Source organism: Alosa pseudoharengus, unplaced genomic scaffold, assembly GCF_046254945.1.
Source record: "Alosa pseudoharengus isolate Yale_2024_CS ecotype anadromous, Long Island Sound unplaced genomic scaffold, YU_APseudo_1.1 YU_APseudo_1.1_scf_17, whole genome shotgun sequence".
NCBI lineage: Eukaryota > Metazoa > Chordata > Actinopteri > Clupeiformes > Clupeidae > Alosa > Alosa pseudoharengus.
The window spans coordinates 38,214,473-38,286,561 of record NW_027468640.1 but is presented as its reverse complement, the minus strand read 5'-3'; the positions used below and the strand labels follow the sequence as shown (position 1 = coordinate 38,286,561).

At 41.7% G+C, this 72,089-nt stretch overlaps 4 protein-coding genes across 6 annotated transcripts in view; 1 reads left to right on the top strand and 3 right to left on the bottom strand.

Annotated features, from left to right (window-relative positions):
* gltpd2a (glycolipid transfer protein domain containing 2a) overlaps nucleotides 1-5,186 on the bottom strand; it is a 5,879-nt gene extending 693 nt beyond the window's left edge. Inside the window, exons 1-3 of the mRNA XM_076288429.1 lie at nucleotides 5,102-5,186; nucleotides 4,084-4,088; nucleotides 1,801-1,979 (exon numbers count right to left, since the gene is read on the bottom strand). Of these exons, the coding sequence (XP_076144544.1) occupies nucleotides 1,801-1,979; nucleotides 4,084-4,088; nucleotides 5,102-5,186 (269 nt within the window). The remainder of the gene's footprint in view (nucleotides 1-1,800; nucleotides 1,980-4,083; nucleotides 4,089-5,101) is intronic.
* Nucleotides 5,187-20,890: 15,704 nt separating this feature from the next.
* plod3 (procollagen-lysine, 2-oxoglutarate 5-dioxygenase 3) lies at nucleotides 20,891-41,705 on the bottom strand. Of its 3 annotated transcripts, none has more exons than XM_076289526.1 (20): nucleotides 41,484-41,705; nucleotides 39,932-40,023; nucleotides 39,276-39,412; nucleotides 36,648-36,811; nucleotides 35,915-36,027; nucleotides 35,730-35,793; nucleotides 35,419-35,516; nucleotides 35,205-35,306; nucleotides 34,809-34,940; nucleotides 34,272-34,393; nucleotides 33,109-33,213; nucleotides 32,563-32,688; nucleotides 32,146-32,287; nucleotides 29,094-29,207; nucleotides 26,971-27,042; nucleotides 24,813-24,917; nucleotides 24,377-24,523; nucleotides 24,063-24,188; nucleotides 23,493-23,662; nucleotides 20,891-23,210 (listed from the first exon to the last, which is right to left on the bottom strand). In XM_076289526.1, exons 1-19 carry the CDS (start codon nucleotides 41,572-41,574, stop codon nucleotides 23,507-23,509), a joined length of 2,208 nt encoding a protein of 735 aa, XP_076145641.1. In that variant the 5' UTR covers nucleotides 41,575-41,705; the 3' UTR covers nucleotides 20,891-23,210; nucleotides 23,493-23,506. The 3 variants fall into 3 exon arrangements, with proteins under 3 accessions (XP_076145641.1, XP_076145639.1, XP_076145638.1); XM_076289524.1 differs by having other exon boundaries at nucleotides 23,505-23,662; XM_076289523.1 differs by having other exon boundaries at nucleotides 20,891-23,662.
* A 206-nt stretch (nucleotides 41,706-41,911) lies between these two features.
* On the top strand, nucleotides 41,912-52,916 carry asgr1a (asialoglycoprotein receptor 1a). The gene is made up of 8 exons (XM_076288428.1): nucleotides 41,912-42,005; nucleotides 45,408-45,522; nucleotides 48,191-48,292; nucleotides 50,218-50,313; nucleotides 50,938-51,009; nucleotides 51,851-52,002; nucleotides 52,392-52,501; nucleotides 52,733-52,916. Exons 2-8 carry the CDS (start codon nucleotides 45,423-45,425, stop codon nucleotides 52,902-52,904), a joined length of 804 nt encoding a protein of 267 aa, XP_076144543.1. The 5' UTR covers nucleotides 41,912-42,005; nucleotides 45,408-45,422; the 3' UTR covers nucleotides 52,905-52,916.
* A 515-nt stretch (nucleotides 52,917-53,431) lies between these two features.
* On the bottom strand, nucleotides 53,432-54,244 carry LOC143128151 (BTB/POZ domain-containing protein KCTD11-like). The gene has a single exon (XM_076289823.1). The coding sequence runs from the start codon at nucleotides 54,242-54,244 to the stop codon at nucleotides 53,432-53,434; it is 813 nt and encodes a 270-aa protein (XP_076145938.1).
* Nucleotides 54,245-72,089: the final 17,845 nt, after the last annotated feature.

Genomic DNA, 72,089 nt, shown 5'->3' with positions numbered 1-72,089 from the left:
ATGGATATTGAGAAAAACTTAATTCCTTTAAAAACGTTAGGGGAGACCGGGGTTGGTTGTCACAATTTTTACTCATGCATGATTTGCTCATCTTCAAAAACTCTTTCAGCAGTAATTCCTACATGAAATGAAAGCTTGGGGTCTTGGCTTTAAATGTGTATAATTTTTACTTTTAGAATGTATTGTAACAGGGAGCAATTAACCATCAAAGACACTCTGACACAATGTGACAATCGACCCCATCACGGGGTTGGTTGTCAGAGGGTATGGGGTTGGTTTTCCCTATAGAGTTTCAATGGGATTTCAGTGATAAAATGGGATCTTAAAAAATTATGTGTAACCTTTTAGTTTTTTAAGCTAGAAACTGCAAATAAGTTTTAATATGAATACCACCCCTATGATAGTTGTCATCAATGCCCCTTATGTTTAAACAATGGGATTAAATGAGGTGATCAGTTACTTGAATTGTCTACTGTGTTGAGAAATAAAATGAAATCATTTTCAGTGCTAAAACCTCTTTATTATCATATAAGTTGCAAACAAAGTTGCAAACACAGTGACAACTGTGTCACAGTGACAACAAACACATGTGACAACCAACCCCACGAGCTATGTGACAACCATGCCCAACTGACCTCTTGACAAAGATGTTAACCTAGCTGCCACATGGCTTTAACTTGATAGCTAAAATATGACTCAAAATAAAGCTACTACCTTTGGCTTTTTAATGAGTGTTTTGTTTTTGAACTACTAATATCCTACAAGCTCTCAATACAAAAACAACACCAACATGAAAATTTACTCTGACCCATGAAATTTAAAAATTGTCTCCTCACCTCAATGCTGTGTCTGCTCAGCAAAATTTCTAGTGCAAATGAGTAAGCTATCAACGGGTAACAGTTTGATATCAACATTTTACCACAGCATCACCTAGTGTGCCTGGAATAAGCAATGTGACAACCAACCCGTGAGACAACCAGCCCCGGTCTCCCCTATCCTTCGAAAGTATTGAACGCAATAGCTTTGCTTTGTAATTGTAATAGAGGAATACATTTTAGTACATGGAGCTACTAAGCTAAGTACTAAAAAGTAAAAATATATACATAAACTATGCAGACAATACTGAATACCATTCCTCCATCTGTATACTGTAAGCAACAGCCTCTGATGCTTCTTAAAGTTTAACTCCGGAGTAAAAATAACATAGGGTCTATTTACGGTAGTTAACGAGTTCAAACTTTTGATTGAGAGAAAAATTATGTTAATTGGTGGAGATTTGAGCAACACCGTTTTTTGCATTATCACTGAATGGGCTTACAGTGAATGCTAAGGGGGCAATTAGGACGTCAAAAAAACAAAGCTATTTTGTACCACTGACAATGCTCAAAATACCACACTTCTGTGGTAGTGTGGTGAGGGTCTCTACAGACAAACTGAAGTACTGTAAACTTTGAAAGTGTACAGAGAGGTTATAACAAGACTGTAGGAAGAAAATTGCCTGGCTTCCAGATCCGGTAGCGTCAAATCAGCAGGTGCGTTCGATCTTGCAGCTCACACTACCACAGAAGTGTAATGCATTGTCAGTGGTGTAAAATAGTGTTTGTTTTGTTGTTGATGTGCTACCTCTTAGCATTCACTGTAAACCCATTCAGTGAGATAATACAAAAAACGGTCTTGCTCGAAATTCCAGCAATTAACATAATTTTGCTCTCAATCAAAAGTTTGAACTTTAATTTAACTACCATAAATTTAGACCTTATGTTTTTTTTACTCCAGAGTTACACTCTTACTTTTACTTACTTGATAAGCTCCTCCCAGCTGGACAGGTATTCATCCAGTATGACATCAGAGGCGGGGCCTAAGGCATAGGTCAGGTGTGAATAGAGATGGGACACCTGAAAGTCCTGCCCAGGACACTCTTCCATGAGGATGTCATTCTCAGCGATATGGTTGCTTTCAGCAAGGGCATGAGGCTCTGGCTAAACAAGGTAAAAATCAAGGCACTTTATATTAAGGCACTTATGTAAGATATATACGGGTACGATTCATGCAAGTAATGATTAACTAATATATGAATCATGATGATTATAATGAATTAGTTAATGATTAGTGAATTGTGACTTCCTGATGCTCTTAATGCCCAATGGTTAAGTAACTGTGGAGCTATGTGATTACTTCACTCTTACTTCATTATCAATTAAAAATGTTCATTCACAGTTACTTCATACATTATTTGTTATTCCTGTAAATGAGCTGGATCCAATAGGGGCTACACTAGGGGGCTCCACTGCAGTTCTAAACCTCACTCCCCCAAGACCACCAGAGACGTGCCAGCAACATACACTAGCACCTGCGGGTTTCAGCCTTCTTGCTAGCACAGCTGCCTCACATGTCTGAGATTGCGAGGTGATGGCAATTTTGATATCACAGATGAATGAAAACCCAGTCAGGTAATGGAAATATCAGAAACAGAGATTTATTTACAGTGATGTACATAAAGAGAGAGACAGCATGGCTTCACATTGTCAGCCAATAGTCAGGGTAAAAGTATCCGGTTGATCAAAGATACCAGTTTACATGGACTACACTGAATCAGATCCTGTTTAGTGCCAACCTGGCAACCCAGAGCAGATAACTACTGACAGAGCAACCCAGAGCAGATAACTACTGACATAGGGGATGCACCCCTGCAGAACAGGGTTACACAGCACAAACATCATAGTCCCTCATTGCTACAGTCAGGGTGTGATTTGTGTAAAAACCAGAGGTGGGGATGATTTTGAATAAGTTTGTAACCTCCCCCCCCAAAAAAAAAAAAAATGAACGAACGATTCATAGCCTAGTAATGTCATGGCTAATAATACCCTAGGCCTATATTATTTTTGCCACCTTTGTAACATTTTAGTTTTAGTTTACCGTGGTGTATGACTTTAAACAGCGAGTGTGCTTGGTATGATGATCAGCTCCTCTAATGCAGGGTAGGACTACGTTTTGACAAGCATACAAATTCACCTTGTTCTTGCCCCATCTGAAATGACTTCTCTACTTTTGCTGCCTCCATCCTTTCTGTATTTGTTGTGTAAAAAACGTGGTATATTATGGCACTGAAGTCTTAAGTTAGTGAATTGGCTAACAGTGTTAGTTGGTAACCAAATAGTACACATTGCGCTACACGCTGCGTAGGCTACGTGCATTCTCTCTCCTGCTGATTTGCGTTCAGTAGCCAAGTGCGTAATATTGCAAAAGTTGAAAAAATAAATGTGTTTATTGTAGCCTACAGAAAATAAATAGCCTATCATACTGTCAGTTAATTGCCTACAGTGTAGTGAAGAGTTTGGAGAGTAAAGTTATAGGGCAACTTGAAGTTTTATGAAAATAATTTACGAACCAGAACATATAAGACCATGAAGCTTCTATTTCTTGCAGCTGTTAAAACACCCGCTAGATAGTTTAAATACCCACCAACATACGTTTTTGCGGTACAGATTATTTCTAAAAGTTATTTGTCTACTACTGGCTGATTTATCAAATGAGTGCTTTCTCGTTCGTCAGGTGTTTCGGTAGAGAGCCATTGAATAAGCGATGCCAAGCAATTTCTGTAGTTCCTTCGGACAATAGGCCTACGTTCTACTCTACGTGCAGTTGTCCTCCATCTCAGTTGCATCAGTTTTCTAATTTTGAAGGTTCTAAAACATTATTATGCTTCACTGAATCCTTCTCGTTTTCTTTCATTTGTCCAGCTAACTTTTCCATTGAACCTAGCCATTTATGATGGATTACACACTCGACATTCTGAAATGTCCTGCACGATCAAGGCCAAATTAAGTTATCACGCAGCCACTGTGTCAGCAGCATCAGTGCTGACGGTGACGGTGCGTTTCTGATGTCAGATTATTATGTAGGCTAGCCTACTAGACTGTTCTCACGTTGCAGCGCTTTACTTATATGAAGTAGCATTAATCAATATGAGGGGCAGAGGGGGATAAATGTTGTCCCCCCCGACAATAAAAATAATTTAGCAGAGGTAGGGATAGGAAAACCAGAGGGTGGGAAATCCTCACCATCCCCCCCTACAAATCGCACCCTGGCTACAGTCACATCAAGATATACTCAGGAATACAGGAACAGACTGAAATAAAGACAGTCCTGTCATATGTGGAGGCTGAATTCCTCTATCCATTCACAATTCTGACTGTAAATGTAAGGACACAGAATAAGAAACATAAAAAAGAAAACGAAGGACATGAACTACTTATGAATATAAAAATGATAATAAATGAGTTCAGATCTCAATATTCTCAGAGGGCAATACAGTCCAATCCAGAGTGTCATGTGTGAACACACGCACTCCCACACCAGACTCAACATTGCAACCTCAGAGAAGGAGGTCACCAGTGCATCTCTGAGCTGTCTGGTAGTGAGGTTTATTGGAAGTTACATGGAATCCTGCTAATTTGGTAGAATAACAGTTAAGGTATGATGTAATTGTGAATTAAAGTTAGAGTTCAAGTTAAACGTTGATTAGTATTTAGCAGGATGGATAAGAGGAAAGATAACAGGGGTTGAGATTATCATTGAAGGGATACATGTATACTTTGACATATATGCACGTGTGTGTGTCACCTTGCTTGTTTGGCTGTACACACTGAAGCAGGGTCTCCAGACTGAATTACAACCCTCCGGGGCCCCCTGAGCTAAGAACACACACATGCATTCATACATTGAGGCGCGCACACACAGACACACACACACAGAGACACACACACACACACACACACACAGAGACACACACACACACACACACACACACACACACACAGAGAGAGAGAGAGAGACACACACACACACACACACACACACATACACTAAAGGAACCAATCTTACATCAAACATTTACAACTTTTAAACCTTGTGATGCCAGTGAAAAAAAAATAAATGTGGCAGATTGTAATGGTATAATAACCTTTCTTTATTTTCAGTACACAAACACACATACATACACACACAAACACGCACACATACACACACACACACGCACACACACACACAGAAACACACACACACACACACACACACATTAAATTAATGAATGGGAACTTACGTAGCCAGTATGAACTCACAAATAGCAGCAGAGCCAACATGGAGGCAGGAAGCAGGAACACACGGAGTAAACGGAGTGACCTCATGCTGCTGGTGGCTCACGCTGCCACACACACATTAGCCCTCTCTCCCTCCCTCACTCTCTCCCTCCCTCACTCTCTGGCTTTCTCTCTCTCCAGAGCCAGTTTTAAACTTCTACACTCCACTCAGGCTCTTAAACCTCTCTCTACCCTACTGTTTGTTGTGTCCCTCTTCACCCTCCTCTCCTTACCTTTGACCTCAGTGTCGTAACTGTTTATTTGCTCCCACACAACTCAACACACTGATGAGCAGATATCTTTCCCTCTCTGTCCTTCCCTCTACACCTCCATCTTACTACATCTCTTCTCTTTGTCCTCTCCTTCCTATTCATGAGCACATTGAAAGTGTGTCACTGTAATGATAGCATGGTATTCATAAATCTAAACACTGGATAACACATTCTAAAACTGATAGTTCCGGTCCTTGATTATGATTGGCTGAATCGCGTTCAATGTCATTGTAAAATCCAACGCAACACTTCATGTTGACCGCATTTCATTCTATATTACTGGACAAATTGATAGACTACTTTAACAACTACAGAAGAACTGCCATTCTGTTACACATTTCGTTCCCTCCCTCTCAGTACTTCTGAGAGAGCACCTCCAGTGGAGCCTAATGCCAGGGGAATACCAGGCGTGGTCAGATGAAACATGTGCTGTAGGCTGAGATGTTACACCTCACCTGGACTCTGGACAAGTGAGTACTCTAGCTCAGGTACAGTAATCTTATCATGTCACACTCACACACGCACACACACACACACACACATACAGACACACACACACACACACAAATGCACATGCACGCACACTCACACACATACACACACATGTAAAAACAATTGTACAGTATGAGTAGAGACACACATTCATGGCAAACATACGGTGGCCCAAACAGCTCAACGAAATACAAAAGCCACAATCCGACCCAAAAAGCGTTGCAATAGGACCCATCAAAGGGCCAGTTAAACTGATTGCACAGGTATCAACTGCTTTCTGCTCAACTAGACCACTCTGTGTCTCTCCATTCTACAAGGATATAAGGCACATTCCATCCAACTTTCTATCCATTCATCCTTTTCAAACCATTCACTCATCCACCCATTAAACTATCCATCAACAACAATATTTTCTCTTTGCCCTCACTACAATAATTCACTATTAAATAATTTAACTATTTAAACTACTCAACTATTTAACTGTTCAGCCATTTTTACTGTCAGTTGTTATCAACTATGACTCCAGCCAACAGTTTCCAAATAAAAGTTTGTTTTGTATTTTATGTTAATATACAGTATGTTTTGCATTTTCATGCACTGGTAATTTCCTCGAAATTACATTTTCTAGTTTCAGATGTAAAATCCGAGAGCCCCCCCATGAAAGACTCACCAGATCAACACGTGCCTAAATATAAATTCCAATACATTACACCTCTTTCCTAGTCAATAAAATCAGCCAAATGGCGTGGCGGATGACGGTCTCTTGCCGGACCTTGTAGGTAGTGGGTTCGGGAATCGCCAAAAGACCACAGGGATCTTCAACAGACCTGCTGGTCTCGGGTTGTGGTGTTTCAGCTGAGGTAGACTCAAGCAGCCCATCCTCAGGTGACTGCTGACCAGGAACAATGGATTATCCAGCGACCACATTCATGCCTGAAATCACTCTACCACGCAACTGATCCATGTGGCGTCTGTGCTTTTGTCCGTCAGGAGTCTGCACTCTATATGAAACTGGGCCCGTAGGTTCTGCTATCTTTGATATATAGGCTAGCTAGCATCCTAGAACATAGGATGGATAAGGCAAATATTTTGAAACATTTTTATTGTCCAGGTATGATAATTGACACTGATATGTCTGGATCCAGACCTAGAATGTGCTCATAAACAAGTCAATCAAGACACCTCCAGAAACAGAGCCTTTTTGCCCAGTGAATCAGCATCATTGCATAATCTTCCATCAATCAGACACACAACCATCCAGAGTTTTACATATTTTATTTATCATTTTTGAGGAGAAGGAGACTTTTTGTAGCTTTAGTAGATGAGCATATTAATGAAAATACACAGGCTGGCTAGTTTTCTGGCAGCAATTCAGCAGCTACTGGCTAATACGGTAAAGGCCACGGTTGCTACAAACTAAGCAATGTAGTTACTCCTTATAGCCTAGTTGTCTCGTTGCCTGGGGGGCACTTGAGCAAAACTCTTCCACAGATGCGTCATATTTCGCATAGTTTATTCTCCTCCCAGCTAGTGTTGTAGGCTTGTGTACGCACACATTCAGAGGTGAGTGGTCTCCCCACAAGAACAGATCACTGCTCACTTCCGTAGTGTTGTTGCTTTTGTAATTATGTTGTGGCTAATGTATTTTGTTAAGCCGCCTTTTGCAGTCGTGTTCTGACACTTGGAAGTGTTTATGCTGTCGTGTTTTGGCTTTTGCAATTGTGTTGTGACTTTTGTATTTTTTTGAGCCGTCTGGGCCACCGTACTACAAACACTGCAATGTTGTAATAATAAGTTGTGTTTTATTATAAGTTCTGGAAGTGAAACATTAGCTTATTTAGGCAGGTTGTGAGCAAGGGCGGGAGGATCTTCTCAAACTAAAACACATACACACACACACACACACTCAGACACTCACACACACACTCCTTATACAAATACAACTCACATTCATGCCTGATATCACTTTCTCAAGCTACACCATTTATACAGTATCTATAAACATCATAGTCATTTACAGTACAGAACAGTGTGCTCTTCTATGATATACGATATATAATATAACTCTATTGAGGAGTGTGGATAAAATAGTATAGAATGGGTAAGTACAGAATCATGGCTGTAGCAGGTGAATGGCACCTAGTGCAAACTGTGATCTTAATCATGGCTCATTTTTATTGCTGCATGCCATTGGACAAGCGCTGGTGCTTCTGTCCTCCATCACTGGTGGGAGAACTTGCTGATGGGGTCCGGCCCCGGCCAGAGAAGACAGTGGTCAGGCCCTTGTGGGCGGACACATGCTTGAGTGGGGGTGGCTGCTTCAGTTCTTTGAGCAGCTCAGGATTGCCGAGTCCACATCCACCTGGGAGACACAAAAACAAACAAAAAAACCCTCCAAAATTTGGAATCTTACTAATTCTAACTTTCTTACTGTATTTTCAGTTTCCATGCATCTGTTTAATTTTCAATATGGTTTTCTCAGTTTTTTTTTCCTATCTTGGCGTAAAGGCTATGATGTCCACTTTACGTGTTGTGCTGTAAGGGAACTAAAATAGAAACAAGAATCACTGTTATCCTATCTACAGTCTGTGTGGTATGTTGTACACACACACATGCACACACGCACACACACACAGACATGTTACACACACACATTATAAATATGAAGGCAAGCCTTCCCACCTGGCACTGTAGGTGATGGCTGTTGAGTCAGAGGGAGAGAAAGGCTTTGGGGTGTGGCTACAGGAGGGGGTGTGGCTACATGAGAGGGCGTGGCTTCTCTGGGAGGTGAAGCTGCAGGGCCCGAGGCCTTCTGAGAGCTGCGACGGGCATGGCTCTCCAGCAGCTCGGCAAACAGCTGCGAACCTGACAGGGGAATAAAGAATAGTATTGAAGAGGAGTGTTTGTGTCCCATGATATTACTTTTGAAGATAAATCACTGACAAGCATTCAAAACAAAAACAATTCACTGACAATCATTTTAGTGCTTTACTATTCATTTGAAGGCACTATGTTTTTTTAGTATTGTTCTCTAGCTTTGTTGTTTTGTGTGCAAGTTCTCTTTATGACAAAAGCTATGAATGAATGAATTAATGAATCTATTTAAAGCTATGAATGACTAGGAGCTTCCAAACTTTTGACTAATACTATATAACACATCAACCTCTGCTGTCACTGGCCCACTCAATGAGTGACTACTCAACACTGATGTGTGTGTGTGTGTGTGTGTGTGTGTGTGTGCTTATGTGTGATATACACCTGCTGGACCTGTTGGTGAAGACACAGTGGCATTGGATGTGGTCGAAGTGCTCAGTGAGAGAGACAGGCTTTGGGGTGTGGCTACAGGAGAGGGTGTGGCTTCCCTGGGTGGTGAAGCTGCAGGCTCTGGGGAGGCCTTTCGAAGGCTGCGATTGGCATGGCTCTCCAGCAGCTCGGCAAACAGCTGTGAACCTAACAGGGAAATTAAGAGGAGTGTTGTGTCCATGATATTGCTTTTGCACATACTGCAAGTCTAATAAGACTAATACTGCATAACACATCAACATCTGCCGTAACTGGCCCAATGAGCAGATTACTCAACACTGATGTGTGTGTGTGTGTGTGCCTATGTGTGATATACACCTGCTGTACCTCTTGGTGAAGACACAGTGGCATTGGATGTGGTCGAAGTGGGTGTGGCTACGGGAGAGGGCGTGGTCACAGAAGAGGGTGTGGCTTCCCTGGGTGGTGAAGCTGCAGGCTCTGGGGAGGCCTTTCGAAGGCTGCGATGGCCATGGCTCTCCAGCAGCTCGGCAAACAGCTGTGAACCTGACAGGGAAATTAAGAGGAGTGTTGTGTCCATGATATTGCTTTTGCACATACTGCAAGTCCCTGACAATCATGATGTCCCCCGTAATTACGTTGATTTTCCCACCACTAGTGTTCATGTGCTTTGCCATCGGAATGTATGAAAAACATGGATGCCACAACAAAGGTTAAAACACACGTTCACTAATCTTAAATAAACAACTGTATTTGCTTACAAATATAATGTAAGACGCTTGTGAAAGAAGGATATGCAGCTTTCAAGTGACAAAAACGGCAAATTCCCCAGTTCACATTAAAACTGTTGGACATGAAAGGCCACACAAACTACAACATGACGACAAAGGTGATGACGAGCCCCTAGCTGGGCAACTCGTGTAGCAAAATCTAGCCCCAGTTTCCCACCTCTGATTCCCACATGAAGTGACATGAATGATGCGAAATGATGACGTTTTCACTGGGAAAAAAGTTTTCTGATGCCCATGAATACATGGCTACTCTCTCAACCAGCTTCAAGCAGACATCTGGAAATCTTTTCCAGTCTTGGAGGAGTTCCCATATATTTTGAGCACCAGTAGGCTGCCTTTCTTTCACTCAAAACCATTCCAGATGACTAACCCATGAGGCTGTTCATTAAGGTAAATGGTGGCTACTTTGAAGACTTTGTTTTTCATTTTGGTTTTCTAAAATGTTTGTGTTATCATAGTTTTGATGTCTTCAGTTAAACAATGGATGTTGACTAGGTGCTTCCAAACTTTTGACTAACAGGGAAGCTTCACCAGGAGCAACTAAAGCGTTCTGTTTGCGTTGCGTCTGCTGCAACAATACGTTTCCACTATAATCAATGAAAGTAGCTACACCAGAGGTGATAGCGGTGCGTACATTCGAAAAAAATAGACCAGTCTTCTAAAATGGATTTTACGCACCACAAATGGAACGCTTCAGTTACGTGCCTGGTGTAGCTTCCCTGTAATAGGCTACTGCATAACAACCTCTGCCGTCACTGGCCCAATCAGTGAGCAGACTACTTGACACTGACGTGTGTGTGTTTGTGTTATACACACCTGGTCCTCTTGGTGAAGACACAGTAGCATTGGATGTGGTCTGAGGAGAGGAGGCAGTGGCACTGATGGGGGTCTGAGGAGACGAGGGGCTTGATGTCTGATGAATAGTGCTTAAAGGGGTGGCATTGGGATGGAGAGGAATAATGAGGACCTCTCTCTGTGAGGAGGGAGAGGGCTGGAGAAGAACAGAAGGACACAAGACCAGGGGAAGAAGTGAATGAGTTTGAAATGTGAGTGAGAGCATTGAGACAGAAAGGGATGAGAGATTAGGGAGGGGAAAGCAACAAGTGAGTAGGCTACTGTCAATCATTTTCCTCAGTCATACCCATAAGTTACTGCCATTCCAACAGTAGATACCACCACTGGATATTACCATGAGTCAGCACCATGACATTGTGAACATTTGGAAAAGTTCAATCTTATGCACTTGTGCTTATTTGTATGTAATTTACTGGCACATTGTGTTTTCCTTACCTGGCTCTCCTCCATAATGTGTTTTTTTTTATTATTTCTAGTCCAGAGGAATGAAAAATGAAAAGACAGAGAGAGAGAGAGAGAGAGAGTTATCAATGTTATCTCTGCTCACACATTTGATTCAAATGATGAAAGGTCATATTCAGATAGGTACCTAGCCATTGCTACTACCTAATGCTATGACAGATTTAGTCAGCTGTGAGATATGATTCAAAGTTATCAAACAATGCAACTTCTCTAAATCTTTGCACCTCCTGCATCCATGTGGAAAACTTGAGAGGAAAGTTGACATTAACCCGTTTCTAAAGTTTCTAAAACATTTCAGAGATCAAGTCACAAACTCCAGAATGGACTGTTTTGAAAAGGTATTGAGCGAAAATATGTGGGGACTGTAGGCATAATTCCTTACTCATAATTGCCCCTATATGCGGAAACTTAAGCTGCCACAGTAAAATGCACACAAAAAATGCAAACGAAGAGCCAAACACGGAGACAGACACTATGAAACGACAGACATGTTCATCGCAGACACACCTGCACTCTTTTCCACAGCCGTGATCACATGCATACGCCCTTCACAGCCTGACAACTCCTTGCTTTAGGCTAGCCTACTAGGTTAAGCTACGTTACAGCTGATTTGTTTCTTTTCAACAGCAAGGTAAATGTTTTTATTATTATTATTATTATTATTATTAGGCTATTATATTATTAATGCCGAACTTAAGTGTTTTGCTATTTAGTTTTCGCCTTACTTACCTTGCCGTGGCTTCGCTGCCCAGTCTGTGTGGCAGCGCATTAATAATTGACGCTGTTTTATGACTTCGGGTCCAGGGGTTGTCGCTGGTAGCAACTGCTTTATTAAAAACGACTCTAGGCCTATGGCATCAACTAGCGCCCGCCAGCTTTACTACTTCACTTATGATTGCGTCATTGGCTGCGGATCACTCCATTTCACAAAAAAACTGGTCCACGACCACGACACACTAAATAGCTCTGGAATCAGTCACGCAGAAATTCCCTATTGACCTCACCATATCGCTGACCCAGGGTCAGTGAGTGAAGACGTGAGATGCCATAGCAGCTTTTAGGACAAAAGCCGGATTATTGCTTAATGCATAACCATGCATAGTGCAATGCATAACCAGACTATCAACATAGCCTAGGCCTACTGTTCAACTTAACAACAGTTCACACTTAATGAATGAAAACGATGGAGTGAAGATTGTCTCAAAATGATTTAAATATAAAAGGATATATGGGCAGTTCCAGCGTTATGGATGTGACAGTTGGACTCATATTGGTAAACAAAATGCCTTAGAGCAGGGGCAAAATTAGTATCAGTGAATTAATTTGCATAACTTTTAATGTAACCTCTGTCCTCTGAATACTGACAAATCCTTAAATTTTATATAATAATTTACATCCTAAGAATACAAGGCATTTTATCAGCGTTATGGATGTGACATGAAATAGACACTTTTATGAGAGATTACAGGTTTTCTACAAACTCTGTGAATTTTGAAGGAAACTGCCGAAACCGTGATATATGTAGCATGAAGGAGACTTGAATGAACATAAAAAGTCTGTTTTTGAAACTATGCGTCATTTTCGTAATGCATTATGTTGGAAAAACTTCCGTTATGGATGTGACAATTTCATGTTATGGATGTGACGTGTCTGAACCAGTCCTCCACAAACTACATAAAACACATACTTAAGTAGTGGATTTTGATATAAAACAATTGAAATAGTAATTATGAAAAAACTTGCAATGAAATTATTGCTTCCTCAGTGCCCATTAAGATCCACAGGAAGAATCAGGACAAGTCATTTAAAATATAAAAAAGAAATATGTTTTTTTCTTTTACTGTCAATTTTGGTCAATGATTCCGGGTTACTGAAACACCAGGGTACATGACATTTGTTGGCCACTCCCCCACTGCGCTAGGCTAAATAACTAGCCCTACCTGAACCTTTGCACCCAAGATGGTAAAATGTTTATGGTATATTAGTCTCAGGAGCCTGCATCAACCTAGCCCATACCCACTCATTAGTGATTTGGACACATACAATACATGCATGCGCGCGCGCCCACACACACACAGACAGGCAAGCACATACACACTATACATGCACAAACACCCGCACACAAACACACACAGGCACGCACGTGCGCACGCACACACACCCACACACACACGCAAACACACACACACACCATTAGCACCCTCACACACACACACACACACACACACACACACTTTTATACACAAAAGCAAACTCACACATGCACACACTCATTTACATGCACATGAGTTGCAGGAGTAGGAGATGGAGACAAATTGACAAGCGTGATTTATTTTTGCGGAGAGAATGTGCAGGACCGAGCAGCGTTCATATTTTTTTACCGCTATGCGGTACATCTAGTTTATTGCTGGCGTTACTCATGTTACTCTGTGGGTATTAGTACTTCAAATGCTGGCATATCGTGTTGTAAACCTTTGTCAATGAGAGTCACATTTAAAATTAAACTGTGTTAATCAGATGTGAGTCAGCCATCCTCACCAGCTAACACGATAATCCAGTTACTGTACAACAACAGTATGACAATTACGGAAAGATAACCGCTCAGATTTTCGTTATTAGACCACTCGAAAATACGCTATGTCAATCACTGGAGGTATTTTAATATTATGTTTTGTTTTGGTAATGCTGAGGCCTTCCTGTGGTTTTGATCAGCCTAATAATCTCTGAAACATCAATTGTAAACACTAAGGTGAAATGTGTTGCCACCAGAACAGACAGAGGCATTATTATGCCACCAGAACAGACATTTATCAGCTTTGAGGTAAAATAAAGTCTCCAGTCTTGTAAATTCACATTATCGTCCCCTTAGAATTATAGGGTTCTATCTACGTTCTGAGTAGTTCTGAGATATTGAGCTTCAAAGTCTTAGAATTCCATAGACTTATACTGATAAGTGGAACAAACCTCTTCAGATATAATGTCCAAAAATGCATACAACTACAAGAAACACCTCACCTCATCTTCTTAAGGTGTCACAGAATAAGAATATGTAAATAACTCAATTTTGACAAAAATGTCAGATAGAACCTTATAATTCTAAGGGGACGTTATGTAACATCCATAACGTCACATCCATAACGCACCAATAAAGGTTTTAAAAGTAAGAAAGGGGCACAATTTGTTAATCATACTTTACATTGATATAAATCAGCTTTGCACAGCCACTTTGGACATTGTCGCATCAACACTGTATGTGTAGCATAAACTTTTCCTATAAAACGTTATGGATGTGACATGGCCATGGAACTTGCTGACTTAAAAACAAAAGCCTTACAAATGTAAGGAGCTGTGCTCTTAAGGCAAACTGAGCATACACATTGCTCTACCATTCCCTTGTCAATCTGAAATTTGTCAAATGATAACAATTTGTTGGAACCTTGAGTCCATTTATCCCCTTTTTAAATATGTATAATATTGCCATGTGAAAACTGTTGTTTCTGTATGGTTCCACACCATATTTATGATGTAAAAAGAGTGTAATTATCCATGAAATTCAATCAGATCAGTTACAAACAATAAAATATAGACCTAAATGAACATTTTAACAATAGTTCTATTTGTGTGTGCACAACTTTTGCATGGCCTTTGCATGGAATTGCCCATATATACATATACATACATTTATAAATATCCAAATACAAATATACAAATGTGACATATAAATAAATAAACAAATTTATATAAATAAACGTGTCTTTGTAAATATATTTTCGAGATTTTAAAAATAAATATGCTTGACTTTGTATGTGGAATCTGCATTTGTGAATCTCCTTTTTGCTTTCATGTCGATTACGTAATTTTGAGACATTCCTACTGCACACATGACTGCACACCAAGATCCACAAATAAATACCACTAGATTTGAATGCGAAGATACCATCCACTGAACAATCAGCAGATGGCAGTGTTGTACAACATGTCTGTTATCAACTGATAGCAACTGAATCTTTCCGACGCTGTTTTCCCTAATTCAGTTAAATCAAGTGGTCTATAGCAGGATTAACGACATGGGAGACACTGGATTAAATGACACTGGATTAAATGGATGGGTAAGTAATAAGAACTTGCCAGAACGATTTATTATCGGTTTCGATGTGTAGTGCCGTTTTTAATTTCTTAGACTGTATAAATAAGTCCATTTAGCAATATTGACATTAATGGCAGTAGCGATCTCGCTGAGCTGGCTCTCACGTTACGCTATGTTAACATCTATAACATAAGATCTGCAACATCTGTAAAAAAGCGAACACAGCCTGTCACTTGAGTTGCAAGACACAATAACTTTAGGGAAAACTACATTTTATTTTAAGGGGGCCCTAAATCGGATTTTAAGGGAAATCTTAACTTAATGTGTTTTGTGCAGGCACCAACAAAGCTGAACAGGCACCAGCTGTTTAGCTAGCTGTTAACGTTAGCAGCTGTACGCTGACTAAATTGACTTATTTATACAGTCTATGAAATTAAAAACGGCACTACACATGGAAACTGATAATAAATCGTTCTGGCTAGTTGTTATTACTTACCTATCCATTTAATCCAGTGTCTTCCATGTCGTTAATCCTGCTAGTCATAGACCACTTGACTGAACTGAACTAGGGCAAACAGCGTCGGAAAGATTCAGTTCCTATCAGTTGATAACAGACATGTTGTACAACATGTACAGGTGTGGGTTTAAAGGGAGTAGAAGAGAGGGCTCAGTACACATCCCTGTGGTACGCTGGTTTTCAGAATGATGGTTGAGGAGGTGTGATTATCTAACCTAACAGACTGAGGTCTGTTGGTTAGGAAGTCCAAAATCCAGTAACAGAGGGAGGTATTGATGCCCAGTTCACTGAGTTTGGTGATCAGTTGGAAGGGGATGATGGTATTGAATGCTGAACTTAAGTCAATAAACAGCATCCTCACATAGGTGTTGCTATTGTCAAGGTGGGACAGGGCCGAAGTGAAGTGCCGTAGAGACAGTATCCTCTGTGCTCCTGTTCTGATGGTAGGCGAATTGGAAGGGGTCCAGTGAGGGTATAAGCAGGTCTTGAGATGGGCCAGGACTAGCCTCTCAAAACACTTAATGATGGGGGTAAGTGCAACTGGATGGAAGTCATTAAGGCTTGTTGCAGTGGAGTGTTTTGGCACCGGCATGATGGAGGTTGTTTTGAAGCGTGCGGGGACAGGTGCCTAATTATGTTAGTCCAAACCTCATTCAGCTGCACAGCACAGGCCCTGAGTACGTGTCCAGGGATACCATCAGGACCAGCAGCCTTACGTGCGTTAGTCCTGCTCAGTGCCGCACACACATCGGTGGTGGAGAGTGTGAGGGTCTGGTTGTCACGATCCAGCCCGGCCCCTCTCGGTCGTGATCCGTGTTTTGCTCTTGGCTGCTTTGCTCTGTCTGCCTTCGTTTGTCCTATGCCATGCCCTGTAATCCGTTCTATATATTCCCCTTGCTCACCTGTCCCTGGTTGCCTGATTGACTGCTGCATTTAAACAGGTTCACTCGGCTTCTAGATTGCCGAGTTATCACGCTTGCCATATCCACTGAATATCACGGATTTTCACGGATGGCTGCAATTGTATTGTTGGATTCTCCTGCCAATCTCTGGACTGTCTTTGGAGTTGATCCTGCCTGACGTTTTGTGGACTTTCTGACCTGGAGGCAGTGGCATCATGCCCATTGAAATTAAGGGGGCACGTGCCCCCTCTGATTTTTCCTCCCTGATATTTTTTTTTTAATCATAACTTTGTTCCTATTATGCTCCATAATAAGCCAGAGCCTGTAACGACTCAAATGTATTCTTCTGGATGTGTAATAAATCGTAGGCTACCAAAATAGTTGAAGACCGATCAGCAGCCCTTTTCCTAGCAACTCACACGCACATTGAGCTCGCAATGTTTTGCTTGTGTTGAACTGTTACAGTTGGTGTTGAAGTGGTAAGTAGGCTAAGCAATAAAAAGTAGTGGAATTATTTGTGGTTGGAAATTTTGTGACCTGGAAATTTTGACTTGGTGCTAAAAAGTTAGAACTAATGGATTTGATAGATTTGGGTTCATGCTCGTGACACTGGTGATCTGCACAGCCTTGATGGCCACCTCCTTGTTGTCCCTATCAAAGCGGCCATAGAAGTGGTTCAGCTCATCAGGCAAGGAGGTGTTGGGGGGCATGGAGTTAGTAGTTTTGTAATCTGTGATGGCCTGGATGCCTTGCTACATTATAGGGCAGCCGTGGCCTACTGGTTAGCACTTCGGACTTGTAACCGGAGGGTTGCCGGTTCAAACCCCCGACCAGTAGGCACGGCTGAAGTGCCCTTGAGCAACGCACCTAACCCCTCACTGCTCCCCGAGCGCCGCTGTTGTTGCAGGCAGCTCACTGTGCCGGGATTAGTGTGTGCTTCACCTCACTGTGTGTTCATTGTGTGCTGAGTGTGTTTCACTAATTCACGGATTGGGATAAATGCAGAGACCAAATTTCCCTCATGGGATCAAAAGAGTATATATACTTATACATGCGTCGGGGGTCCGAGTTGTTCTTGAAGTGATCCTCAATCCTTAGCTTAGTTGTGCTTGGCCTTTTTGATGCCCCTTTTCAGGTTAGCCCTGGATGAGCTATAGGCTTGAGCATCACCTGATCTGAATGCGATATCTCGTGCCTTCTCTTTCTGACATCTTGTGTCTTGTTGAAACACCCATTTCAAAGGCATTTCCTCTTCAGCATAAGATAACATGACCTCTTCAAATATTTTTGATGTATTGAAACTGATCCATGATCTCTGGTGTGCGATAAGTAGGTCCAACACCACAGTATGAGAAACATCCCCATAACATGAATTGTGCACTACCATGCTTTACTGTCTTCAGTGTACTGTGGCTTGAATTCAGTGCATGTGGGTCGTTGGACAAACTGTGCCTTTTAAATGGGTGTTTCAACAAGACAATAACCCAAAACACACCAGTAAGCGAGCAAAGTATTGGTTCCAGACTAACAAAATTGACGTTATGGAGTGGCCAGCCAGATCCCCAGACTTCAATCCTATAGAAAACTTGTGGGGTGACATCAAAAATGCGGTTTCTGAGGCAAAACCCAGAAATGCAGAGGAATTGTGGAATGTAGTTCAATCGTCCTTGGCTGAAATACCTGTTCACAGGTGCCAGTAGTTGGTCGACTCCATGCAACACAGATATGAAGCAATTCTCAGAAATAATGGTAATGCAACTAGATATTAGTGCAGTGATTCAAGTAAAGCAAAATCTTTATACAGTAAATGTTTGAGTTTGTAAAGAAAAATGCTATTTGCTGCTATTTTTTTTAACAGCCTAACATCCCTTTTTCTTCACTTTCTGTAAAGGTATTACACAAACTTGATCAATTTTGGTCATGTTTTGATTTGAAATTGAATGTGCAGTTTTCCCAATGCATTGATATTATGGAATTAACAGCTATTCTAAGGATTTTGAGCTTCATTCATTTTTTTAAAACACACTGCTATTATTCTGCACAGAACTGTAAAATGAAACATCAATTTAATGATGAAAGATGTGTTTTTTGTCAACAAATGGCACTTCTTTTTCCAGTAGTCGTGCTGCAATTATCACCCTAGGCAAGTATAATGAGGTATAATGAGTCACATATTGAGATGCATGCGGATAATGTCAAGTGCATTTGTCTATGCACATTTCTAAAGGCTAAATGGTATATATATATATATACAGCGGGGAAAATAAGTATTGAACACGTCAACATTTTTTTCAGTAAGTATACTTCCAGTGAGGCTATTCGCATGAAAATTTCACCAGACATTAGTATTAACTTAGGTAATCCACACATATATAAAAATCCAAACATTAATGTCTAAAAGTAGAGTTATGAGTAAAAAAGTGGAATGGCACAGGGAAAAAGTATTGAACACACTAAGAAAAAGCAGTACACAAAGGCAAGGAATGGCAAGGAACAAACTGGAATCTATAAGTATTTAGAGAAATTATCCCTGCTATCTGTGCAAATTGATATAAACTGGGTTAGTACATACTGGTGGGCTATAAAAAGGTTTTTTGTTACCAAGGTGTCACACAAGAAACATTTCATGATGGGCAAAAGCAAAGAGCCCTCCCAAGACCTTTGCAACCTTATTGTTGCAAAACATATCAATGGAACTGGTTACAGATGCACTTCAAAACTTCTGAATCATCCAGCAAGCAGTATTGGAGCCATTATCTGCAAGTGGAACGAACATCAATGCATCATCAACTGGCCATGCACAGGATCTCCTTGCAAGATTTCTGACCAGGAAGTCAGAAGGATAGTCAGAAGTGTAGCCGAAGATCCAAGGACCACTCAGAGAAAGCTCCAGAAAGACTTGGAGGCAGCAGGTACAATTTTTACAGAGAAAATCATAGGTAATGCACTCCACCACCATGGCCTCTACGCACGCTCATCCCGCATGACTCTTTTGCTGAAGAAAAACATGTCAAACCTCGTTGAAAGTTTGCTACACAACATTTGGACAATCCTATGCAATACTGAGAGAATGTATTCTGGTTAAAAATGTAACTTTTCGGATGTCATACTACACACCATATTTGGAGGAGAAATGGCACTGTGCATCACCCTAAAAATACCCTAACAAACAGTGAGGTTTGGAGGTGGTGGCATCATGGTGTGGGCTGTTTTTCATCTCATGGTACTAGCAGACTTCATACAGTTGAAGGAATGATGAATGGAGTCATTTTTTTCTGGGAGAATCTTTACATCCACAGGATGATGAGGATGAGACATGGCTAGACCTTCCAGCAGGACAATGATCCTAACCATTCAGCAAAGGAAACTCTCAATTGGTTTCAGAGAAAGGAAATCAAGGCCCTGACTTCAATTCAATTGAACAGTTTTGGAAGTTAACTAAAGATCAGGATTTACAAGAGGGACCCCTGAAATCTTCAATATCAAAGGACTATCTGTTTAAAAGAATGGGCCAAACTCACACCAGAATACTCTGACTGATTAGTTTCATCATACAGGAAATACCTTGAAGCTGTCATTACGAATAAAGGCTTTTCCACAAAGTATTTAAAAAAATTTCAGCAGGCGTGTTCAATACTTTTTTCCTGTGTCATTCCACTTTATTGCACATAACTCTGCCTATGGACTTTAATGTTTGGATTTTTTTATATGGGTGGATTATCTGAGTTAATACTAATGTCTGGTAAAAATGTCATGCAAATAGCCTCATTGGAAGTATACTTACTGAAAAAAATGTTGACGTGTTCAATACTTATTTTCCCCGCTGTATATATAATTTTTCTCCTTTTTTGATATATAATTTTTTCCTTCTATTTGTTTGATCTGTGAAGCGACCGTGGGTGTCCTGAAAGGCGTTTTTTAAATAAAATGTATTATTATTATTATTATTATTATTTTATTATTATTTCTAACATTCTTTTTTGACGGGAGTGGTGACAGTTGTGTAGCCTAAATATGTAGGCCTATGCTTTAAGAATAAGATCACTGTATATTGCACAATGGAAAGCAGACAAGTAATAGAGGGCAGATTCTAATAGATTTTTTACACAGCGATACAAGCAAAATGTCAATTTTTATTTTCAAGAAGAAAAATAATTTAATGGCACTTTGTACAGGCAGATGTAACATCACAAACAAGGCAGAAGTTTGTTTCTAACACAAAAAACTCAAAAAAAAAAAAAAAACATTGTTGTTGTGAAACTGTAATACTTTCTCATTTCCTACTGTAGCCCATTTAAAAATATTCTTTCTTATTTATTCAGATATTTACTGATATTTGGTTAGAAGCAAAATATAGAATAAGAATAAAAAAGAACATCCATCATAAATTTCAGACAATATTTATCATCCAACTGTGGAGTGTTAAAAAATATCAAACATCAGTTTAAGTGTATACATTATGACTATCAGCCTCATCAATCATGATCATAAACACGCTGACCAATTGATCTGCCATGGATTTTCATGTATCTCAAACAACACACACTGAGAGTAACCAGCCACATACAACCACTGAAACTTTCTAGAACATCACAGCCATTATGGTAACACAAGGCACACACTTGGCTCTCATTGTAGCGTCAGAGGATATGCCAGGACACACTCAGTTGTAGATCAATGTTTCCACAGCCATGTAGCCAACTGGGTGATCCATATACCAAAGTTGCTTGATATCAAAAGGTTATGATACTGTTTTCAGCTGAAGGAGAGGAAAGGCCCTTAAACAAGTGTCATGTCAATGACGGTAAAATGTATGGACACTGTGAAGTGATTCTGAAAGGGAAACAACTAGACAGGACCAAAGCACAGAGCAGATCAAACGAAATATGAGTAGATTCTGGGCTGACCTGTCTGATACTGTGCTATGCATGCTCTGGCTCCAAAAAGCACTCACTATGTGTAACAGAGGTCGTAATTCGTCCGGCACTCATGGCCCTCGAACCCGCCTCAACACTCACCGGCATGGGAGTCGAACGCTCTAACCACTGAGCTAAAAGCCTAGGCTTCCAACTCAGCGGTTAGAAGCGTTCTTAAGGTTATGGGTGTCAGGATTTACACGCGCAACTAGCCTGCTAGCTCATTTCACCTCTGTTACATTATGCACAATCTGGTTCTAATTTGAACACATGGCAGCTCTCATTTCAACAAATGGCTTGATTTCTTCACAAAGCAAGGGTATGACTCAATGATGTCCACAGTATAGTCACGGATATATAAGACCTTGGTAGTTACTGACCCATTTTCTTAGTGGAGGCTAGACCAATTCTATCCTAATAGCTACTAAAAAAGGTAATATCTAACCCACGTTAAAGATAAAATCAGCAATTTCTATTCAGAATACTTTCTGTAGCATTTGGTGAAATCTTACTCATTTTCAACCGTATGATATAGTATTTAAAAATAAAAATCCAGCCAATCACCAACTAAAATACAATTCATGATTCTCCATCAAATCGACACTGTCGCTATGCAGAGCATCTGTGTTGCCGTGTAACCCCTTTCAAGCCCCACACTATCACCTGACGTGCACCTCCTCAAAATTGAGGTGACGTAGATCACAAGGACTACGAAGTTGCCCTGTGTGTTAATATCTGGTTATATAATATATAGCTGGAAAATACAGTTGCATTAGCTGGACAATGGGAGTGTTACTCATTGAATTTCTTGAGTTTCATAAGGGCTAACTTCAGCCAAAATGGCTGACTACCTTTAACAATATCAAAATATTCTGTAAAGCATTGGGGTGGGTCATATACAGTGCTTCAAAGGTGGTCAGAGGTACAAAAAACAACAATAAAGTGAATCACAGTGGTACTGCATAGATGTATTGCATATGTATGGCACTCTCTTCAGCAGGGATATCCAAATCCTCCATCTAGACGAGACTTGTACCCTACTGTGGTCTCATGGAGCCACACATGTGCTACCCTATATGACTGGTAGTGGTGGTGGAGGGGGGAGTACATGTGGAATGATAACGGCATAAGCAGCATTTGAAAATTCAAAATCAAGCCAAAAACTGGCAATGCTCCAAGGGGGATTGAAAATCTTTGGCTAACAGCTAAAGAGGGATTTTTAGGTGGGTCTTTGGAAAAGGAAAGGCCTGCCTGAAATATAGTTTTTTTTTTTAATGTGCCTCTTGTACACAATGAATCAATTTGCCTCCACACTGTGATCTGTCATCATGTACAGTTCTGGCCCGATGACACTCACTTTACATTCAGTGTGCACATTATTCCAACGTAACACCCCAGGTGACAGAGATAGATCCGGGATAGATCTGTTCTAGAGTCTGGTGGATTGTTTTGGCTGGCTCCTCTACAGATGGGCTATATAGCCAGGGTGTTCATTAGTTAATGCCGGAGGGCAGGTACTAAAGAGGAGGAATGAACAGCCATACGTAAGACAGATGCCCCTTAAAACAAAAGATAACACGCACACACACATGCACACACACACACCACACTGACATACAGGGAAGGTTTATGGAGTCATTGAAGGATACCATGATGTAGCCAATATCTCCCTCATTCACATGATCACGCACACATACACACACAAAAGATATTGATACACACACAAGATATTGCAAGTCTGTGACTGACACCATGAAGAAGTCCTTAACACAAACAAAAAAAGACTAACACACACATACACAATCACAAACCGTTAGGGGTCTACAAAGGACACCATGATGTAGCGTGTGCCCTGCGTGGTGGGCAGGCCCTCGTGATAGTGGGTGAGCCGGCCAGGGTGCATGAAGGACCAGCCCTTGCGCGGGGCCTCCACCTTACAGTCATACCGCAGGAACCGGCAGCCACCACCCTGTGGATGAGGGATGGAAGTTCCGGTTAGTATACTTACTTACAGCTTACTTTACACCACAGGTTGGGGCTAATTCTGAGCAGTGCACAACCACTTCCCCCATCCACATTTTTTCCTACTGGCTTGGGGATCGAACCGGCAACTCTTCGGTTACAAGCCTGAAGCCCTAACCAGTAGGCTACGGCCCCACCATTCTTTATCTATGAAGGAAGCAATCAAATTCTGTGACGATGCACGCTATCTGCTACCTACGTTCCTGGTATGACAAAATTAAATTTAATGATTTTACCAAAACTTTCAATGAATTTACAAAATTCCTTGATTATTCGAGGCCTGGAAAATTGGATTTTACAATTCCACGATCTTTCCAGATTTTCCACAGCCGTGGGAACCCTGATACCTGGTAGTCTTTGCCCTTGCTGTTGAGGGCGATGTTGATGGTGAATGTGGAGGAGTCGTGGTGGGGTCTCAGAAAAGGCTGCTCATCTGGACGGTACCGCACAACAAAGTTCATGATCGCCTGAGCCTGCACTCACACATATGACACACACACACACACACACACACACACACACACACACACACACACACACACACACACACACACACACACAGGTCAATACCATGTCAGATCAGTTTATATTTGCACAGACAGGTGTAAGGTATGATGTTGTTGCAGCTACACTGTAACTTTTCATGAATACAGTGTACTACCTTTGGGAAGTAGCCTGGGTAAAGTTTTTCAGTGACCGGGGCAATGTACTCCTTGAGGAACTTGAGCCACTCCTTCTCAAACTGGATCTGGTTCATGTGGATGTCTACTGTAGGTACGTTTTCATAGCCTCCACTTAGACGCTCATCCTGGCATACACACACACACACACAAACATATAAGGGGGGGGAGGGGGTTAATAGATGGTTATTTGCATTCATAAACACTGGGAAGCTGTACAAGCTTACCCACACTTAAATGGTTTTGGTAAATAAATACATGCACACATTTCCACAAATAAAAACACAGTACATAGTGCATACAAAAACCAATGCACATACACAAACGCTTACACAAATACAAACAACATTCATACAGAAAATCTTGTACTTAAAAAGACCTGCAATGTTACAGAACTACCCAGGAAAACATACATACCTTGTGATTCCCATTGGACCATTCACCATGGTCCTCCATGGTCTCAACCAGCTCGTCACACATACGTTCAGAAAATGCCGGAAACCAGTACACATCTGGGCACGGCTGAGGGAAAGAAGACATAACACATAGCAATACATCTATCAGAAGTGGAGCTCAACACAAGCCACATGAACACCAGGCTGTCCATCAAAACACAACACCATGGACAATTAAAAAAAAACTTGCTTCAGTCCAGGTCAAATAAGAGCACTCCAAAAAAAACACTTGGTGAGTTGCACAGTTTTGAAAACGACGATAAGAGTTGTTTTAGGACATGTTTGTGCATGCCTGTTGCAGCCACTCTGAAGCAGAAAAGGCCATTTAAAACTAGTCAGAAAAGTCAAGACAGGACCAATCGTCAAAATTTCGGTGTCCACCACTCTAGTTCATCCAAAACAAACCAGAAAAGGGACTCAAAGTGCTAAATACCGGAATTTTCCTTTAACCAGCTGAATTCTCACAGCCAGTCTTCCCGAAAATGGTGGGCCTTTCTCGCCACTCGCCACACAAACCTCTGACACTCTGACGTTTTTTTTTATCATTTAATAATAATAATAATAATGACAAAGTAATTTTGTTGTAGAAAATTAATTTCTTAAGAAATACTGTTAATTTGATGCTGTTTAATTTATGTATAAATGGTGCACTGTCACTTTAAGACTCTTTTGCCAGCGCCACTCAAATATAGCCTATGGCTAGTGCTGTGCCTATGGCTGTGCCTTCTCACAATTTATAAATGGTCAGTAGTGGGAACTAATGTTGCCTTCGCGATTTCCTTTTAAAAGTTCAATTATCAACAATCACAAGCCAGCTGGAACCTGTCGCGCTCTCTCTCCCTCTTGTGCGCACTCAAACGCGTTCCCAATTAAGTCAAGTCAAGTCAGTTTTATTTTTATAGCGCATTTAACATGCACAGAGTGCAACACAAAGCGCTCCACATACAAGACACATAACAAAAAGACAAAAGATGCTGGACAGAGCGGCGTAGTCGCCAGCGTACCCGTGACACCAAGACAGACAACAAACAAATTAACAAATAAAAAGTAAAAAATAAAATAAATTTAAAAAGAAAAAAAAAATCATGTTAATTAGTCCAATTTTCAAACCGGCTGAAAATGTCCAAAGGCAATGATGACCCGCGTGAAAACTGAGCACGGCTGTGTCTTCACAACCGATGCAACGCCAACAAAGTTCTTTATAGCAGCTAGCAGCTAACTGACCAACCCGGAGAATTCACTGGCAGTCTGGAGAGAAGAACAAGACTGTCCTGGAAGAACAAGACTGTCCGAAATCGTGATGGGCGACCCTGCCGATTAGCAGCTCGGTGGTCCTAGACAGCGACAGTCTGTTGTTTCATGGTTATTTAATTAAATGGAGTAGCATAATGTAAATTAGATCTGCTGCAATGGAGATTACAAAGAATATCATCTCTATGTAACATGCCGTTTTGACATTGACATTGTAAACGTTCTCTAAGAAGAGTGTAAAGCAGTTTGCAGTAAAGTTAACCATAACGTTGTCTATCGATGGGGGAAAAAAAAGCGAGCAACCTATGATAACCTAATGCTGGATTAAAGTGTGTGGCGGGCCGGATCTATGATAACTTAATAAATGCTCGGCGGGCTGGATTAAAGTGCGTGGCGGGCCGTAGTTTGGCCACCCCTGCTAGACTCTGGCACTAGCACACTAGCCGCAGGTCGTTAGAACGAGTCAATAGTTCGCTTGCTCATTGTTCAGACGCACGTAGCAGGTTGTGATATCTGTCTCCTTCCCACAGACTTTTATGCACGCTCGATTATCTCTAGGACCCTCCCCCTTCACAGATTTGCCACTTACAGTGGCCAGTCCCTATCCTTCTCACACTCATTGGCCTGCAACAGATTCCGGATTCATTGACACGTGTCAATTTAACGTGTAAAACAAAAGGGTCAAATTTACTGGTAAAATTTTAACCCTAGGTAAAAACCTCATGCCAGTACTCATGCATTTATTTGGTGAATCATTTTTACTAGCTACAAAAATAAATGAAGCCTGCTACTGTGAAGGAATCGGATTGAGCTCTTCTGTGATGAACTGAGCTCTTACTGGCAGGGTGATGCATTGTGGGAGCTCTTACCTGTTCCACCACTTTCTCATCTTCCTCAAAGATCTTTGAATAATTCTCATGGATGTACTTTTCCTTCCAGTCCTGCAGGACAAAGAGATAGAAAGACAAATTAGGAAATAGAGGAAGCAAGGGAGAGGGAACAAGAAGGAAGAATAAAAACAGGGTAGGGAAACAAGTGGACATGGAAAAACATGATCGTGAAGGAGAATGTAAAGGGTGGACCCACTTTATAGACCACACTTATATGCTCAGTGTGAGCGTATAAATATGTGTATGTGAAACTGATGTGAGTGTATGACACTGAGAGCATGTAGGCATGGGAGTGTATGACACTGAGAGCATGTACGCATGGGAGTGTATGACACTGAGAGCATGTAAGCATGGGAGTGGACATGTACGCATGGGAGTGGGTGTGCACAGCATGTACGCATGGGAGTGGGTATGACACTGAGAGCATGTAGGCATGGGAGCATGTAGGCATGGGAGTGTATGACACTGAGAGCATGTAGGCATGGGAGTGTGTGACAGAGAGCATGTAGGCATGGGAGTGTGTGACACTGAGAGCATGTAGGCATGGGAGTGGGTGACACTGAGAGCATGTAGGCATGGGAGTGTATGACACTGAGAGCATGTAGGCATGGGAGTGTATGACACTGAGAGCATGTACTGTACGCATGGGAGTGTGTATGCACAGCATGTACGCATGGGAGTGTACAGTATGACACTGAGAGCATGTAGGCATGGGAGTGTATGACACTGAGAGCATGTAGGCATGGGAGTGTACAGTATGACACTGAGAGCATGTAGGCATGGGAGTGGGTATGACACTGAGAGCATGTACGCATGGGAGTGGGCATGTACGCATGGGAGTGGGTGTGCACAGCATGTACTGTACGCATGGGAGTGTATGACACTGAGAGCATGTACGCATGGGAGTGGGTATGACACTGAGAGCATGTACGCATGGGAGTGGGTGTGCACAGCATGTACGCATGGGAGTGTATGACACTGAGAGCATGTACGCATGGGAGTGGGCAGGGGCGCCTTAATACCACCCGAGGCCCCTGGGCTATATATTTTTTAAGCCCCCCCCCCCCCCCCGCCCCCCCCCCCCCCAACCGCAAATATCAATTATGATTAAATAATCATCTGCCCCGCCTATTTACATAGCGTGCGCTTTTGGTTAATAACATGCAGTGTAGCTATCATTATTGAGCCTATGCAAAATCTTTACATAAACAGGAACAGAAAGTCCTCGAATCACGTCAGCCAACCCATGACATCGCTTATCAAAAAGGCTAGCCTACTGCACGAAAACAAGCGTTGAACTTTTACAACGCTGGCTGCAGGCTAAGTTAAAAGATGGGTACACATATGGACGTTCAAAAACTTTTCAAAAGTGCATGTGTTTGTCGTGTCGGGGGGTTCCGTTTTCTTACGGGGGATAAACAGTGATTTTGTATGATAAGTTTGTCAGTCAGTTTCAGCCTCTCCTCTAGCTCCTCTACACCCGTTGGGATTTATTACGTTTTGTTACATGTTGTTACACTTTACAATTGGAGAAGACAAAGGGGGCCTCTGCATGGATGTAGCCTAATTGTAGAGCAGTAGGCTACGATGTGCTCAATTATTTAGGCTAGCTCCAGAGTAGGCTAATGACGCCGCGAATACAGACACGCCGTTTATTATTGATTATCATTATTATTATTAGGAGGCCCCTCATTGGTCGAGGCCCCTGGGCTGAAGCCCAGGTAAGCCCCTGCATTAAGGCGCCAGTGGGAGTGGGTATGACACTGAGAGCATGTACGCATGGGAGTGGGTGTGCACAGCATGTATGCATGGGAGTGTATGACACTGAGAGCATGTACGCATGGGAGTGGGTATGACACTGAGAGCATGTACGCATGGGAGTGGGTATGACACTGAGACCATGTACGCATGGGAGTGTATGCATGGGAGTGGGTATGCACAGCATGTAGGCATGGGAGTGGGTAGGCATGGGAGTGGGTATGTTCGCATTGGAGTGGGTATGTGCGCATGGGAGTGGGTATGTGGGCATGGGAATGGGTATGTACGCATGGGAGTGGGTATGTACGTATGTGAGGGTATGCACAGCACGTGTTATTTCTTACCACAGGATTGTCGAAGATCTGCCACATGTCTGGGTGGAGCCGGGTGGTGTTGTAATTGGTGGTGGAGATGAGGCGCCCAAACTCGTCTCTATTTGACACAAACATGAAAACCCCCTGCACAACACAACAACATCAATCACCAACCAACTATTTCACTTTTAGGAACTCCTATGAATACATGCTCTCTATTCAGTGTTTCCTGCATGCATGCACATGTAGTGACGTGGGTACTCCAGGACAAAACAGACAAAATCAGCACTTCTTTAAATGCTGATCCAATTGTTTTTATTTCATGAACATTTTTGTGGCAAATGCTCATGCGTACCAACATTTTTGCCTATTGCCTATAACTATCTGTGTGTGTGTGTGTATGTGTGTGTGTGTGTGTGTCTCTCCGGTCAAATTATCCGATTGAAATTGGCTAATAATCACGTCCCCCTAACACAATCTGAATCACAATCTGAATTTGAGAATAAGCCTAAAATGTCGTCCTTTGGCTCTGTTTTAAAGGAACAGACTCTACCGTTTGAAAGTTATTAAACAACACGCATGTTGCATTTCAAATAGGAAGTGCACGCTTAAAACTTTTGTTTAACAACGAACGAATGAGTGATCAATGGTTCAAATATGGCCAGGCCCAGGCAGCCTTAAATATTTTTAGAGGCCAGACACGATGGATGATGATAAATTGGTAATGCCTGAAGCCTCAGATGTCCGGTCATCTCCACCACTACCAGAGAAAAAGAAGTGTCGGGCGTATCTGTCGGACTCAGTGACGTTGGAAGTGGAGGTGCGGGGGGTGCGGCTGCACCAGACACTTCTCCGTCTAGACAGACCCATGGTACACTGGACATGCAACTGTGTTCTGTTCCCAAAGCATGCTTTCTCTATGATCTGCAGGGTTAGGGTTGCATTCTATACTGCCTGATTATGTCATACTTTAAGCTACATAGCCTGTCTCCCGTTTTCCAAATGAAACATTTTTTTCAAGCGGAAACTCTGAGATATATATATATATATATATATATATATATATATATGTCAACTTGTGACCTGGATAACAGACAACCTGACCAATAGGCCTTAAAGGAGAAATCCAGCCGATTTTTACATGGATCTTGATCGCTAGACGTTGCCGAGTACTATCGATAGGAAAAATAATGACCAAAATCAGTGCTACCGAACATTTTGAGTCTGTTAAGAGGCAAAAAAGGCACATTTAGATGTGGGAATGGCTGAAGTGCCCTGTAGCAAGTGCCCTACAGCGCCGCTGTAGCAAGGCAGCTCAGTGCTCCGGATTAGTGTGTGCTTCACCTCACTGTGTGTTCACTGTGTGCTCTGTGTGTTCACTAATTCACGGATGGGATAAATGCAAAGACCAAATTTCTTGTATACACAAGTATACTTGGCCTAGAAACCTCATTTACATTTTATATTTACAGACCTAGCATTGTAGCTCAATGGGAGTACTGGCCATTGGCTGCAACTATTCCAGCTCGGTAGCACCGATTATTTTCCCTATCGACAGTACTTGGCAACCAGAGGAGGCTCCTTCATTGAGGAAAGGGAGGAACACCCTCCCTAAAATTTCAGAGAAAAATAAAAAATATATAAAGTGAATTACTAATCTGATAAATTACTGTTAATATTACTATTTTTAACACTTTGAATGAACAAAATCGTTCCCCTAGGTCAAAATGCCAACAGCACCCCCTATCGCAATTGAAAATTACTGTATGGAGGAGCTTCCTCCTCAAGCCCCTCATTGAAGTCCATTATAAACGCCTCGGACCCCAGCGGCTCGTGAATCACGTCGTTTTCAATGGCCAAGGGAGGAAGCTCCTCCGTACAGTAATTTTCAATTGCGATAGGGGGTGCTGTTTTTAGCGGCAACGGTTCAAGAAGGTTATCTGCAGTCAAACTACGAATCTTATGTTGAACGGAAAGCTTGTTTTTTGCTCGTGAAATAAACAGTACAATGGAATCAGAGGACAATCTCAAATCTTTTATACATTCAAATACACTGATAATGTTTATCAAAGTAGGAAGACAAAAGGAAGCAAACATTCATATTCCAAAACAAGATGGTAAGTGTAGGCTACTGAATGCTAGTCAGACAAATAGGCTACTCATGGCTAACTGGTAACGTTAGCACAGAAAACAATCAGCCATAGCCTACTGCTGGCCTGTCACATACGTGGACAGTTCACTTGGTGATAAAACAGTTTTGGATATTTATGCGTTGTTATAATCATCCAAGTTATGCCTTAACTAAACAATTGTTAAATAAGGTTCTTGTTGTTATGTTCTTGTTTTCACCGTTCTAAATGTATCTTTGGATGGTAACATTGTTAATGAATGTTTCAGACCATGATGCATTCCTTTAATGACGTCTTCAATAACATTTGCCTTTCGAGTATGCTTTCATAAATTCCCACTTAGCTACTACAACCTGTCTTTAAATTATAGCGATTTGGCTTTAAAAACAATAGCATGTTACAAATAACCACATTTAAGCTCTATTTTTAATGGTAAATAGTTACATGGTTTTATAAAACAAGTGTCTATTTTTATTATTATAGACTTTTCTGCCAATGTATTACACTGAGCAAAACCTCCAGACTTTCCGTAATTTTGCACATCTGGAAAACAGTATTTCATAACTAGACCTACATATCTTCCCTGACTTCCCAGACCTAAATTTACATGTCAATGTCAGAACAGCATTTATTGCACAACATTGTAGCATTTTAACTGGCATAGTACATACTGCTGCTATAAATGTGTCTGGGTAGGCGGCCTACATACTCTATTGTTCACATATGCCACCAAACACCATCACAACCTCACATTTGCCACTAACGCCAATCAAGCAGACATTCCTTCCTCCGTTATTTTTTTAACCACCAGCCGCCACTGTTGGCAACGTGTAGCGATCAAGATCCATGTACTGTAAAAATCGGCCGGATATGTGAGGGAGAAGTTTTTTTATACAGTATTGAGCTGGACTACAAGCACACACACACACACACACACACACACACACACTCACCTGGTCTCGGACAGAACGGCAGAAGGCCATGTCTGGGTCTGTGCCATCCTGCTGGTAGATGCTGACTGCCTTGAGGCGTGAGCGGAGTATGGAGCCCTGGATCAGGTATACCTGAGTTAGGTAAGGCACGTTCCACACGCCACTGCAAGACACACACACACACAAACAAACACACACACACAGATCAATTAAGTAAATAATCCAGGCCGCTAACACATACACATTGTTCCTCAAAACCCACAAAAAGCCATAGGGAAACTGACATGACGTGGGGAATATTTTTGGAAATAAAAGGTACTTTGACTTCAACAGGCTAACTATGATTTGCCTGTGACATTGCTGCAGTGACGCTGATAAACACATCCAGACATACACACACACACACACATACGGGGCGGGCAGGAGGGAGGGACTCACACTCGTTTGCCCTGGACGATGTCAATGTAGTCCTCAGAGCGTGAGTAGAAACCCTCCGGGCTCAGAGCGCCCCAGAAGTTGGACCAGAGCTTCCCGTGGCGAGACAGCATGGGAGCAATCACAGGCCTGAGAGGGAGGGAGGGAGGGAAGGAGGGAGGGAAAGAGAGAGAGAGAGAGAGAGAGAGAGAGAGAGAGAGAGAGAGAGAAGAGACAGAAAAAAAAAAAAGATTTGAGGTTGACACAATTTACACTAGGCATACCGGCTCATTTCAGACACTTCAGACTATCATCTAGAAGAGCTCTCTATACACATGGGTCATTGTTCGTTCAAGTCATCAAAGAAAGAGAGATATCAAGAGATACTAGTTCCAGTTTTTTCCACTCATTTAATGTAGGTATAGCTATGTGTGAGTGAAGGTGTATGGATGTAGGTGTGTATGAGTGTGTGGAGTTAATGTGTGTGTGGGTATGGAGAGTGGCAGAGGTCAGTGGTCACTCCCTAAAGGAGGTGGGTGGACAGAGTTGGGGGGAAGTCAGGGGCCGTACTTGTTTTCCTCGATGAGGATGCGCAGGATATCAGGGTTGATCAGAGCCACCTCAGAGTCGATGTTGAAGTAGTAGTCACAGCTGGGGTCCTTCTTACAGGCCTCCCTACACACACACACACACACACACACACACACACACATAATCCCAAATCATAATCCCAAAGATTTCCCATAATCCCTGGTAAAGATGTGCAGCATGGTAGAATACTGCATAAGGGCAGTATTTTTAACAGTGCAACAATTAGACTAGTTTTACATGTGATTGGCTCTAAGAGGCTGACAATTTTTGAACAGTGGAAGAGTAACAGGGCTCCAGGTTTGGTACATGTATTTAGTATAAGTTTGTTTATTTTCATTATTGCCATTTGTTTATTTTTTATTATTGACTAGTGCAGTGCCTGTTCAAAACATGCCATTTCTGTAGAAAACCTGTATCCCAATTATGTGCCCTCAAGGATGCCTGCTTTAAAAACTAGATGTACCGCAAAGTGGTACAAAATATGACCGCCGCTCAGCCCTGCACATTCTCTCTGCAAAAATAAATCACCCTTGTTAATTTGTCTCCATCTCCTACTCCAGGGGTCTTCAACCTTTTTCAGCCCAAGGACCCCTTGGCTGAGAGAGACACTGAACACTGAGCAACTTTTGTGTATGTAAATGAGTGTGTGCACGTGTGCGTTTGCTTTTGTATATGTGTGTGCTTCTCTGTGTGTGAGACTGGTACTTAATATGTAGGCAATCCTATCCTCTAGTACTAGTATTGACAGATGCAGTGGTAATTCCTAGCTATAGTCTCCTCTGCACTGTAGCTTACATGCTATTCTATTGCTGTAGCTGTAGCTTTGTAGCTTGTTAAAATCCTTAAATGTTATTCTATTGCTGTAAATCGCTTTGGATTAACACGTCTGCCGAATGAATAAATGTAAATGTAAATGTTATTGTTACTAGTTTGCTTAATGTTGGCCAACTTCTAAAAACTGTTTACTGTTCATTTTAGCTATTGTAAGGTTCATATTCTGCTAAATACAATTACCATAACCATAACTTTAGTATAAGTACTTAGCTTTAAGTGTTAGTATTGCAACAATATAGGTTTAGTTTGGGTTTAAGCTGTAGCACTGTTGGAGTCCAAGTTTAGTATGGGTTTAATGGAGAACTCACACTGCCTGGGTTCTGGCCACAGCCTGCTGCATGTTCTCCTCTGGGCCAATGATGGTTGCCGAGGGGAACAGAGAACGGTGACGGGCCCAGAACTGCTCAATGTGTCGCTCATGATGCACCACCTATACACACACCCACACATGCAAACATCCACACCCACACACACAAACAAAGGTCAGCAACACAAAAATTGATTGATTGAAAGATTGCTAAGCACATGGGCAATTTAGCAAAATTGAATGAATATCTGTGTGAGTACTGTGTGCCTAAATTGTATATACAATGAAGTAAGGCCTATTTTAGAAAAGAGTTATATTACCATATATAGATTGATCAGAGGATTATTGAAGTGCTTGAGTGTGTATGTATGTTATTGTGTATGAACAGACGCAGGCGTGAGTGTGGGTAGTTGAGTGTGTACGTACGTTATTGTGTATGAACAGACACAGGCGTGAGTGTGGGTAGTTGAGTGTGTACGTACGTTATTGTGTATGAACAGACGCAGGCGTGAGTGTGGGTAGTTGAGTGTGTACGTACGTTATTGTGTATGAACAGACGCAGGCGTGAGTGTGGGTAGTTGAGGGTGGCTAGACGCTCAAGGAACTCCTCCATGAATGGAGTCGGCTGCTCGATAAACACACCAATGTGAACTATTGGCATTTCTTCATCCTGAAAACACGCGCACACACACATGGGTCAAGATATTATTGCAGAATTCACTGTCCCTTTGTATAATCATGCTTACAATAATACATATTTTATACAAAGTGGTTATTGCTCCATCTGATTCTAAAAGTGTAGAGGGTTCAAAATGTTATCGCCATATTTACATCTTTTGCAAGAGAACTACTGTTACATTTTCTTAGCTTTATTTTCATTAGCACATTCATAAACACACACACACACACAAGCAAACCAAGCACACTAACACACCGGCACATCATTGAAGTAGAGGAGGTCATCATCACAGGTTCCACAACCATTCTCATATGTCCAGGCAGTCGGAACGTAGTTACCAAGGTAGTTCAGCTGCAACTGAAGGAACACACAGCAGCAACAAATCAGACTTTAAATGATAATAAACAAACACTCTGCCTGTTTGTTTGATGTGCTTTAGCTTATTACAAATAGTTTGTTATTTGTTTACCTTAGTTGGTCCGTTACCATGGATGATGACAGGAAGTGTGTCATAGGCCACATTTCGAGCACGTACACGAGCTTTCTCAAACTTCAGCACCACCTCCTCTGCAAAAATAATTACTAAGGTCAGTTCAATATGGTCAATATGGGGCGTGGTTGTTGAAGTCCAATTTGTGGGTCTGGGATAGGTCTATGAGTCAAGTACTGGCATGTATGTGTACGTTTGTGCATAACCTCCTGTATTTGTATCTGTACATTGAGTGTGAATATGTGTGTGTGAGATAGAGATAGAGAGAGAGAGAGCGCATTTTTTCTCACCAAGGGCACCATTGAGATTCTGAATCAGATGAGAGCGGTGGTCCAGTGTCATGTTAAACCGTGTCTGAGAAAAGATACACAGAGAGTCAGACACATACACATATGTAATGTATGCATACAGGCTGCATACAGGCTACATTCAACTGCACATAGATGCTCACACAGAAACAAACAAACTATCTTACTCTTTGTTCTTTGTCGAGGTAGATCCTGGTGTAGAACAACTGGTCATCATCATTATCTTTTAACTTCCACTGCTTCACAATATTATAGAGGTCAGAAGCATAGCCAATGAAACCTGTTCACAGATACAAATGTACATTTTAGATTTCATTGTGACATATTTTAACCTGGCCCTAGCCAGATGAATTTCGCTCCGCCTAGCTCCACTCATCCATCTGGAACCGATCCATTGAAGTGTTGCTTCAGAAGGCTGGACCTAATCAAAAAATGCTTGCATATGATTGAATAAGCCACCTCTCCGTCATCTATTGACGTGCTACTTCAACCACTCACATCGAAGCCAACCCGTGACGCTGATAAGTCTCACAGTCGCTTCTACGCTATGTCACATCTATGAAACTCCCGCCCTGCGTCCTGATTGGCTAAACCATAAAGTTGGTTGGAGAAATCACTCTCAATGGAAGAGGTTCCAGATGGATGTGAGTGAAGCTAGGCGGAGCTAAGCGGAACGACATTCATCTGGCTAGGGCCAGGTTAGACATATTTAGCAATCCTATTCAAATAAAACATATGGTGCAAGAGACTTTCAACTTATTTTTTTTCTTTCTCATGTCAGCTTTCAACTAGGCCTGAGCCTGTGTTGATTTGCCTATTAATTTATTAGAAAGAAATGTAGGGATCTACAAATAAACGGTGTGTGTGTGTGTGTGTGTGTGTGCGTGTGCGTGTGCCTACCTCCAGAGTTGAGGTAGCGCTTGCCATTGAGGACAGGCGGGTATTTAGGGGCCAGGCGCTGGTCAGGCCAGCAGAAGCCCTCGGCGGAGAACACCACCCTGTGACCCAGCTGGGAGAACTTCTGCAGCAGCTCCTTAGGCCCACTTGCAAAGATCACATCATAACTACAGAGGAGAAGAAGATGGAGGGGGAGAGAGATGTTTACTGGACCAGGTCTCAAACCCTTACATCAATCGACTATTACAAATGCAAATGATGCATGAGAACACCCAATAAAGACTTAACCACGTGTAAATCCACATGTGCTACTTCCTCAGATTAAAAATAATTAGAAAGATAGTCCATATTTTGTTTCAATATATTGTGCTGCTACTGTGGTGTATGATTTTATTTTTAGATACCCACTGTCTATTTATTTTACATTAATTTTATAATTAATTATAATTAATTAATTATAATTATATTAAATTATAACATAATTTTAGTAATTATGAGGCTAACCAAGTGTGTAGTTAAAGAAGCACTATGCAACAATTTTAGCAAAAATGCAGGTTGATTAAAATGCAGCTTAATTATGCAGGATGAGAGTCGTTCTGATGGTTCTACAACATTTTCTGGGTCATTTGGTGGGTGCTTCATCTCCTCCTATCGCTTCTCCACGGAGAAAAACAGGCGAAAACCCAGAAACAGCGAAGGAATAACCAGACCTGCATAGTGCTTCTTTAAATACACAGCATCATCATGTGCATCATTATGTGTGTTTGGTGTGTGTGTGTGTGTGTGTGTGTGTGTGCCATGCACCCGCAACGGGTGGGGTGTTACTAAAAAAACGCCATGAAAACTAATTATAGAGTGGCACTCCATATAGAAAGTAACATGAAAGGAGAGAGCATAAGTATGACAGGGTGGGTCGAAGAGAAAGGGAGGGAGAGAAAGAGGAGGAGAGGAAGAAGAGTTTCAAGTTCCGTTTCAAGACCTTCCAGGCTCACCCAGTCATTTACACGTGCACGTGGTGTCACCAATAAGGCATCATAGCCAGCAGAACCCTTACCATGTGCCTGGATCGACTTCTTCTCTCTCCTAACTGTGCAAGAGTGTAATTTCAGGGCTGTAATTCAGTGCGAGAGAGCGGACTGAACGTGAGATGTTTCCAGATGACAGACTGACTGGAATGTGAACACACACTCATTCTTATACCAGCAACAGCAACACTAGCAAAGTACAAACGTGATCTTCACTGTTACAGGAAAACTAAGCAGCGGCTGGTATTCGATCTCCATGCACAGACTTCATTCATAATAACGCTAAATGTATCAAACATGATGTAATAGGTAGCTAACTATACATTGATAACCATGTGGACAAGCTTAATGTATTGTGTGTGTAAAACTGTGGTGGAAGCGGTACAGGGACTTAAACTGGCTGTAACGTGATTTAACAAAAGGTAGACAAGAATAGCCTGTGTTAGTTGGATGTTTACCTCTGCACACCACATAAGTAGTATGTATGTATGTATATATGTATGTATGTATGTATGTATGTATCTACGTATCTATCTATCTATCTATATGTAGTTATGTATCTATATGTAGTTATGTTATATAACATTCAGGGATTAAAAAAAGACCACTAAATCACTAAATGTTACAGTATATAAAACTCCACAAACTACTGTCAGTTTCAAACACTACTGAATATAAAATGAACACAATAAATCAATGTCAAGTCAAATGAAAGAACCAGTACCTAGGCTATATCCCCTTTATTTATCAGTGCTACTAGGGATAGCCTAGTTATTGCATTGTATCAGAAACTGGGGCGGGCTGGGCTCAATGATCCAGCATGACTGTAAAAGACTGACTGTGTGTGTGTGTGTGTGTGTGTGTGTGTGTGTGTGTGTGTGTGTGTGTGTGTGTGTGTGTGTGTGTGTGTGTGTGTGTCAGGTTGAGTGAGTCAGGTGTAATGTTACAGGTAGATAAAAAGTGCATTGTGAATAAAGGGAGGAGTTGTGTTGCTAGCTCTCTCAATGTCACAATGAAACACACACAAACACACACAATCACAATGAAACACGCACAAACACACACAATCACAATGGGGGAATATGAGAGGGATGAAAAGACAGATAAAATAATAAGGACAGACACCCCATTATATAATACAATCAGAGACAAGAACGCACACACACCAAAAGTGAAGAAAGAAAATGAGGTCACACACCGACACTACATTTCCCCCAGAGCTTACTTATGAAGTGCCATGCACTACTGGTACCCTTATGGTAACAGTCAATCCCTCAATCTGCACATTGTTCTGATCTTTTTGTATCTCAAATAATGACTTTCTCTGTGATATCATTTATCAATCTTTCTTAGCCCTTCCATCCAGAAATGGAAACACCATCTGAGACACAAACCCGAGATGGTGAAGGTTTTAAACACCACTGTCCCACCCTATTACCAACTAAACAAAGTACCCCATTTGGGAAGTATTCTATGGGAATGGTAACTTATACTTCCTGTAATATAACCATTTTGTTTATAAATGTTTCCATTCTGTTCTTCATACAACATATAGAGGAGTATTTATGGTCTCCTGCGTATGTTAGCAGAAACAAAATGTACTGACCTGTCCACAAACATGATGATGAGGTCCTCTTTGTCGGCGTGCTTCTGGAGTTCATTCTTCAGCCAGCGCACCTTTTGACCTCCACCTACAGTGCGCGCCACATCACCTCCTTTCCACTCCTCACCCAGGCCAAGCACCTACACACACACACACACACACACACAAACACACACACAAACACACACACAAACACACACACGCTGCTGTAGACTCCACCATCACTTTAAACATTCATGCTCAGACAGAAACAGACTTCATAGGTGACATAGGTCATAGGCTCTTCAAATGTCTTGTTTCTTGTTCTAAAAAGTTACAATTAACCTTAAGCAGCTGTTTACTCTCAGTTTACTATCTCTCCCTGTGTCATGTGCAGCTGATCAATGTAATGCTCTTGAATATTTGCATCATGATGTTAGTTAACATGCAGATCAAAAACAGGTTGGAAACACAGAGCAAAATAGCTCCAGGAGATGGATTGAGAACACCTAAATTAAATATATTATACTGCCCTTAAGATATGAAGGTATTTTCTCAGGTATTTTCTTGAAATGAAATGTAGTGAGAAAACTGTGTGTGTGTGTGTGTGTGTGTGCAAATACTTATCTACACCATATTTTCTCCTTTATGTTGTGTGTATGCGAGCAGAATGGAATTACCTTCACAGTATAATTAAACTCTCTGGCAGTTCTCATGAATCGTTTGAAGCCATCTGTTTCCTCTGTGGCGGCTGTGATCACCAACAAGTTTTCTACAAAAGCCATACAAGAAGAGTGACACAGTATGTATGTGTGGGTATGTGCAGGCATGTGTTTCAGAAAGAGAAAGGGAAAGAGAGAGAGAGAGAGAGAGAGAGAGAGAGAGAAATCAAAGACAGAACAAAACACTTACATATGCATTGTAATACTTGATATTCTTTATTAATTGCACGTTGTTGGTGTAGGCCTGGCACAGCTAACTTCCTGATACAACTGTATTCTGATGGAGGGGGTAGGTGGGTGTGCTACAATAACAAGAGACTCAGGAAAAATAAAAAGAGAGTGCAGGAGAAAGCAAATGAATGGGAAAATACAGCAATGGTAAAATAAGAAAGATAGAGACGTGCAGAATTAAGCAGCTAGAATGAGGAGGGTGGAGAAGCAGGAGAAATGAGATGAGGGGGTGGGAGCTTGAGAAAGGGCTACTAATCCATTTCCTGTCCCCACTGTGGTTCACAGAAAATGTTTGGAACCGCTAAATCTGGAGATAAGTTCCAAATGGTGTAGAATAGATAAAGAAATGCATTCCCTCTCTTCCTCGTTCACCTAAGCACGTGATGTCCTGAATAGAGAGAACCCTCAAATGTCCAACCCCATGGAACTTTCTAGAAGTTGAACTCACAAGACTACGCTACAGCTGGGTTAAGCATGCTGACAATATGTTGCCTATCCATGTGTGAATCAATAAAGCCATTGTACTAACTATGCTAGTTATGTTGGGTTCACGGCCGGGAGAGCACCAGGTTTGTCTCGGAAAAGACGCGAAAGTCGTAATTGACATTAATAACAAACTGATAACTACATTATTAAAACGATGCCGTTAATTGGTGTAAATTGTTCCCGACGCGTCACGCTGGGAGATCGAATGGATCCGTGGGCGAGGAAAACTGCTCAATGAAGTTGTGGATATTATACTGAAGAACCTGAGATGGAAAGTTTGGTGAAAAGACTACTACTGCACCCAAAAAGGACATAGCAACATTACGCACATGGAGATATAGGCTACGGTGGAGAGAATACGATGGTCTACAAGAGGTCAAAAGAGTTCAAGCATATGTATGAAGCACAGTAAAAGCGATAAACACCCGTCCCTTGCGTTTAGCTTTACGAAGTTCACCCAAGTAGCCCAGTAATTAAGATTGGTTAACCAATGTAGGATATATAATCGACAAATTAATCAGTATAACGTATCCATCTAACTAGTCTGCCAGCCTTCTGAGTGCCTAATGTTACCCCTAGACAGAGTAAACGCTAGCTGGTGATTTAGTTTAATGCGTGTTTTGCAATTAAGCTAGCTAATTAAGGAGGGCATGTAGCCTAGGTACTACTAACAAAAAGGTTGTATGCAGGCAAGTCAAAGGTAAGAAGTGTGAGTAGTCTAAGGGTAGGATCATTCACTGAAAGTGGCAAACCTTATCACCGTTTGAGCGACTGTTGTAGCGGGGTTACATACCTGGAGACATTTTTTTCCTATCAGCAGCCGATGAGTGGCCGATACAGCCCAGCATAGATGCACAAATCACAGCCAAAAGAGACAGATCCATTGCTTGCTTCTATATCGATATTCCGCGCTGCCGTGAGACGGGAGGTCCCCAGTTTCCCGGTGATTCGGTAGCTACTTGGGAGCCGATGAGCTCAGGACACCCTTTTTTGCTCCTCTCTCAGAACTCTCGCGTAATCTGGGAATAGAACAATTTTGTCAACAAGAAGCAGCAGACATCGCTTCTCGTTTTACAACCAATCACAGCGCATACTTTTTGAGTGACGGGCTCATAGCCAGTCAAGGCACTAAACCTATAACCGTACAGCCTATCAGGGAAAGACAAATGGAGAAGGAATCTTCTCAAAATCTGGCCCCTGCGGCCAAGGAAAGTTCTTGAAAGAGACGAAAGTTAGGAGCTTCGCATTTGCCACGTCTGAAGAATTCCATCTTCTTCCCAGAGGGGTGGTGTTTGGGGGTAAACTGTGGTCGCCAGTGTGTATGCGTAGTGGCCCCCCATACTACTGGTTCACATACCTTTGCGACTTCTAGCCTACTCGAAGGAGGCCTATGTTGAAAAGAAGATGCTCTGTTGGTTAGGGTGAACTGAAGTTGATTAATAATATGCTGTCGATTGTTGCACGTAGGCACACATTATTGTTTTCCAAATGCAACACAATTTAATTTAGTGAAATAATAAAGTGCTTCCTGTTGGCTTGTAGCCTAATAACGCAACAACTGGCCATGTTACATTATAACGCACACACACACACGCACACAAACACATTCAGTATGCAAAAGTTTTAACCACTTAAATTGTTTAACAAAACATTTTCTGGACATCTATCCTTATTAGCATTGATGGGAAAAATCATATTTTATACTCTTATAGAAGTGCTTCCCGTTGGCTTGTAGCCTTATAACGCGACAATTGGCCATGTTACATTATAACGCAGACACACACACACACACACACACACACACACACACACACACACTATTATTATTATTATTATTATTATTATTATTATTATTATTATTATAGCCTACATAACCTCATACATTCACATTCTCTTAACTTTGATACCATTACATTATGACTATTGTGCTACTTTGTCCAACGGCACAATAGTCCGGTATTTCTCGCAGTCTAGTCTTTATCTCAATTTTGGCAACCTATTCTCTTTACATTCGCGATTGTGTCTTGCCCTTTCTTGTTTTAAGAGAGTAGGACAGAGAGCAAAAAAAAACTAAAAACTTCTGTGAGGATTTTGCCCTGTTGATTTTAGGTTGAAGTTAAACACACACACACTTTATTTACAACTCAAAGGGCATTTCTAAGTGCATATAAACACACAACCAAACGACTGGTATCTCATTAATTACTAAATGCAACAGGCTTACATCAATGCTAGCACATATTCTTAAATTTGTGGATATCAATACCAATACAAATACATAATAGTTTTGCAATAGTTCACCCTGATCTTCTGTTTCTGGTTTACCAGAAGTATGGTGTGCATACTCATGCACAAACGATACTGCTCAAAGGGCAAGATTCACATTGGCACTGTCATTTTGCTCACACTCCACTTGCACTCTGTCTCTCACACGCGCGCACACATACACATACACACACACACACAAACACATACATATCTAGTCACATATCGAGTCACCCAGCTGAAGTTAAGCACCAGTCCAGTCCAGGTGAGTATTCTCCCTTGCCTTGCTGTGTCTATGTAAGACAATGGTATTCATACTCTATGTTGACGATAGTGTTTATTTAGCACTGATGTTAGGTTCTGTAGTTATTGTGACACTCAGAACATGACAGTGTCTTTGTCATAATTGTGTTAGAAATATTTGATGCTAGAGTTCGGAAGAGTTGAAATGTTTTGAAAATTGTAAAATGATAAAAACTGTCAAATTTGTAGCCAAGTAATTTCAGTAAATGTTCTATCACAAGAATTTACATGAAACTCTATGGATTGCTCCATGGGGACAAACTGATTTTTTTTCTGAGAACAATATGGAGATATAGTAGTAGTGTACTAGTACTAGTACTAGTACTAGTTTTTGATAGGGCTGTCAAAATAATGTGTTAATTTTGATTAATTATTTACAGAAAGAATAACACGTTAAAAAAATAACGCTGAATCACATTTCATAGTGACATTTGACCCAGTGCAATCTGGCTACAGTGACTCTAGGAGACAGACGAGAAAGCACTGCTTGGTCCTGTGAATGAAACATTTAGCCTACTTTTAAAAAATGCCCAGACCACTCCTGTTGACAGGAGCACCATTCTCTACTATTTCTACAGTAAGGAATTTCCTTAGCACACCTCTTGATGATATTGACAGTGAGTGGAAACTTCAGTCATTGGCATTTATCATGCTAAAAATCTGACACCAGGCACTACACTGATGCCTGCACCAAGGGGAAAATTATAATAAAAGAGAGACACGTTGAACTTTAAAGTCTGTGATGTTTGTTTGGCGCTTCATTGATTCACTCATCTGCCAAAATTGTTTTTAAAATATGTTTTATAGCAAAAATGGATGCATGCGATTAATTTAAATTAATTAATCACAGAGTATGTAATTAATTAGATTATTTGTTTAGTCACTTGACAGCCCTAGTTTTTAATGTTATGTTCAAATTCACAAAGGTTTATAGTCATGAAAGGTAAGATGAACTGTTCCCCCTATAGCTGCCCAGGCAATTCAACACATATGGACCAATCTGCAAAATGTAGAAGGCATGACATCGCCAACTGCTAGTTAGCATTCTAACTTTTGTTATCATAAGATCATGTGAAAATATGTCAGCTATAAGGGAAATTCTTTGACCTGCGATTCCCCTCGGGTGGGGAAAAAACACACACACATCTTATATCATTATGAGTCAAAAGTCTCAGTTCCCCAATCATGTTCATTTTTATAGGGAGGATTAGAAAACAGCCAACATGCACATTTCCACTTACTTGACAATGTACACACCATTCTTTATAATAATTTTGAGTAGGATAGCACACTGACTGTATGTTAAATAAATATGAAATCTGCTTGAAACAAATGATATGCAGACAAAGATAGGATTGGCCTGGATTGTATTTAAAGCAACACCAAAGAGTTTTTTGTACCTTAAAATAATGTTTCCAAAATTGTTTCAGTGGTTCATCAACTCATAACAGGGTGAACGGCACTTCTGCATTCGCTTCGCTATAACCGCAATATGCAATTTTGCAAAATAGCGGGTCTGTAGTTTGATGGAATGAGAAATAAGAAACTACAAATTTGACTTACTTCAATACATACTTTCATAAAATCATGCAACATACTCATCCTTGTCTGTGGACGTTATTTGCAAATCCGGTGCTGGATAAACAAATAGCGTGCGTGCGCCAGAGGAAAAGTGCTTTGGTGTTGCTTTAATAAAGTACAATTGCATCATCAAGTGTGTTTCTGTCATGAAAGAGAGCCCATTTTCTGATAAAAATGTAGATTCCCTGTAATGCAAGAGTCTTTGGATCAAACAATCAAGCAATCAATCAACCAACCAACCAACCAACCAACCAACCAATCAATCAATCAATCAATCAAGCATTTAAGCAAGCAAGTAAGCAAGCTTTATTTAGCCTTTACCCTTATCTGAAACAAATTTCTCTCTTGGGAGACCTAAACAACCTTGCAAGTGGATGAGTTTTTAATAAAATGTGTACTTAATAACTTTCTGTGGACCTTTGTTCCAGTTATTAAGACAGTTAACAAACACTTTCATCTGTGCGGACCTGGTCTTTTTACACAATATGAATGCACAGACTATGGTCTCCATCATCCTTTATGGCTAATGTATAATACTCTGCATGTGTTTGCTTGTTTGTCCGTCTAGCTTCTAACACTGGCAATGAAGGACGACACAAATGGAGCAGTTGCTGTGACTAATAACTACCATGATGATTTTCACAACACAGAGAGCAGTGATGATCAGGCTTTCTGGAGAAAAGGTAGATATATAATTATGACCGCCGCGAAGCGCCGTAGGGTCCGTAGGGTTTAGGACCACCTTTTTTTGTATGTTGATCTTAAGGGGCCATGTCAACCCATTCCATAACCACTCATTTTATGTATAGTGCCATCTAGTTAAAAACAAAAAAGTAAAAATGAGGTGTTGTAATCGCAGGTATCTGTGACATGGTCAAAACTGCACGAAATTGGAAGTGTAGGATCATTATGACACTCTCTGAATGCACACCAAGTTTTGTGGAATTCCGTTCATGGGGGGCCATACAATAAATTAAATTATGTTATACCATGGTCTAGGTTGAAAAGGGTGTCGTTTAAAAAGTGATATACTACACCTATGAAGTAGATCTGGTAAAAAAAAGTTTAATCGCCGTTCCATATCAATGCTTATGAATGGTAACTATAACAACGATAGTAGGACGACGGTTGAGCCTGGAGGCAGGCTTCGCAACAATGGAATCAACTGTAAACAGCTGAAAAAACTAACGATTTTAGCTCTAAAACTCATTTAGTATTAATAATTGATTTCATATTTATTTATTTTGTAAGTGACCATGGTATAAACGGGATAATGCCCTTCGATGCGTCCATTATCAGAAATAAATGGACTTTGCGGAAGCATCGCTTCGCGTCGGACGGTTCACGCCTCCGCGTCGTCCATTTATTTCTGATAATGGACACCTCATCGGGAATTATCCCTTACTTACTGTACACCAACTGGCCTGTAGGTGGCCGGACACAGTTTTCTGTGAATATCTCGAGAACCGTAGGGCCTAGGAGGACCACCTTTTTTTGTATGTTTGTCTTAAGGGGCCATGTCAACCCATCCCATTACCACTCAATTCATGTATAGCGCCACCTAAAAAATAAAAAGCAAAAAACCATGTCAGCCACGGTCATGGCTGACATGGTCAAAACTGCACAAAATTGAAGGTGTAGGATCATTATGACACCCTCTGAATGCATGCCAAGTTTCGTGGACTTTCGTTCATGGGGGACCATACAATAAATTAATTTATGTGTACATTTAGTGACCGTACACCAACAGTTTTCTGTGAATATCTTGAAAACCGTAGGGCCTAGGATGACCAATTTTTTGCGTATGTTTGCCTCCAGGGGTCATGTTAACCCGTTCCATATGCACACATGTGCATAAACAGATATTCACACACACACATATATTCACAGTAATCATACGTATGACACATACAGACACAGTAGACATATGTACACATGCATGCACATGCACACACACAGGCACACCCACAAGCACATGCACGCACACACACACACACACACACACACACAAACACGTACACGCACACATGCACACAATTCAAGAATTTCTCATAATTATGAACAGGCAAGATGGGGGTGGGGTTGTATAAAATGTATTTTACATGTGAAATCTATGAACTAATCATGTTTTGGTACTTGTTGTCTAGCAGATACCAGTGAGAATTGAGTGTGCTTAATGCAATTCAGTGAGACAGTTAGAATCATATATGCCTTTCACCATTTTTTTTTAGCCAGCAGCCAGACCAGCAGATACCCTGACTTTGCTGAATTACTGAAGCTAAGCGGGCTTAGTTAGTACTTGGATAAGAAACCTCCTTGGAAGAGTAGGTTCCTGCTGGAAGTGGTGTTGGTGGCTGGCCAGTAGGTGGCACTCTTCCTTGTGGCCAAAAGCCACCAAACAAATATCACTCCCAATGTCCTATTGCAGTGACAGGGACACTGTACTACAGGAGATGTTTTCCTTTGCATGAATGTTAAATTGAGGTCCTGACTCACCATGGTTGTTAAAGATCCCATGGCACTTATCGCAAAGAGTATGTGGTTCCCTGATTTGCTTACACATACATAAAGACACACACACATGCACACACACATAAACACACACACACACACACACACACGCACACACACACACACACACACACACAAAGACACGTAAACACACACACACTACACATGCACACACACAACACGCACACACACACAAACACATACACACACACACATGCACCCATACAAACACACCTACATACACAAACACACACACACACACACACACACAAAATACACACAAAACACATATACACAAAAACAACACACACTCTGCACACACTCAATTACAAACACACAAAAAAGGAACAAAGTAGGAAAAAAAAATGCTGGACTGGGCGGCGGTCATATTTTGTACCGCTCTGCAGTACATCTAGTTACTAATGAGGCAGTGCTGCCAGTCATATGGCTGCCATTACAACCAACTACCTTAAGCCTCCATTGTATCCTTAAGCCTCCATTGCAGCTGTATGTTGGCCAGTTCTTGCAACATACAGCTCCTGGTGGTGATGTAATTTAAAGGAGCTATGTGGAATTCCGTGAGCTATGTTGAACACAGCCACACATCACTCTCTTTACTCACACATTGTATTTAATACAGTGGCCACACATGGTACATCTCAGTATTACAAGAGAGTGGCCAAGCGCTAGCTGGTTTGCATCAGCTGGATTACACAGAGCATACAGTAGACGTACATTTGATGTTACATAAAAATGCTATTTATTCATTTTAGATGTTTTTAACAAAACAGTTGTAATCTGTATTCTGGATATGTGTGTTTTTGTCTGTGTGTCTATTAGAAGATAAACCACCTGCAAGTACTTCACGGTGGAGGCTATATGTGGTCTACTCCCTGATTGCTATTGTACTCATGGCTCTTATCATCACTGTGGCAATGAACAGTGAGTAACAAACGCACGCACGCACTGTGGCGTATGTCATAGAGCCTTCACCATGTCCGCCCATTTTCTTAAACAGCCTTTACCCATTTCTCTTTAATAGTAAGTTATCTCTATCCTTTACTATGCAAGAGTAGGCTTAAACTGTTTTCTAAACTTAAGCTGATATCTCTCATATTCTCTCTTTTATAAACGTGCTATTTTTGCTACTTAAATCTTAAACTTTTCTTGTCCCCATTGATTATTAATCTGATTGAGTAAACGTCATTGGCTGGCTGTGATTGACTTAGTAGGCTTCCATAGAAGGGAACGCACGCACACACGCACGCACGCACAACTTAATATATTCTCAAATATTCCTATGTTATCGACTCACAGTAAGTTGTGTTTCCTTTTCATGCAGGCACGTGCAGAGAAGGGGGGCTACAGGGGCTCTAGCACCTGCACTTTTGCCCCTTTGATGTCCAAGTGCCCTTTTAACAAGACCCGTTTTTTACTTTTTAAAATGTGTAATACTTCCGCTAGTTCCAACGTGAATATTCGCTAAAATGTCTCATTAATAGTTTGTGAAATTAGAAATGTGCAAAAATAAAAATGTTCTGTGTTTCTGTGCACGGTAAGGTCACTTGGCAGTTAGACTATCTGAACATGCAATAGTATTCAGCTTAGAGCAGTGTTTTTCAACCACTGTGCCGGGGCACACTAGTGTGCGGTGAGAGATCATCAGGTGTGCCGCAGAAAATTACCCAAATGTCACTCACTGGTCCAGAAAAGCAACTGTTGCATCAAAGAATTTATAACCACATGCTCTCATTGATTGTATGATTGCACTATTTGTGGTATGCAGGCATTGTACAATGGGGGCCCCATATCCAGTATTCACAGAATCATCACATATCCAGTTCATAACAACAATTAAATTAGATATAGTCACCAAAAAATGTAACAGAGGGCACTTGTTTTATTGAGCAGGTCTTGCATAGAAGCCATAATAAGGCCATATCTGTGTATTATTTGAATTTTTAGGCTATGGTATGTTTATTTTTTCTTCACACAGGATGTTAGTGTGCCGTGGGACATTTTAAGTGTCAAAAGTGTGCCGTGGCACAAAAAAGGTTGAAAAACACTGGCTTAGAGATAGAGAATAAAATGTTTAAAGTTGTTTCATGTTTAATGAAGTAGGCTATCAAACCTGTTTTAACCATGTCATGGTCCATCCATTTCAATAACCTGGCAGCTTCGAAAATCTAAGGCTGAACGTTCATAACATATTCTGTTTAGGTTACTATGTTATAGTAGCTTAGGTTAGTAGACCTAGTTAAAACAGAGTAGGCAAACCTTTTCTAAATCGTCATAAGCCAATTTAGACATAGGCTACTGTAGTTATTTAACTAACCCAACTCCACACGTCGTTCTCTGTTTACAGTAGGCTACATTACGTGTCATTTCACTCAGTGGCCACACGCACAGCACGTGAATCTGCAAGACACCAGCTTGCTAATGGTGGTAGTTCACTATGATAAACATTACAATTATAGCCTGACAAGCCTAGGCAATAACATAGCCTATTTGCTGCCGCTAGGGTGCGTCTAAATTTCTAGGCTATCAAATTAGCTTTGAATTTAATCAATAAGATGTAGCCTTATAGCCTATGATCTCTGAACACGTTTTCTGAAAATTTTGTTCCATGTGCCCTTTTTTAAAAATTTGAGCCCCTGCCCCTTCAAAGGTCTCTGCACGCCCCTGTTTTCATGCATGATGTTGATGTTGATCTTATTTAGTTGTGCTTTTTATTAAATGAACTATTTCCTGTTTCTGTCTTTGTGTCTGTTTCTGTCTCTGTATCCATCTGGGTCACTCTATTTCTGTATGTGTTACTATCTGTGTCCATATGTGTGTGTGTGCCTGTGTGTGTGTATGCTGTGTAGATGGTCAGGCTTCTGGAAGGTTCTCTGCTTTAGAAGAGAGTCTGACAAGCATCAACAATACTTACCAGGCCCTCATCTCGTCTGTTGAAAACAAAGGCAAGTCAAGCTTGTATAGAGAAATCAGACCAAGACTGCATTAAAAGCATTATTGAGTAAACCGTGATACAAAGGAGTGTACAAAATTGAAGTTATCATTTAATGATTGTTCAACAGTTCTTTGAGGAAGCATGAATTAACCAGTTGTACACATACAGTGAATGTAAATTTTCTATTCATACTGCATATAATGACTTGTGGCCTGCTAGTTCAAATTAAATGAGCCAAATATGACTAAAGTGGACATTGCGACTTCATAACACATTAAACCTCAAGCCTTTTTCATCAAAAACACTTTTGACAGCACTGATCTGAAACAGAATTCCCCTTGAGTTTGAAGGCATTGCCACAACAGACAGACAGTCAGACAGACAGTCAGAAGAGGGTGCTGTACAAAACATCATGATTGCATGGCTTGTAGCGATCACCTTGACCTTGGCTAACCTATAAACCTCATGAGGTTGTAAGCATGATTCGGCAGATACTACATTTTACTACGCAGCATAATGCAGATTATCAGTGATATCTTAATTATATCACAACACACTGCAGAAACTCTCAAATGAAAATACACACACTTACACAAAGACACATACACACACTAATTATACTCCTTTTTTTCAGATGTCGCCAATAGGCAAGAAATCAATCGATTGCAGTTCTCGCTGCTGAGTATGCAGAAAGAACTGGATAAAGGTACTGTATCTTTCACTGTGTGCATCTGTGTGTGTGTTTGCATTTGCTGCCCTGATTCTGCCTTTCCTCTTATCATGTTCTCTCTGTTCTGCTAGAACCTTCTGTCTCTGTCTGTTGTCCCTCCTCCTCTCATGTTGCACTCTTTCTGTGTCACTCTGAAGTGAGTTGGATTTCATGGTGTGAGATATGTGATGGATTCAATCTATGAGTCTGCTTCTGTATATGTAACATCTCTCTCTCTCTCTCTCTCTCTCTCTCTCTGTGTGTGTGTGTGTGTGTGTGTGTGTGTGTGTGTGTGTGTGTGTGTGTGTGTTCTATGTGTGTGTTTGTGTGTAGTTGGTGATTCAGTTAAGTCTTTGCCCGAGTTGGAAAACCAGCTGTCAGAGTTCAAGTGTAGTCTTATGAGGTTGATGAGGAATGGTAAGACTAAATACACACACACACACACACACACAAAGACAAACATACAGTATGTATTCAGTATGCAAAAGTTTTAACCACTTCAGTTGTTTAACAAAACATTTTCTGGACAGCTATCCTTATTAGCATTGATGGAAAAAATCATATGTTATACTTGTAAAGTAAAGTATTCCAGTGTTAATATATGAATATATAATGAATCATATTTTGGATATATAAATATATACATATATACATATAATACAAACAAAAGTGTTTTCTGTAAGGAGGTTGATTTTGCATATGCACGTCTGTGTTTATGTACATGTAATATTACATATGTGTGCTTGTGTTTGGGTATGGGATTGTTTTGTGCATGTACATGTGTGTGGGTGTGTGTGATGTTGTCCATGTGTGTGTGTGTGTGCACATGCGCATGTAGACACTAACATGGAGTGCTGTCCTCTGGGCTGGGTGGCGTACTCCTCTCACTGCTACTTCTTCTCCGGAGAGGGCATGTCCTGGTACAGCTCCCGGGACAGCTGTGTGAGCCACGGGGCTTCTCTGCTCGTGCTCAAGAGCCCTGCCGAGAAGGTACAGAACACAACCACAAGCCGCAAACGTATGACCCAACAACTCAACACAGCACAGAGTCAGTTCATCGAGAAATCTGTATAGTATTTAAGATCTTTGGTAGCGGCACAGTTTGGCCCAGACTTGAACTTTGGCAACCTTGGACACGGGAAGAAGGCACATTAGCAAGGAGGCTAAAAGCCATGGGTGCTAGTTTTTTTATCACTAGCATGTTTTTACCCACTGCACAGCTCTGACAGTTACCTACTGACTACTGTTACAATAACATGATTTTCAACATTGCCATAAAACTACTTCATCTACAGAGTTTACACTGATAGAATCAAACCCTATACTGAATGCCTTTAATATTTCATTCATCTCTCTCTCTCTCTCTATTACCATGACAGCACTTTGTAATTAGCAGAACGATGCCGATGTTTTACTGGCTGGGTCTGAGTGACGAGCGCACTGGAGAATGGGAGTGGCTGGATGGGACACCTTACACTGTGATGAGAAGGTTTGTGTGTGTGCCTGTGTTTTCAGTTTCTCTTTCTCTCTCTGTGTGAGTTGTGTGTTCAGTAAGTAATCTCATGACTGAAATGTAAAAATTGATTGATACCATACTTTTATATGGTAGTTGGATTCTAGGATGATCACTAAATTAATGTGAGTACTCCATGGTGTGTGTGTGTGTGTGTGTGTCCATCAGTCTTGAACTGTATATGTGTCTGTGTGTGTGTGTTTTCAGTGAATGGATGCCTGGGCAGCCAGATGACTGGCGTCTCCATGGTTTGGGCGGGGGTGAAGACTGTGCTCATTTTCACAGAGATGGTCGCTATAATGACGACCACTGCTCCCGTCGTTACCGCTATGTCTGCAAAGCTCCAATCAGCGCCAACCTGAAACCCTTCACCGATTAGTGTCCTTCATCTAAAGACTGTGTATCTATGTGTGAAAACGTCATATGCATGTTATGAATTGATAAAGAATGGATGCAGGTGTTTGATTATTGCATTGGTCAATTTGAATGTAAATATATTTAATATATACGCTCTGGGTTGGCAATGAGGACACAAATGGTTAAGAGACTGTTACCAAAATCAGTTCACTCCATTTCCACCTGTTCATCTTTGATGGTTCGATGAAACCACTATAGGGAGACAACATTGCTTACAAAACTCTTTATTGAGTGATATGTATTGTTTCTTTAAGTAGAATTAATTGAATCTACAAATAGTGATAATAGTAGACGACCATATGAACTATTTTTTTGTGTTTGTGTGCGCTTTTCAGTGTTTCTAACGATGACAGCATTAGGGAACTGACAGCAGAGGCATGTGTAGCCTATCCAAATATAGGCTTAGAGTTGTAGTATTTAAGTAATTTCACAACAAGAAAGAAAACATGGTAAACAGTTGACCTTTGATAGCCTATTCTACGACGCGACTCAATATCGCACAAACCGCAGAGTATTACAGTTCAGAATATCTGAGGGGTCCGGGAACACAGAGTCCACTCGGAAACCCTCTCCCAAAGCAACTCGCAGTAGTTCCTCCATGAAGGCGCGCGAATCACGCAGCTCAGAAGCAGACTCTGTTCTCAGCTCACGGAATCCGTGCTTCTCGTGCTGGTCTCGAGGCAGCTCGTCGGGGCATGGGACCCACTCCAAACGCAGGCAGTTCTGACGGGAGTTGCTTGGTTGGGGCGAAACAGGACCGTCTCTTGCTGTGTATGAAAAACGCGCGCACAGAACATCGAGGACTGCGCGAGATGTGCAGAAGAGAGTGGCTACATGAACACGTATAGCGCACGACCTTAACTCATAGTTTTCAGGACCACGCTTTAAGTTGAAGTGCAGAACACGCATCTCACTTTCCGTGGTGACATTTAACATAGCGGCACGGCAGCTTGTTGTACCACCACCTGTCTCATGACGCCGAATCTCATCAAGCAACGGGCGAATCTGGAAGAAATCCGCCTCGCGCTTCAGCAGCGCCAGTTCGTTAAAGTCCTCAGGCAAATCGAGGCTGTTGGAGCGCAGGTAATTGAGGATGTAGCGAAAAACTTTCCCGTCGCGATCGATGAAGAAGTTTCCACGCCGGTCTCTCAGTAAAGGGATCTGCCCGGTGAACATTGCGCCAAGCATGGAGTCACGGCAACGGGTGAGGGTGTCCAGAGTAGTTGTGTATACCTCTCCTCCTACATTGACAGACACTGGGTCCCGCGGTGAATTACCGTTACTATCCGATGTGTTTAGCATGCTACACCACAGAGATCTGCTGGAGTTGTCTCTGGACCTGTTGGATGTTCCAATGCGTAGCTTACACAGCACTCAACACGGAGAGACTAGTTTGCTTCTTTAAAAAAAGTCTCTTTTGCCTCATTTGCTGTCAGCTGAGTCCCCAGCTGAGTTACGTAACGGAGGCTCTGTCTGTTCACACTTTGGTTCTCGGACGGCATACTAATTACCCCTCTCTGTATCCCGCTGACCGTGATCCCGAGACGTGCATTTTTCACTGCACTTACAAAACCCACATTGTTGGCCGCAAGTAAACGGTGTCTGTCTGTGTCAGTTTCTTTTCTTTCTCGCTCTCTGTCTCTTTCCCCTATCTTTTAAATCACTTGTTGCAGTGTGGACCAGTGTGTCATTGTGTCAGCGATAACGGCAACACGTCTCACCATTGTGCCTGTGTGTGCGAGCCAGTGAGGATTATAAGAACTTTGTACCTAGACTTCTAAGGAGTGACATAATAGTTCAGTTCACTATGAACTATGATCTAATTCAATAATAAAGTTATAATAAATATACACTAGGTACGGTATAAAGTGTAGGCCTATATAGGACAGCATACCTATCACCACTCACTGAACTTAAGTGGATTTATTATGACCGCCGCGCAAGGTTTAATAACTATATGATATAATATAATTAGTCAGTTCTTTCTCTTCCGGATTTTGTTTTTATCCAGTTTTTTTGTGACAACGATTACTGGGACACTGAAAGACCGGGCTGCACGAAACTTGGTGGGCATGTAGCCCCAAGCATGACACGGAACCGTTGTCCGAAAGGAGGGTAGGCCGGCGGACAGAGTTTTCTGTGAATATCTCGAGAACCGTAGGGCCTGGGCTAGAATGACCAACTTTTTTTCGTATGTTGCTGTCAAGGGACCATGTCAACCCATCCCATATCCACTCATTTGAGGTATAGTGGCACCTATTTAAAATTTAAAAAGCAAAAACGAGGCGTTGTATTTGCAGGTATCTCTGGCTGACATGTCCAAAACTGCACGACGTTTGAAGTGTATGATCATTATGACACCCTCTGAATGCATGCCAAGTTCCGTGGAATTCCGTTCATGGGGGGCCATCACACACACACACACACACACACACACACACACACACACACACACACACACACACACACACACACACACACACACACACACACACACACACACACACACACACACACACACACACACACACACACACACACACACACACACACACACACACACACACACACACACACACACACACACACACACACACACACACACACACACACACACACACACACACACACACACACACACACACACACACACACACACACACACACACACACACACACACACACACACACACACACACACACACACACACACACACACAAAAAGTTAAAAACACACACACACACAGGCAAGCAGGCACACACACACATAAAAAAACACACCTCATTACCCCCACATACGCACTCACAAGAGAACACACACAGAAGCACACAAATACACAAAAATAAACACACACTATGCACACACTCATTTACATACACAAAAGTTCCAAGAGTAGGGCCTGGAGTAGGAGATGGAGCCAAATTGATTGCAATAGAAGCGTGATTTATTTTGTGGAGAAAATGTGCAGGACTGAGTGGCGGCCATATTTTGAACCACTAGTTTGCAGAAGTCTGGTCATTTCCATTACATGTACAGTAATTCTATCCGAAAGACTCAGGGAGGTATAATGAAAGTTAACACGTTTTAATCCATCAAAGGATATACAAAAGGCATAAGCAACAATAAGACAGTCTTTGGCATAGGCCCCGTCCTCGGTCCAGGTCACCGAGTGTGCAGACCCTGCCGGTATGAGACGGCAGGGGCGGAGCCTACCCCCTGGACATCTGGACAAGGCCAAACTGGTGGTGGTTAGGGAGGGAGGGTGGGAACATCGAAAATCGGCACCTGAAAGCAACAGGCAGGTGCAAAGTAAAGTGATTATAAAGGCTGATGCAGACTGGTGATTGGTCAGAAGTAATGAATGAATGAGTGACGCATGCATTGAGTCTTCCTTACAGAATTTAACGCCAACGCTTCCATTTCTATCCAAAAGACTCAGGGAGGTATAATGAAAGTTAAAACACGTTTTAATCCATCAAAGGATATACAAAAGGCATAAGCAACAATAAGACAGTCTTTGGCATAGGCCCCGTCCTCGGTCCAGGTCACCGAGTGTGCAGACCCTTGCAGATCCTGCCGGTATGAGACGGCAGGGGCGGAGCCTACCCCCAAAGAATAAGAAATAAAGATACCCACCAGAATGCTTAGATGGTCATCCTCTCTGAAATAGAGCATACCAATATTAAACAGTGCATGTTGTATTATCCGGTTGAACTCGGGAGATGAATCAGAGAAAGCAAGACAGACAGCAGAATAAACTGATGATTTGATGATGATTATTATTATGATGGATTCAACCACCTGTGACTCGAATTCTATGATTAAAGTTATGGAAGGGAATTGAGCTTACGGATGTTCAACCCATTGAACAAGACTGCTTGAGTGACTAGTGCTTGCAGAAGCTTAGCTTAAGGGTTAACTAACGACGTGCAGGGCGATGAGCTTGCAATTACAGATGCTCAGGGTCAGTGCAGGGGATAGAGCCTGCAGTTGCAGATGCTCGGGGTCAGTGCAGCGGGATAGAGCTTGCAGTTGCAAATGCTCGGGGGACGATGAGCTCGCAGTTGCAGAAACTCAGTTTAGTGCAGAAGAAATAGAAAAGATTATGACCTGCACAAATGCGACCAAGCCAGTACGGGCACCAGAAACGAAGAGATGAGTAATATGATTACATTTAGATAACCACCACCAGACATTTGCAAGAGGAGTACATGGATTACAAAATGCTCATTACTGCTGAGTGAGTCTTTAGTAATTAAGAACTCCGTAACCGTACAGTCCATAGATTCTTGTGAGCCTTGTGACGAGCAAATGGAGTAGCTCTTAATTGATAAGCAAGTTGATGCAAAATATTACAGTTTGTGAACTCCATTTGTTACAGTTCAATGGTGAACAGAAGCTGCAAGGACAAGATGTACAGGAGATGAATTTAACAGATACTACTGTCCATCCGGCAGAGGTAAAGCCATGTTAAAGAAAGCTAAATAGCACAACGTATAGGCCTACTATTAGGATAGAAATGTAAACAAAGCAAGGTTTAGATTAATGAATTAATTATGTTGACTTACCCCAAAATAACAGCACGGTGTAGTGTCCATGACAGATTATATCCGATTTAAGTATGACCCCTAAATGTGATGACTGTTTCCGTGAGCGAGCCGCATCCTGCAACGGAATGGAGCTAAAGGCAAGGGCAAGATGAAAAGAGTGAGGCCATGCTTTTGTACCTTGCTCTTGGAAAGGCCCCCCAAAATAAGATGAGCAGCATAAGTAACGTTAGCTAAACAAGACAGGAAAACATGAAATAGACATTGTCCATGGGTAATAAGTTCAGACAGAAAGGTATAGAGAACAGATAGAAAGCTTGAGCACTCTGGTGAAAAGAAGAAAATGACCGGCATGGTCTGCAGCGATTGCAGCGAAGTTGAGGAGCTTGCACAAGCTCAGAGCTTTCGTAAGCTCGGTTCTTGCACGGCAAGAATGTAATGCAATGTGGTGCAAATCCCTGTGGAAAGTGCTTAATGATCGTTCTCAGTCCGGGACCCGAAGCGTGGAGACCCTCGCAGATCCTGCCGGGTGAATACGGCAGGGGCCGAGCCTACCCCCAAAGAGAAAGATTGGAAAGGCCTACCCGAGGGTAGACGTGAGGCTGGGACACTTCCTGGAACAAAGCATAATCAAAGAGAACATTAATATGAGACAAATCCTTCGTTAATAGTAAAGTGATTCATGAAAGGAAATGAAACCAAGAACAGATGATAGAAAAAGTGTACTCTCTTGCGGGTACAGAAGACATAACCAGCATGGTCTGCAGCGATTGCAGCGGGGAGCTGCACGAGCTCAGAGCTTTCGTAAGCTCTGTTCTTGCACGGCAAGATGTAATGCAATGTGGTGCGAATCCCCGTGGTAAGTGCTTAATGATTGTTCGGTTCGATAACGATTGATGATTGCGATTTGATGATGCGATTCGAGTCGACTGTCGAGTCGCGTATGTATATGATGAGTGAAGTGGGGTGATGGAAGGATAAAGGAAATTAACTGTTGTGACGTGATTACCCAAGGTTGCTTGCAGAAGCTAGACCAAGGGCGGCGGTGCGTAGTGACTAGAATGTATTAACACTTTATTCTGTGCCTAAAGTGCCGGCTGTGCGTAGTGACTGGAGAAGAGTGGCTCGGGTCCATCGTAATTAATATAATGCTTTAGCTGAGCCGAATAACCACCACCAGACCTTTGAAAGGTAGCTTACCTTATTTGGCACTTGCGAGAGCTATTTGCGCATCTAGAAGGGCTTGATCGATCCTGAGGTCTTATATAGGACTCGTAAGCCGACGAAGACCATCTTCCGAGCAACTTGATAGAGGATGCAGGTAATCCTAGAGCGGCTGCTGACGTTGCAGCGCCGATGCGAAAGGGATGGCCAGTATATTGGGAGGTTGAGAGCCCGCAGCTACCAACCGCTGTCGACAAGTGGATTCTGAACCATTGTTTAGACATAGATAACCCAGTGGGTAGAAGAAAGAGGTGCATTTGGAGAAGTGTGTGGGTGAAGTTTAACATAGTTGATCATAGAAGTATAGGGACAGAAGAGTTATTTACTTTAAAATCTCTGATAATGACCACAGAACCTGAGGTGTCCATTTTAGAATGTTTCAGAAATACGTAGAAGTGGGAGGAGAAGAGGATGGCTGAGCAAGCCAGATCCTGAGAAGGGTTAAGAACCTGGCTGTCGGAACAAAATTCCCCGGAGCGCATGAACCCATAGAAAGCCATGAGGAACACGGCTTCAAGGAGTGAATTGATAGGGAGTGAAGAGAGCCAGGGTTAACTAACCAGCAGCAGACCTAAGGACACAACAGGACAAGACAAAATACAATCAACGGATACATAGCTGGAGTACACTAGCACTTATGGATGGTCGCTGAGGATGATTTAGCATAACTAAAATAAAGACAAAAGATGGGAGAGTAATCCTCATCATGCTTACTGGGTGAAATAAGATTAAATGTGAGCAAAGCACTGCTCCAGAGCCAAGTGTAAGTGGGTGTTTAGAATATGTGAACCAGCATCACAGACCTAGTAAATTAAATAGTTAGAGTGAATTGGTGATGTAGCCTAATAATTGCTGGTTGATTTGATTATATGACGATTGAGAATTATGTGATTGAGATTCGAGGACATATGGATATTCGATAGTGAATTGCAAAATCTAATGATTTAACAATGCAAGTTCACTATTCTGCTGCTCCTACTGTGGTGGGATAAAGACATGAAGGGTTAGCGTATAGCTTAGATGAGGAGGTAAATAAGTTGACATCACATGACCTGGATGAAGTAAGATTAAATATGAACCAAAGCACTGTCCCTCGATGAACGTTTTGGCTATAGGCCTACGTGAACCAGCCCCGCATCCCTGCATGAAGTAGATAGTTACGGTGAGGGTCAGTACTCCACTGCCGACAGATGCATACCCTTAAATGAGAGAGAGAGGCATTTACATTAAACGAAGAGGAGCTGCTCCTGAAATGGAAAGATTATTAAGATGTTAAGTAATGAAGAAATGGGAAGGAATGCCATCCCTGTGCTTGCGGCTGCCGTGATGTAATGGGAGATTACGAATGACGACAAGCAAAGTGCATTGTGCTTGGAAAAGTATATGAGTGAGTGCAGTATTGGCCTGAAGGAGAGTTTGTGCCTGCTAGAGGTGTTGCTCTTTTGGCAGAGAAGAGTTTGAGGAAAGATCTTGTTCTAGTCCCTACAGCCTGAAGACCTGCGAGGAGGAATGGAGTGGTTAGAGAGGAGACATAGCATTTTCAAAAGGACCTAGCAGGCAGGCAAATAAACAGCCATGATACATTTACGTTGCCATTAGTTAAATCAACGAACACGATGTATGGGCCTACATATTATGTACATAACCAATGACAGTAACAGACAATAATGATCAGCCAGACAGGAGAATGAAAATAAGATTAATATGGCCTTCAGGTGCATCGGAAATATTATGGTTAATGACCGTAGCCTAGAAAGGGACAGGGACTAGGAAGAGTACTTTTGTCCCTGTTGGCCTTCCATGCACGACAGCCTGACCGGCGAGACAATTTGCCTAGATGTGGACCTAGCAAAGCTGTATCATGGCAGCTTTGGCAAGGAAACCATCGCGAGTGTCGATAACTGGAGTAACTGAGTTTTTTAAACGGTTCCGTACATGTATGTTAACAGCGTAGCCTGATAAGTCAGACGGTTTTCGTCAGAAAGTTTAGCAACCATATTTCCGTTGTTAGCGATACGACGTTAACCTCATTAAGCAACTAGGATCTAACACGAGACTAGGGTGAAAGAGAACCTTCGAGCCGCGGAACTTGTCTCTTTCCGTTGATAAGACCGGGCGGACAACCCGAACAGTGGCAACAATTTGGCCTACCTTACTCTCCGACGTTTACAAGCTACTATCCTACGAAGTCAAAGTCTCCCAACCCCCGAGACTTTGGTGAGATGCGTCCAACTCGGTTGAAGCGAACGAAAGGTAGGCTAAGCTACTATGACTGCATCACATGTTAAAGTTGTGGCGAAGTGAATGACTAGCTACCCGGGCATGGATACGGAACATCGAAAATCGGCACCTGAAAGCAACAGGCAGGTGCAAAGTAAAGTGATTATAAAGGCTGATGCAGACTGGTGATTGGTCAGAAGTAATGAATGAATGAGTGACGCATGCATTGAGTCTTCCTTACAGAATTTAACGCTAACGCTTCCATTTCTGTGCAGCCCTCCCCATTTCTCTTGCTCTGTTCCCAGCACTTAATTCTCTCTTTTAACTCCTCCCCAACGTCATTCACCTTGTTCTTTGTTCCTTATTGTAACAATTAATCACAACTAAAAATGCAATTCCAATGAATTACCAGTGCATGAAAATGCAAAACATACTGTATGATGTAAAATATGTAACCCTGCAAGGCCAAACCAGTCGCTTTGGTAAAATTTACAAAATGAAGTTATTGTGCTCACATGAACGGCCATAAACTAAGCTTTCCAACGATTTGTATATCGAAGGTATTGCAAAAAGTATCTTTAAGATAACCGCATCCAAAGTTGAAAGTACGGCACCGGACATCTCACAATAACCAAAGAAGAACTTACTTCGGAGGTCAATAACGTCAACAACACGTCCGCTAGAGAACATGACGTTGGGGACCAATAGGGGACGTCGTGAATGTCCGCTTAAAGTCCTGGGGACGTCCCGTGTTTCGGGATTGTCAGTCAGAATTTTTGGGGAGAATTTTTTGAAAGACCTAGATTAGAACACTTAGCTTGCTTGCTTGTAACATTTATACTATTTTTGTATCTTAATAAACCTTGACGATCGGTGAGATCGGGCAAAGACAGCTTTGATTTTTGAGTTGTTCCTGATTCCATTTATTTCATTCTCCTAATTTTGTGCATCGTCCTTGCATCTCTGCGGAAGTCTGCTACAGCATAGCCTGCCCATACAGTGTAGGCTATACAGTGAGATCTCGACAGACACACTGTCTGGGCCGGCTGCTTTCCTAGGGCGAAGTATATTCAGTTCTCCTCTGACCTGATTTGCCATGATGATGGTAGGAAGGGGGAACCCTTTGTTGTGTATTGGGGGGTAGAGGTGCATGTGTGAATGGTGGCTGAAGACTGAAGTGCATAGAGCATCTTGGTCACCTCTCTGGCTATTCTCACATCCAGTCAAATTAGTTCCCATATTGATTTGTACCAGGGGTGTCACTAGACCTAGAACTGCACTGGGACACAAGCATGCTCCCCCATAAGAAAATGTTGTATATTTTAAAGGCACACTATGCAGGTTTTTTAGCTTAATATGCACGTTTTTTAGCTTAATTTACCTTCATTTAAAAGCTTCAGAGTCATTGGAATGGTTATATGACTTTTTTCGGGTTGAATGGTGGCCGTCTCGCTTCCCCCTAGCGCCTGTGAGCGGAAAAACCACCCTTGCAACTGTGGGCCGGCAGGCCGACTCAGTGTCAGGAAGTATAACGAGTGTAACGAATTGCTTTACTGCATTCAAATACACATACATGCCAGGCACCGGCTAGAAAAAGGTAGCGATGGAGTTTCTCAGACATTAGTCATGACAAAGCCAGCGAAAAAGAAGCAAAACGGACTGTTCTGGCCCACTTTAACCCCTGGTTATCAGGCAGCTATTTTCCTATTCAAGTGAATGGGAAGGAATACGTAAGGGAGGTTGAGTGCTGTCTCCTGATTAGAAAGTCTCAAGTTTTTAAATGTTGTTGTACCATAAAATAAAATGTGCTGCACAACAGCATCCACAATTCACAAGCCTTTATTTGATGAATAAGTTGCATTGTTTAATCATGGTAATATCATTGTCCATACACATACATCCACAATGTCTATGTCATTATTATTTTTTTATTGATTAAGTGATACCAAAGGAATATTTTACATACTGCCATCTATATCTGTTTGATATTTGGATATGGATGATGATAGTCTGGGATTTCTCTCTCTCTCTCTCATCATCTTTCAGGGATGTATTCCCTGAATGTATTGCAGTGTGATGTTACTTGAAAGCCCCAGTCTTCTGAACCTCTCCCCAAACTGAAATACAAACACAAACACACAACACAACACAACACAACACAACACAACACACCACACATTTACACACATACCAACACACACACACACACACACACACACACACACACACACAAAGTGGTACATTAGAATGTGAGTATTTAAACTTGTGGTAGTAAAAAAATAGTTGAAGCAATCTATACCTGTTCAATGGCCAGTTGTTCAATTTCAGACTGTGTCAGCTCCCTCTCTGAGATAAGTGTTGCACTCAGTCCAATCACATGACCTTAAAAAAGTAAAGCAATGTGCCTTTGAGTCACAAAAGTAATCCAACACACACGCTAACATATGGACATATTCATGCTCTCGCTCATCTGCTTCAATTAATTTATTATGTGCAGCACACAGACACACACAAGACATACACAAATCACAGATATCAAACTCTGATGCTGAATGGTCCCACACTAACACTCACTACTTCCACGGGTTCTTGGGTTGGTGTTTGAGTAGAGGGATGATTTGGGGTTGGTGTTAAAAGAGCTGTAGTCTGAGCTGGATGTTTGGTCAGCCGTTGAGTTGGGTCTGCTGGAGTTTGGTTGAGAGGTTGGGCTGGAGATTGGAGTGGATAGAACAGTAGATGAGTTGCTAGTGATGTATGTGTTCTTGGTGAAAGAGGATGTTGCGTTTGATTTAAGTGAGAATTCCATATGGGTAGATTGTGCTGGTGTAGAGTCTGCTGGTTTAGCTGTTGGTTTTGAGGTGATAAAGCCAGTGGATGGAGGTCCATGAGTTTGGATGGAACTATAGTTGGAGCCAGTGCTGTCTGATGAGGCACCATTGAGTGTCACAGAAGTAGTGCCTGTGTAAGTTCCAAGAGCATCACGCTGAGTGATGCCAAGAGTACTAGAAGAGGCAATGAGAGTGGTGCCAGAGCTACTGTCGGCACTGGTAGCAGGACTGGTGCCAACCATATCTCCAAACGTTGTGCCATGGGTAGGAATGGGGGAATTGTCAGTTGGAGGATGGGGGGTGACACTCATGCCAAAGGTGTCGCCAACTCTGGCAGTAAGTGGAATACTGGAGGTAAATCTGTCAGTAGCCTGTGTCACACCTGTAACTGTAACCAAAGTGGGTTCAATAGGTCCTGATACTGTGCTGAAGGTGCTTAGAGCTCTAGGACTTGCAGCAGAACTTGGTGAAAGACTAGAACCATAGGATACTGAAGTAGACCCAATAGAACCAGGGGTAATCATTTTGCCTGTAGTGGTGGCTTGGGGCAGCAATTGTGAGGTTGTGAGAATTGGTGGGGTCTTATTTGTGGAACTATAGTTGACAGTTAAATTAGGATCAGAGCTCATATTTGAGGTTAATGCACCAGTAAAAGTTTTTGATGTTGGTGTGGGAGGAAATTGCAAAATATCAGTTTGACTATATACTGGGGTGGACGTTAGCTTAGTGGTCAGATTTGATGTAACGGCAAGAGTATTACTGCTAGTTTGGTTAGTGTCAGGGGTGGATACAGATATGTAATCTGTGGTAGATAGAGTGGTTGAAGCTTCAGCTAGAGGAGTGGAGGCTGTAGAGACTGGGATGGAAGTGAAACTAGGATTTAGGGTGGATGTTGGGGTTGAAATCTGACTAGAAAGCATAGTTGAAGCTGAAACAACAGCAAGATCAGGTGTTGGGGTAAGGGTCATGTCAGGATTTGTGGGGTTATGTTTGGATGTCTGATTTATAGCAGTAGTGGCTATAAGAGAGATGTTTGTAGGGGATGGAGTAATTGAGGAGGTGGATGGGGGAGTAAAGTAAGAGCTGGTAACGTGTGTGGAAGCTGGGCTTGAGGTTTGGTTGGAGGTGGCTTTGAGCATTGGTGTAAGTGTGTAATTTGATTTTTGGTTTGGTGGAAGTGAAGGGAATGAGTCAGTGGTGGGGATGATACCTGGGTCTGTAGTTGTTAAGTTAGATGTAGAGGCAGGGACAGCAGTAAGTGTGGGGGTACGTGTTGTGGTGAAGCCTGTGCTGGTTGATTGGTTGAAGGGAGGTCCATGTGTTTGTATGGATGTAGAGATGGACCCTGTAGTGGAGTATGATAAAGAGCCAGTAGCAACTACAAATGGGGAGTCAGTGGTATTCAGTGGAGTCAAGGTACTACCTTGAGTTATGGTGAGACTATTGAGAGAGCCACTGAGAGTGGCACTGTGGCTAGTGACAGCAATGGTGCTAGTAACATTAGTAGTGCCAACCATATCTTCAGAGGTTGTGGGAGAGCGACTGAGAGTGGTATCAGGGCTGGTGACAGCCCTGGTACCAGTAGTAGTGCCAGCCATATCTTCATGGGTTGTGCCATGGGTAGTAATGAGAGTAGTTTCCATAGGACTTTGAGTGTCAGAACTAATTCTGGTGCTGGCAGCAGATGTAATGTTGATGGCAGAACTGTCAGTAGCCTTAGACGTCATATCTGATACTGAGTCCAAAGTGGAATCTGGTACCATGCTGACGGAGTTGGGAAGTGTGTTGGCAAAACTGAGCGAGTTACCAAAATTAGGCATTACTCCAGTAGAACCTCGAGGTCCAAAGACAGTTGTGCTAGCTGTGGTGGTGATAGACACTGGAGTTGGTATCTTGGTGGTTTTATTAAAGATGACTGGATCTAAAGATTACAAATACAGAAAAGGTACAGGGTAAGCAATTAAAAGGGTAGCTGCAGTACACTATAACATGCAGGTCAGGAAGAAAATACAAATACGCCTATTGAGTCTAAACGGTTCTCATATTTCTCATTTTGCCTGCTCTTGCTACTCACTTCCGATTTAAAAAAAGAATCTAGCCTTACTTGGCGCCACATTGATTTCATAATATTGACAATAAGCATACATTAAGTTATGATGAGCAGTCTTCATTGCTTTGACAATAAAAGGATGTAACAACCTGTTGCCATCTTGACATTTCTGTTTGCTATTAAAACACAAACTATACAGCCTAGCCACCTTGTGGAATGCGTTTTAATTAGCAAAGATTAATATCACCTGGTTCATGTTATGTTTAGCTTAAGGAGAACAAATCATTGAAGACTCACCAATTTGATTCTACAAAGGCAAAGTAAGGCCAGCATTGTTTGGCAATGCTCCAAACTATAGGCTAGTGAGTGCAGTTTAGGCTGAAAGCCCTATTTAGCCAACCTGAACTTGACAAGAACAGCATAACTCCGCCACCTCCTTGTCCTTGTTGCCTTTATGATTTCCTTATAACTTTAATATACCAACAGGGGCGTCGGACTGGGGGTAAAACCAGTACTGATTACTAGGGCCCCAAGGGGAGGGAGGGCCCCTTGAAAAGTCTGGAATATATGAGGGGGGACATGGGGGCCCATCAGGACTGGATCTTGTGCTACACCCCTGTATACCAAACAGGAAATGCAAACAATGACATGGCCTGGAACTGGTTCTCTCTCTCTCTCTCTCTCTCTCTCTCTCTCTCTCTCTCTCTCTCTCTCTCTCTCTCTCTCTCTCTTTTAAAGTAGCCTACGTTCCGAATTATGTTTAATATTAAGATAACGTTCATACGGAGCCCGGGAGGTGTCATTGCAAGATATTTTTGTATATCGAGAGACTGTGCGCTCATTTTAGTAAATTGTGTGCTCATTTTACAAAATTTTGGTCTCATTTTACTAGATTGTGTGCACAATTTAGTATATTGTGGCACAATTTATTAAATCATCATGTGCACGTTTTACTGAATTGTCAGCTCATTTTACAAAAATTAAAATAAGAGCACAATTTAATAAAGTGAGCACACGATGACTTGTTACGTGTACTTGTACGTTTGATAAATAGGTCCTACTTGTACATTTGATAAATAGGTCCATCTCATCTCAAGGTTTTAATGCACGATCGGAACTATAAATAGATTCTGCACCATTTGCTCTTTAAAAAACAAAAAAGTGATAACAAAACATCCGGGGCTATAGCCCTGAATGCCCATACCTAATGACTGCTCACCTCCATAACAGATGAAAGGAAGAGATCTGGTGCAATTTTCGTCTGTCCATTTTCCAGAGGCATTGAAAGATACAGCCGTGCAGTGCTGATGCCCCTCCTCCACGGTCTGCCGCCCGTTATCCGGCTCTCCTTCTCTCCAGTTCCTAAAGGTGGAGTTAGTCTGGTCCGACCAGCTTCTAGTTCTGTGCAGGCCCAGCCAGGCGATGCCTGAATCCAACAAATTAATGATGTTTTGGTACTCTGCCTTGTTTCGGATGCTGACCAAATCTGTGTGGTGCTCTCTGCAATACTGCTGGCCAAAAGTCCAGTTCATGAACTGTGGGATCAGAACATATGTCTCATTGATGTTTTCTCTTCCTAAAAAAACATGAACAGGAAACAAACGTGAGCAAATATCAGGTGCTATTTCCCCCACTAATTTCCCCAGCACAACTAAACAACTGGACATGCTTAATCTAGCACTTAGCACTTACCTTCTTCTCTATCCTGACTATCCCGCCTTTTTCTGCTCTTGACTTAATTTCACTTCAATTGGGACTTGTTCCCTTTTTTTGTAAGTGGTTTTGATAAAAGCGTCAGATAAATTACTAAATGTAAAATATTGCATCGTACATATAGTATTTTCAGCTGAACTGAACCAACTTACTCACCATCATAGCAGATGACAGGAAAGGTATAATCACATGGAGCATCATGCCATTTATTGTCAAATACCATCACAGCACACAGCTCATTGCCACCATAGTTATCAGGTTTATCCCACCATTGCCTAAAGTATCTCTCCCCCTCTTTGTAGAAGCTGTCATTTTCCAAAGACCACCTCCAGCTGTTTAGGGTGTCATCATAGAGGCCGATCCAAGCGGAGTCATTATAGCTTCCGTCCACTGACTGCATAAGACTGCCCATGTCGTCCACATCATAAACAGTGGCCAGGTCTATGTAGTACTTTTGGCAGTGTGTTTGAGCCTCAGTCCAAGTCATTGGCTCATTCACAAAATGATATGGATGGGGAAGGCCAAATAAGAGGGTGCAGAGGCCTGAGCAGCAAAAACAAAAGAGACCAAGAGTGCTATCAGTAACCAGACTGTATCAGACTGTACAGCTACATTAACCAATATGAGAAATGATGATTGTATTCATTATTTAATATAAGTATATATTTTTTGACAAATAAAGTAGTCTTTACTCGTTAAAACAGGGGCAATGGGCATGGTGGGAATGTATTGTTATTGATGTGGGGATTTCTTTTTTGAGCTCCTATTAAGTTCCTTCATAATAGTTTTGCTGTCCCTGGCACTGAGTTTTGCCTCATCTTGCAATAGTTTTGTGTTCCCTCGCAAAGTGAAAAGTATTGTGAGGGAATGCAAAGCTGTTGTGAGGGAACGTAGACTGATTGCAAGTGAATGCAAAAGTATTGCAAGGAAACGGAACATTGTTGTGAGGACGAACACAAAAGGAGCTCTAAAAATACATTTCCACCTCTAAAAAATAATTCTCACTATGACCCGTTAGGTGCTCTGTACAGTAGAGAGTGTGGTCATTTGGGCTTTTTTGTATCATTATTATTATTATTATTACATTACATTTAGCAGACACTTCTTGACCAAAGTGACTTACATATGTTAGCTATATTAAAAGGGATCACATTGTCCCTGGAGCAACTTGGGGTTAAGTGCCTTGCTCAAGGGCACAACGGTGGAAGCCAGGAATTGAACCGACAACTTTCAGGCTACTGCACGCTAGCCCAGCTCCTTAACCACTACACTACCACTGCCCCACATAGCTTGCACTTTACATGCATTTCCAACCAACCTGAGACCAGCAGAAGAAGGAACATGATCAGTCTGCAGGAAAATACCTACAGTATGAGAGCACATTTAAATGAAAAGGATGTAAAATATGATATTCAAATGTAGCTGGACATTTTTTTAATTATCTGTAAAATATCTCTTGAACACAAATCTTCAGAAAGTTAAGTCATATTTTTTAATTATTGAGTGCAGGTTTGTATATTGCTGTCAGCATTCTCTCCAAATGTTATTTGAGCTGAAGCAGACCCTCCCTTGGTTTGTATTGTGTGACCTGATATTCGGCATGACAAAGAGAAATCTGAGATCATTGCCAGAGGAATACAAGAAACCCTGACCCAAAACTATTCACAGCTATAAAACAATTTTTTTCCATTGTACAGTTGAAACTAAACTGGAGAAAGACTGGAGAATTAAACGGGAGAATTAAAGGATTCATGTAGGAGCGTCCTACATAGGACTGCCTTACATGAATACAAATATTCAACCAATATTACCAAAAAACAATAATTAAGATTGCCTGAACATTTTGAATGAAACAATAACTTGACCTTAACACTAGACAATGTCTTGATCATTATGACTCACGTGATGACATTTGCTTCAACAGCAGAACACAGGTCCCACTTTTTGGTCCAGTGAGTAGCATTCAAGTCAACCACATGGAATTCACATTCAGCGTTAGGCTAGGATATGCCCAAGGATTGTGGAAAATATTCATAACAATACTTATTATTATGTTTGCTCTTTGTATTATTCAATAAAAAAAAAACTCAATGTGGTAAACAAGCAGTAGATCCTGCTCCTCCTGAATGAAAGCTCGGAATAAAATGCAATAGGTTACCTCCACCTACGCCCACATCTCTCTCTCTCTCTCTCTCTCTCTGTGAGCGCATGTGCGTGTGAGTGGGCGGAGTAGGCTACTGTGAGTGAGACCTGTAAGTGGAACTGCTGTCAGTGTTGCCATAGACCTCTGAAGTTCGCCTACAAAAAAGCTGCCATCTTTGAGATGCGGTATCTTGTGATTTTTCCTACGGGAAAATAACATGGGGATTTTGAATTATCGCACCTGTTAAACTCTCGTGGGGACAAAGAAGTCTGAAATGCAGACGTTTTGCTCAACACACTTTTGTCCTCTGCCTTTGAGTGGGTACCGTGATCTTCGGTACGTTAAAATGGCAAACTTAGATTTTTGCTACCCCAGAGCTAACTTGCAATGCAACTTGCCATAGGTAGTTAGCTTCAATTGACACCCGGATCTCCTTATATGGGAAAAGATGGCTGTTTTGGTTCTTTTTTGTAGGCAAACTTCAGAGGTCTATAGTCCACTTATTATAAGCGACTTGTTGTTATTATAAGTCACAGGTTGCGGCTTTGGAGGCGTGTTTTTTATGCAGTCGCTTCTTTTGGACTTGCTTCGTATCTGTTGTTTCTGCGTAGAATCTATGCAGCGTCTACATGTACACAGAGGGCATTTTTAACCTATGCCTCTGCGTTGACTCTGCGCTGTACCTGTAAGCTCCTCTAACATGACCGCCCCAGAAATGTAGCGTCAGAGGTTCGGGGAGTGGATGTTAATGGTGCATTAATGGCACCTGGGAATGACAAGGACCGCCCCGCAGTGTTGTAGTCAAGTCACTATGCCTCGAGTCCGAGTCGAGTCCGAGTATTATTGTATTGTATATTGTCCGTTATTGTATGACATGTATACAGTATGACATGAAGCAGTAACACTACATTGCACTAACATTAATACTAAACATAATTTAGATATTAAAATCCTATACCAAATAATATTCTAATGACATATTACAATTATAGCCTAATGACATTACAAAAAAAGTCGAGTCCTCGTTTCAATTTCCGAGTCTGCATGGTCTGAATGTACGAGTCCGAGTCCAAGTTCGAGTCATTCAGAGCTCAAGTCCAAGTCAAGAGTCTTTAAATTTAGCTCATTACTCGGACTCGAGTCCGAGTCCTGGACTTGAGTACTACAACACTGCCGCGCCGTGATTACTTTGCTGCTTCAATCCGGTCACCAATTCATGCATTGCCTGGTCTTGCTGTGCGTGCAATACAGTGCAGTCGCTTCTTTTGGGCTTATTTTCAGAGACCAGGGGCCTCATGTACAAAGACTTACGTGGAATTCCTACTAAAACATCGCGTGCACGAAAACCTGGAAAGTTGCGCAAACACAAAACAATCCAGATGTATGACACTGTGCGTAAGCAGCAATCCGCACAACCTTTCTTTGTACATCCCAATTAACGTGAAATTAAGTGCCCATGCACGAGCATTACACTCCACCCTCTCTCCTCCCTCAATCACACTTATTTTGGGTTGCATTTTAATATGCTAACTAGAAGGCCACTCAAGAGCGCAGACCTCTGCAGAGACAAAATGGCCTATCCCACAATATTAATAAGAATGAAAATTCATTTGTGGATCCATCCTTACTCGAACCTGCTCCAAAATGTAAGAACTGAGATCATCAAAAAAAAAACTGTACGTCTTTATAATCTGTAATTAATAACAAAAAACAGTAGTGGCAGAGCGTGGCAGGGCTACTAGGGCCAGAGACATACAAAACACATAACACGCGAGTGTTCAGTGGGCCGAAACACCGCGACACATAGAGGCCAGGAGGGGATCTTCCCTGACCCCGCTAATGGGTTCCACCACCCATGCCCCGAAGGTCCCCATAGGGAGAAGCCACTCCTGGTCGTTCTAGGCATTAGATGCACCACCACCAGATGGAGACAAATTGACAAATTAGATTGAGTTATTTATTTTTGTGCAGAACTGAGCGATGGTCATATTTTATAAGTAAGTATAAGTATAAGTATATATACTCTTTTGATCCCATTAGGGAAAGCAGTAGGAAATGTTTTCCTACTGGTCGGGGATTGAACCGGCAACCCTTCGGTTACAAGCCCGAAGCCTTAACCAGTAGGCCATGGCTGCCCCCCAATATCTTGTACCACTATGCACTTTGCAATACAATGTTACATGCTTAGAGTACAGAACTTAAATAAGGCTTTCAAATTAAACATACATTTTGGCAGGTTATGAAGTTGAGAAGAGGAACATGTTGAATATGTTCCTCCTTTTTTCTCTCTCTCTCTTTCTCTGTCATAATGTGAGATAGGGAGAGTAAGAGTAAGCCTAAAAGATAGATAAAAGAGGAGACGTAGGAAGGAGGAGGGACAGTTAGTGACACATAGAGTAGTGATGTTGTATTCCAGTAGGT

Excerpts from the sequence above, each read along its gene's own strand:
- plod3 (XM_076289523.1), bottom strand. The coding sequence starts at position 41,574 with ATGGATCTGTCTCTTTTGGCTGTGATTTGTGCATCTATGCTGGGCTGT. Across the intron at positions 35,794-35,914 it reads ACCTCGACAAAGAACAAAGA|ACACGGTTTAACATGACACT; the intron begins GTAAGATAGTTT and ends ATCTTTTCTCAG. Across the intron at positions 34,941-35,204 it reads TCTACTTCAATGATGTGCCG|GATGAAGAAATGCCAATAGT; the intron begins GTGTGTTAGTGT and ends GCGTGTTTTCAG.
- LOC143128151 (XM_076289823.1), bottom strand. The coding sequence starts at position 54,244 with ATGCTAAACACATCGGATAGTAACGGTAATTCACCGCGGGACCCAGTG.
- asgr1a (XM_076288428.1), top strand. The coding sequence starts at position 45,423 with ATGAAGGACGACACAAATGGAGCAGTTGCTGTGACTAATAACTACCAT. Across the intron at positions 50,314-50,937 it reads CTCGTCTGTTGAAAACAAAG|ATGTCGCCAATAGGCAAGAA; the intron begins GCAAGTCAAGCT and ends CCTTTTTTTCAG. Across the intron at positions 51,010-51,850 it reads GCAGAAAGAACTGGATAAAG|ACACTAACATGGAGTGCTGT; the intron begins GTACTGTATCTT and ends ATGCGCATGTAG.